Here is a 72089-nt window from a genome sequence, read left to right on the forward strand (position 1 = left end):
GTTCCGCTTGGTTTTCAGCGCAGCACTCCAGGCAGGAACCCCATATCGGAGTATCGATGACGAAACAGTAGATAGCAGACGTCTTGTGCTGCTTCTCGGACCGCCGACGTTTGGCATGATTCTCGCTATTGCGTTCGTTACCTTCGCCGACTTTTCACAGGCGTAATCAACGTGGTTGTTGAAGCTCAACCGGTCGTCGATTATAACTCCCAATTGCTTCAATGCACGCTTTGATGCAATCACGTGCCCTCCGACGTCGATATGCATCCGTTGAACCGTTTTGCAGTTACTGACCAACAACACCTCCGTCTTGTGGTGAGCTATTTGCAGCTTGACCCCGTTCATCCAGCTCTCGATCGCATCTATTTTCTCCGTCACCAACACCTCCACTTCTTCAAATGTCTCACCCATCACCGTTAGTGACACGTCGTCCGCGAAACCCACGATTTTCACTTTCCTATGCAGTTGCAGCGTTAACACCCCATCGTACATCCCGTTCCAAAGAGTTGGACCGAGAATTGAGCCCTGAGGAACGCCCGCTGTGACTCGCAATGACTTCTGCCCTTCGCTCGTCTCGTACAGCAGCACTCTGCTCTGAAAGTAGCTCTTCAGGATCTGGCATAGATAGCCGGGAACACTCTTTCTATGTAGCGATTTCTTCCCAGCTGGCACTGTTGAACGCGTTGTTCACATCTATCGTGACCATAGCGCAGTATCGATCTCCTCTTCGCTTCTGTTTAGATAACTTCTCAGCACTCTCGAGCACTGTCCGAATTGCATCCACTGTCGATGCTCCTTTGCGGAAACCGAACTGCATCTTGGATAGTCCGCGCTCACCTTCCGTGAATTTCGTCAACCTGTTAAGAATGATCCTTTCCAGGAGTTTTCCGAGTGTATCCAGCAGGCATATGGGCCTGTACGAGGCCGGATCGTCAGGTGACTTCCCTGGCTTTGGCAGCAACACCAGCTTGTGGACCTTCCACATTTCGGGGAAGTGCTTTAGGCACTTCTGCATCACTATCCTGAACATGTCCGGATATGCCAGGATCGCAGCTTTCAGTACCACGTTTGGTATTCCATCCGGACCAGGGGCTTTCTTTGATTTTAGGCGCTTCGATGCTTCTGCTAGCTCGTCGTTAGTCACTTGCCGATCCGTGCTTGTTCCTTCTTCTTCTTCGCCGTACGGTGTCGGTGGCCATATAGTTGGATCGTGCTTCGGGAAAAGACCCTCAACGATTATCTTCAGCTTGCTCGGACACATTTCGGCTGGCGTCGTCGGACCCTTCATTTTCGCCATCACGACTCGGTATGCGTCACCCCAGGGATTGGCGTCTACTTCTCGGCATAGCTCTTTGTGGCGCTCTGACTTGCTAAGTCTGATCTCCCGTTTTAAAGCGGCCCTAGCTTCCCGAAACGCTGCCTTACGCTCTTCTCTATCTGGTTCCGACCTTGCTCTTTGGGCCCGCCTTCTGGCTCTGAGACAAGCAGCGCGTAACGTACTAAGCGTCTCGTTCCACCAGTAAGCTGGACGCCGTTTGTTGCGTGGTTCCAGTTTTCGCGGCATTGTGGCGTCACAAGCCGCCACAATCCTTCTTGTTAGGTCAGCCGCATCCATGTTCCCGCCGTTCGGCTGAAGTGCCTCAACAAAGAGGTCTTTGTTGAAGGCTTTCGTCTTCCACTTTCGTTCGCCGGTCACCCTTCTCTGTACTGCCGCGGGGTTCCGTTGACCGATACGGTAGCGAATCTCCTGGTGGTCACTATGCGTATACGTTTCGCATACTCTCCAATTCATGTTCACCGTCAATGAGAGACTACAGAATGTGACGTCGATCATAGACTCCCTCCCGTCTCTCCGAAATGTGCTAACAGAGCCTTCATTGCACAATCGTACGTCTAGCTTCGCTAGAGCTTCCTGCAGGATACACCCTCTTGTGTTGGTTACTCTACTGCCCCATTCCACAGCCCAGGCGTTGAAGTCACCACCAATGACTACCGGCTTCCGATCGATCAACTGCTCGGTTAACTGCTCCAGCATTAGGCTGAACTGCTCTACTGTCCACCTTGGGGGAGCGTAGCAGCTACATACGAAGATGCCGTTGATTTTGGCTATCACGAAACCCTCGTATGAACGTTCTACCACTTGGATGGGGAATCTTCCCATTACTTGTATCACAGCGGTTCCTGATCTATCCGCCACCCAATTACTGTTATTAGGGGGGACTTGATAAGGCTCTGCGATCAAAGCGACATCGCACATAGTTTCTGTCGTAGACTGCCACAACAGTTGCTGTGCGGTATCACAGTGATTCAGGTTTATCTGGGTCACCTCCATCACCGTTGGCCTGCAGTCGCCTTCTTGTAGGCTGGACATTTAAAGCCACCCGTCTGATGGTCGTTTCCTTCCGCTGGGGTGCAAAGCAAGCACTTCGGCCTCTGCGTGCAGTCTCTCGCAAGATGGCCCGTCTCTCCGCATTTCCAGCACATCCCGGATCTGTCCGGGCCTTTGCAAGCCCCTGCTAAATGTCCAAAGCCTAAACATTTGAAGCATTTCTCCGCTTGTTTATTTACTCGTGGGGCGGCTCTCAGTAGGCATCTCGACCCTCCAACTGTAACTTTACCTACCTCCAGCGCCTTGTCTGCAGCCGTATGTATGTATGTATGTACGCGCTGTTCGAAAAAATAGCGGTGCAAATATTTTTCGAGTTTTATTGTAAAATACTCCCATACGTTCTATTCTCCAATAACATTATATGTTTTTGTTAGTGACCTATAGTACGAAGAGCATAACACGGCACTATTTGGAATCATAGGCTTATTGTTTACGAAACACAGCTGTCATTTTGGAAGAAAGTCGATATAATGCTGTTCGTAAAAATAGCAGCGCTACCTCAAAAGGTATTCAAATCGCTAAAGTTTCCAAGATTTTCAGTTTAGTCAATCTATTTTGTTCGGAATAGTATTCCTATGCTTACAATTAACCTGAAATTATAAGTTTGCATATCGTTGTATTTCACGAAAATGGGTTGTTCGAGGCACTGTACAGTCGAGGAGCGACATCTCATCAAACGGTTGAATGCTAGTGGCAAAACATACCGTGAAGTTCAGGAACTTTCACAGTTTTCTGCCACAAAGATACACAATGCATTGCACTGGACAAACAAATGTGAAACTAGCGGTAGATAGCGAACAACATCCGCTCAAACTTAACAAACTGATGGGTTGGACGGGAAAATAATATTGGTTTATGCCTTCGAGAGAATTCTAGAAAGATCTGGAACATTCTATTGCAACGTCAACGAGTAGAAAACGATTTACACCCAGGTTTTTTTTACGCGGGGGATACGTACCGCGTAAAAAAACCGCGTTAATTGGAAAATCTGCGTAAAAAACCGCGTTAATTGGAAAAGCCGCGTAAAAAAAACCACGTTAATTGGGAAATCCGCGTAAAAAACCGCGTTAATTCGAAAATCCGCGCAAAAAAAACTCTCAACAAAAGACATAGAATATTTTTGGAAGTTTTTTTTTGCGCGGATTTCGCGATTAACACGGTTTTTGCAAAAAATATTCTAAGTCCTTTTGAATGCAAAAAACTTAGAAGATTTTCGGAAAGATGGAAGAGACGGGTCTGGAAGATTTCTTACCCGTACCCCAACAATATGGGTATTTTTGGAATGGTCTTGAAGAGTAGGTGCCAGAAATTGATTTTTGACGTAATTTTGAAACCAAAGATGGCGTCAAAAATCAATTTCTGGTACCTACTCTTCAAGACCATTCCAAAAATACCCATATTGATTGGGTTATAGCGAATTTCGCTAAAACCGGAAGTCGCCATCTTTGATTTCAAAATGGCGTCAAAAATCAATTTCTGGCACCTACTCTTCAAGTCCATTCCGAAAATACCCATATTGTTGGGGTGCGAGCGATAAGGAATCTTCCAGACCCGTCTCTTCCATCTTTCCGAAAATCTTCTAAGTCTTTTGCATTCAAAAGGACTTAGAATATTTTTGCAAAAACCGCGTTAATTGGAAAATCCGCGTAAAAAAAACCTTGTAAAAAACCGCGTAGAAAACCTGGGTGTATTAAGACAAATTTGCACGCAGGAAGTCCAAGAAAAGTACCACTACTCACAATACGGCACCTTCACAATTGTTTGAACTTTGTCGAATTTCACGCCAAGTGGACCGTCCAAAAGTGGCGTACCGTTTTAGTGTTTAGTTTTATTTTTCCCGGCGGAGTGTCATGTTCCATTCGACTCAGTTCGTCGAGATCGTAAAAAGTCTGTATGTGTGTGTATGTATGTGCGTATGTGTCAAATAATGTCACTCATTTTTCACAGAGATGGCTGGACTGATTTGCCCAAACTTAGTCTCAAATGAAAGGTTCAACCTTCCCATCGGCTGCTATTGAATTTTGGACCGATCGGAATTCTGGTTCCGGAATTACGGGTTTAATAGTACGGAAACACAGAAATTTCCCATATAAACAATAGGAAAAAATAAAAATAGAATTTTTATTTTTGATGCTTAATCTCTTTAAGGTGCATAAAACGTCGAGATTTGATGAAACTTTGGATTTTGGCGCATTTTCCCTTTCTCATATAGAAAGGTTATGCAATCACTCTGAAAAACGTCAACCTAATCCCGGCCAATTTTTTTTGACTGGCATAAGGTTTCTGAATTTTACTAGGGGCGTAGTTGATGGTATACGGAGAGGGGTTACACCACCCCCCCCCCCTCTACTGTTCACTCCCCTCCCTTTAAAATCCCCTTAAATCACCCTTCAGACCACCACCCCATGCAGCCCTCATACCCCTCCATCTCAACCCCATCATCTTTAAACCACCACTATATCACAAAGCATACCAAATTAAGCTGGGGAGTCGTTCGTTCGTGCGACTTTCGCCCTCCTCACACAACCACCCCCGCATGACAAAATGAGTTAGCAAGCAGATAGCATTGATCTAATGCTGATTAGGCTAATGAAGCATGATATTTTTTGTTTCAAGTGTTTCACCGTCGACACGTAGCTCATCAAGTTCGTGGCTGGCAAGCCATTGTGTATAAGTGCAAAGTGTACTAAGAATGTAATGGACATTTCCACAATTATGTTGAACATAAACAGCCTCCGAGCCATAGTTTAGAGAAATGAGAAGGGCACAATTGCACCGCTAGGTGAATTAAAACAGGTTTTTTTTTGAAGAAGTAAAATGACTTAGGCATGTGCACTATTCTGCAAACCTTAATTTCATCTATAAATTAAAAAAATAAGGTGTCAGAAATGGCGTTCAAAATGGCGGCACCAGAAAAAGATGTTTTGAAAACTGACCTCATCTGCGGGCACGATACAGGTCGCAATTCATCGTCTACAAGCAGCAAACCAAAACGATCTTGAAGATTACATTCCGTAGAGGCGCCCATACATAAAAAAAAACCTGTTTTAATCCACCTAGCGGTGCAATTGTGCCTTTCTCATTTCTCTAAACTATGGCACGGAGGCTTTTTATGTTCAACATAATTGTGGAAATGTCCATTACATTCTTAGTACACTTTGCACTTATACACAATGGCATGCCAGCCACGAACTTGATGAGCTACGTGTCGACGGTGAAACACTTGAAACAAAAAAATATCATACTCCATTAGCCTAATCAGCATTAGATCAATGTTATCTGCTTGCTAACTCATTTTGTCATGCGGTGATGGGTATGCGAGGAGGGCGAAAGTCCCATGAACGAACGACTCCCCAGCTTAAATTGGTATGCTTTGTAATATAGTGGTGGTTTAAAGATGATGGGGTTGAAAGGGAGGGGTATGAGGTGGTGGTCTGAGGGGTGATTTAAGGAGATTTTTAAAGGAGGGGAGTGAACAGTAGAGGGGGGGGGGGTGTAACCCCTCTCCGTAAACCATCAACTACGCCCCTGTTAAAATCCAGAAACCTTATGCGAGTCGAAAAAAAATTTGGCCGGGATTGGGTTGACGTTTTTCAGAGTGATTGCATAACCTTTCTATATGAGAAAGGCAAAAATGTGCAAAATCCAAAAAAGTGAATCTTCGTCAAATTTTTTTCGTGTTTGCATCAAATCTCGACGTTTTATGCACCTTGAATACATTTAGCATCAAAAATAAAAATTCTATTTTTAATTTTTCCTATAGTTTTTATGAGAAATTTCTGTGTGGCCGCACTCTGAAACCCGTAATTCCGGAACCAGAATTCCGATCGATACAAAATTCAATAGCAGCCGATGGGAAGGTTGCACCTTTCATTTGAGACTAAGTTTGGGCAAATCGGTCCAGCCATCTCTGAGAAAAATGAGTGACATTATTTGACACATACGCACATACATACACACACACACATACACACACACATACATACATACACACACACATACAGACTTTTTCCGATCTCGACGAACTGAGTCGAATGGGATATGACACTCGGCCCTCCGGGCCGGGATTAGGTTGACGTTTTTCAGAGTGATTGCATAACCTTTCTATATGAGAAAGGCAAAACACGAACAAACTCGATATAGAAACAAAATAGCGGCCACTTTAAAATAAAGTATCGTTTTTTCGCATGATTTTTCCACTTTGACCGGCTGTATAAAATCGTTAATGACCAAAATATTGCGATTTTGTAGGTTACAGCGCCCGAGAATGTTGTCTTCTTTTAGGCGGGCAAAACCCACAGTTGATTGGTTGAGTGGTTCAAAAACGAGAATGCCCGCACATTCGAAAAATCTTGTTCCGAGAAATCCGCCATTTTGGACGCCATTTTTGACACCTTGCACTCGAAAATTTTTAGGTTTTTTATGAAACCTTAATAAACAATTGCCAGGATAGCGCGCATGTCTATGTCATTTTATAGCCTAAAAAATAATTAACCCTTTCATGCCCAACTTTTTTCTAGTGCATGTAGGGTTTCAAAATTATTTTTCCTTCAAAGCGGTGACATCAAGAAACACGAAAAGTCTTTTTCCATAAAGATAGGTGCTTCCCTTGCAGTGCAAGAAGCTGCTCAATTTTTACCCTCCAATGCTCAATACAATTCTCCTAGAATATTTACAATAGTCCAATTGCATGGAAAACGTAGCCAAAGACACTTGAAATTGATAAGTTTTATCAGTTTTCAAAAATATTGAACCATAAAGAAGATATATGAAAAATTCATTTTCCGTCGTCAACGTAAACTGTCCCTGGCAGTCCTAATTGCAATAACTTCAGTTCTAGAACTGATCCTTGTAACTGTTCGTGCTCAAATGAAAGGCAATAGTCACATTTATTAGCCTTGCTTGTTTTTGCGATTAAATTTTGCCTCAATCAAAAGTTAAAGCTGTTTAAAAACGTTGTTGTCCACAAACAACATGGGCATGAATGGGTTAAACAATCAATTATATAAGAGGATCCCCTTAAAGATTTTGATATTCGAAACATCTATACTTGTTGAGGGCCCTTATGCTGGACCACCGGGCCCGTATTTTCCCTCAACAGCCCTGCTTGTCGAGCTTCTCGGCAGCAGGGTCAGTCGATGTTTTTTTATGACGAATCATACTTGCGATTCATTCCACCATAGGTAATATCGGAGGAAGTCGTTTATGCACAGGCCTAGGGCTCAGTGTTTGGAAACGTAAAAGCTAGAAACAAAGGGTAAACATTACAAGTAGCGTTTATTGTCCACAGACTAACTTATCACGGTGCAGCGAATCAAATCTTTGTTAGCTTGAAAAAATATACCCAAAATTGAAATACAAATCTAACATTATTTAAAACCACCCCACCATACGGTAACCAAACACATTCAAGCTGCGGTTTTCCCGTTTGGGGGCTTTCCATCCTCTACCGCTACCATCCGGCGGACGAACCGGCCGGAGTCCGTTGCGAATTCAGACAAAGCATGCAAACGCCGACCTTCCACAAAAGAGCTCAAGTAGATAGGTAGGAAGGTATCACAAAACACTTTCGAGAGATAAATACTATGCTAGAACCGTAAAATTCTTGCCGCGCGTTTCGAGGCATTTCATTCAATGCTTTCAGCCCGAAACGAAATCGTAACGGTTAGGCACGAAATCTGTTTTGACCAGATTCTGGATAAAACAGTTGAGTCATCCCCGTCTAATAGGGGGGTGTGCTTTCCGCACCCATTCACGCACTTTGATATAACTTATACTCACAATTCGAACCAGCAGGCGACGAAATCCTCAGCATTTTAGACCTATCAAAGCCGTTAGGAGCTAGCTTTTTATGCTCCCCTTCGAACTGGCGACTGGGTGTGAACGGCACCCCAAATTACTTACACCGAATAGTGGAATGTATCGGTTGTGGAGGGTGACACGAGGGTTGAGAATTACACAAGCACGCTTCCGTCTCCCGGGCCAATCGAAGACATTTTCACTTTTATCACTTTCGTTTGCCGCTTTGGCATTCACGCAATAGGCAATTACGCATCCACAGTGATGCTTGGCTACGGTGATGCATCCAAAATCATAAAACACATCAAACGGTAGTTTGGATAAACACAGAACTGACGGAAGGCCGAAAAAACAGAACACTCTTCAACAGACTGGAAAAAGGCAAAAACAAATAAACAGAAGGTGCGCGTGAGGCGAGGCAAGAAACGAAAATAAACCAACAAAAAATTGTGCAACATGTGCGGAACCGAACCGAACCGAGATGCTTCCGGATGCTTGCGTATCAGCGTGCGTTTGGCGAGGCTACTGAACTGTTGTTTCGGAGCGGGACGCGAAGGATACACGCGTCTGTATGGAACGATTAACCTCCGACGGAACACTGATTTCTGTGTTGTTGATCCAGAAAACGAGCATGGGGAGAAAGAGAGAGACACACACAAGGCGAGAGTGAGATAGAACCAAAAAAGAGCGTATGGTTATGCTTGATGGAAACTGTATCCCCTTCTGACACATGCGCAGCATAGTATGCCATGCTTCCAGCATGCGCACCGATTGGAACCGGGCGATGTTTTGCCGAAGGGGGTTTCCTTCGCACGGTGCAGCGGTTTTGGGTGAAACAGGGATAATTATGTTAGACGTAAATAGTAATGTTTTGAAATAAGTCAAGATTTATCGGAATAAAATAATTTGGTCACCCCCAGATCCTTACATATTAAATTTACTCAATGCAGTCTGAAATGCCAAAGTTGACAGCCATAAGGGGTGTTACTACGAGTATATTTTTTTCTCCTGATTGTATAAGAGTAACTTAAATTTCACTCGCTCCTGATGGTTTGGCTTCCCCCCGCTTGCCACACACACCAGCTATTACAAATCTACATCCGAGAACCGACGCTCAGCCGTGTATGCACTGTGGGAATTTTCTGGACTCCGGCTCGGCTCCGTTGTGGCAGCGCGCCGTGACTTGCTGGCGGATACATTATTCTTTCAGCGGCCTTTCCGCTGCGCTGCATTCCACACTAAACTTATTATTTCGTTTATGTTGCTTCAATTTACTTTAGTTTTTTGTGCGCTTCGTTTCGTTGTTTTGTGTGTGAACGCGAAATTATACCACGGAACGAACGGTGCTGCATTTAGCATTCCTTGCATCGGGAAGAAGTAGGGATCTCCCGCCCGGCCGCCCATTTTCGCTTACTTCGAGCCGAAAGAGCACCCGTGGTCCGTGTAAGTACGTAGATACTTCCATACATACTGCACGGCTCATTCACTTCTGGCTTGGGGTTTTAATTCCTCAACGCTACCTTGTACCCAGAGAAAAAAAACCTAACCTACACGAGAGAGGCAGTGCTTCGAGTCGTGTTATACGGATCAGTTCCAGTAATGTGTTGTTCGGCCTTTACGCTGTCAGAGGCTGGCCAATATCACATCAGTCATGAATAAGGGGAGAACGTGCGCTGAGCCTAGGGATGCACCAGAATGCAAAATGGTGTACCGATTCGCACAGCAAGTTTGTTGGTGGTTTACTTCCAAAACTATCGTAAACTGCTCACAGTAAGAGCGACGCTTACAAGCCTGTTCAGAACGAGGTTTTGCTTGCACTTTTTCATTTTAGACCCGGAGGCAAAATGTTGCAGAAACCATTTGACTACGTGTTTGAATGTAAACGAAAAGGTCAGATGACTTTGCGGCTAACTTTAAAGGTGTCAAAAGCTTGGTATTGCATGTTGTTTGAAATTATCGGTGGCCGTTCGAGCTGACCCAGATGGTAGAGTGTAGCGCTCTGAACGATAGAGCACACTTCGATTATCACCAGATGATTTTTTTTATGCTAGAAATTTTACAAAAATCTATCCGATGCTTGTAGAAAACTATAGAAATAGTTGACGTTTCGATACGATTATATTCATCATTACTGTGGTAATCTGGATGTGCCGAATCATGACCGAATGTATTTTAGACATTCCAATTGATCGATATTGGGCCGCCAGTGTCTACTCTCCTTGAATGCCCGTATCGATTCCACAGTCACCTAGTGTGGGGCCTGTCCCTAAATTGCTCTCTTCCAGATTCTTTGCTGAGTATAACCTGAGCTGCTCACTCTTCTGGCATTCGCGCAATATGTCCAGTTTGTCGGACTCAGAACAGTCTTAACACCTCATGGGGCCCCTGGGCACAATGGAATTGAGAGGACTTATTTGGGAAACAGGTGTGGCAATTGAGATGATAACAAAATACTTGAAGACTAGAAATATCTTTGTTTGCTTTTTCATAAATGCATCCGCAGCTAGTAGTATGCTAACATAATTAACAGGTGATAATATGACATGTATACTAAGTATATTTTTTATATATTATTTTCTATTTGATTATATTGTTTTGTTTGCATTACATTTCTAATTTAGTATATTGGGTGTTCAGCCACAAGTGGTGACTTTTCATCCCTATTGTTTACATGATTCAGTTAATTATTATTAAGTTATAATATGCTTTCGCAGTTAAGTATATTTTTTTCAGTAGGATGTTTTAAACCTACTTGTCTTCTGAATAAGGAGTTAAACAAATCTTATAAACTAACTTAGAAAACTATAAAGAGAGCTAATCGTTGCAATTGAAGATAGCAACGATTTTTGTCGGAAGTTGCTTATAATACTGTTCGTCAAAATTTCTAATGTTTCTATGTTTGCGAGTCTGTGCAACTCATTTGTGCTAAACCAGGGAGGACGCTTCAAAATCATTTTCAGAATTTTATTCTGAATCCTTTGAAGCGTTTTCTTCCTAGTAGCACAACAACTTGCCCAGATTGGCACTGCATATAGCATTGCTGGCCTAAATATTTGTTTATAAATTAATAGTTTGTTCTTTAGGCAGAGCCTAGAAATCCTGTTTATAAGAGGGTATAAACATTTTATATATTTGTTGCATTTTGTTTGGATTCCTTCAATGTGATACTTAAAAGTGAGTTTTTTATCGTAAATCAAATTCAAGTATTTAACTTTATCTGACCACGTTAAATTCAAACCATTAAATTTAATAATATGGTTATTATTTGGTTTAAGAGAAGAAACTCTTGGCTTATGCGGAAACACAATCAATTGTGTTTTTGCCGCATTAGTGGAAATTTTCCATTTTTTCAGGTAATCATTGAAAATATTCAAGCTTGGTTGCAGTCGACTGCATATAATACGAAGTCTCCTCCCAGTGGCTGAGGTGCTAGTATCATCACAGAAAAGTGACTTTTTACAGCCTGTAGGTAGATTTGGAAGATCAGAGGTAAAAATATTGTATAGGATTGGTGCGACGCTTGATCCTTGAGGGACGCCTGCTTTAACGGGTAGCTTATTAGATTTACAATTCTGATAAGAAACCTGTAGGGTACGGTTAGTAAGATAATTTTTAATTATCTTTATTATGTAAATTGGAAAATTGAAATCCCACATTTTGGCAATTAAACCTTTGTGCCAAACACTGTCGAAAGCTTTTTCGATGTATAGAAGAGCAACTCCAGTGGAATAGCCCTCTGAGATATTTGTCTTTATCATGTTAATTACTCTCACAAGTTGATGAGTAGTTGAATGTCCAATGCGAAATCCAAACTGCTCAGGAAGAAAAATAGAATTCTCATTGATATGTGACATCATTCTAGTTAGGATGACTTTTTCAAATAATTTTCTAATAGAAGAGAGTAAACTAATTAATCGATAGCTAGATGCTTCTGCTGGGTTTTATCTGGCTTCAAAATAGGAATAATCTTGGCATTTTTCCATCTTTCAGGTAAGTATGCTAATTCAAAACATTTGTTGAATATTTTGACCAAGTATCTCATGGTGATTTCGGGAAGGATTTTAAGAAGAATGTTGAAAATTCCATCATAACCTGGAGCTTTCATATTTTTTAACTCAATAGGACCCACAACGTTAAGATTAAAATTATGGACGCTTTCAAACTACTGAGCAAGTTTTTGAGCTTTTTCTTCGTTTGTAAGAAGTATGTGGTCACCTTCCTTTAAAGCTGGAATTGGTTTCTGAGGTTTCTTAAGAACCTTAGAAAGTTTCCAGAAAGGTTTAGAATTTGGCTTGCTTTGTTCAACCTCTTTCGCGAAATGTTCATTTCTTAAGAGTGTGAATCTATGCTTAATTTCTTTTTATAGATCCTGATAGATACATTTCATAGCAGGATCACGAGAACGTTGATATTGACGTCTTCGAACATTCTTCAAGCGAATCAGAAGTTGAAGATCGTCGTCAATAATAGGAGTATTAAATTGTTTCTGTATTGTATTGTATTGAAACAGTTTCTTGAGAAAGTGAAAAAGTTACTGGAAGATGATCAGAATCAAAATCAGCATGTGTAATCAATTCGCTACAAAGGTGACTTTGATCTGTCAAAACCAAATCAATTGTTGATGGATTCCTTACAGACGAATAGCACGTAGGACCATTCGGGAACAAAATTGAATAATAACCAGCAGAGCAATCATTAAAAAGTAAATTTGGAATTGCTTTGAGCATTATTCCAGGCTCGGTGTTTGGCATTAAAATCACCGATTATGAAGAATTTCGACCGATTTCTTGTAAGTTTTTGTAAGTCTCCTTTCAAGAAATTAATTTGCTCGCCAGTGCACTGAAAAGGCAAATAGGCTGCAGCAATAAAAATGATACCAAGATCAGTTTCAACTTCGATACCCAAACTCTCGATCACCTTGGTGTCAAGAGACGGCGTAACGGAATGTTTGATCCTGCGATTAACCGCTATTGCGATTCCTCCGCCGAATCCAACAAATCGATCAAATCGATGAATAACAAAATTAGAGTTACTCTTCAATTTAATATTTGGTTTTAAAAAAGTTTCAGTCACAGCGGCTATATGCACATTATGTATCCTCAAGAAGTGGAAAAATTCGTCTTCGCACGTTTTTAATGAACGAGCATTCCAATTTAATAAATTTTAATGATTATTTAAAGTCATTGTTAAACTTTAATTTCATTACAATTTTGTTAGCAAATGTCCAACCCGCTTGAAAAGCTTTAAACATGGAGGTAGAATTTAACATGGCAATCATCATAGGTAACATTGAGTCCTGCAGGTATTTTAATTTTTCTTCCGTTACGCAACCATTGGACTAAAGGAAGCGTTGGGTGCAAACGAGTTTGTGGGCGTGGTAACTGTAGCCGTTATTTTGGCTTTGTTACCTACCACTGAAGCATAAGATTGTAGGCTGGTGTGACGGAGGTAGAAGAAGCTGTTAATCTATTTTGAATCGGATTAACACGTTTGGATGTGTTTTCTTGAAGTGTACCTGAAGAAGTAGGTACATTTTGTATTTGATGTTTTTGTTGTCTAGAACGAGAATTTATAATTTTTTCTCGAACTGGACAACCCCAGAAATTCGATTAATGATTTTCGCTACAACTATCGCAATTGAAACGTTTGTGGTTTTTTTGACCGGACAAGTGAATACAAATGACAATTTTTTGTGCCGTGCCCAAAGCCTTGGCATCTACGACACTGGATCAGTTTTTGAATTCTGCCCCCATGTCGTCTATAATGTTCCCACTTTACTCGCTCGTGGAACATAAAACGTGCTTTTTCAAATACTTTCAAATTATTAACCTCATTACGGTTAAAATGAATTAAATAAAGCTCCTGGATAATTCCAGAGCGTACTGGCGTGTTATCGCCGCTAGCCTTTCTCTTCATAAGAATAACTTGTGAAGGAGAAAAGCTAAGTAAATTTTTTTATTGATAGCTTCTCCATGATCCAAATACACTAAAAAAGTTGGTTTTACGTCTTTAAAACGATAAACATTAAATGTTTGACATTTTATGGTGGGGTAACGCGAATAACTTTTAAAAAGAGCATAATTACACGAATTAATTGTTTTTGAAGGAGCAAAATTTCAAATATCTCGAAAACTATCGCATTTTGGAAGATTTTTGTTAAATGCATTTTGATTTTAAATTGTGCTTAGAATTATATTCTGTAATAAAATTACAATTTTGTATGTCAATTAGTATGAAATTTAAAAACATGTACGAAGTTATTGTTGGAAAAACTTTTTACCGATTTTTTTTCCATCATGCAATTACATTCAAAATGTTTCTTTTCTCTTTAGGTTTTTGGTAACAAAATATAAAAAATTTAAAAAAAATTAATTTTTTATCATAAATTTGTTTTTTTGAAAAATGACACAACATTTTTTTCAGTGTATATTTTTTTCGGACAGAAATATTTATTCCCTGTAACTTGTTCTCAGACAGTTTTGCTGTATAAAATACAGTAGGGGAACATGGGGAGACTTGACCAGGTTTTCAGCTAAAACTGCTTAAATCTCTAAAAAAACCTTCAATCCCCCAAAAATCATTCAGATAAAATGCACAAAGTTATTGCGCGTCTTCATGATTTTTTGCAGAATTTTTAATTTAATTTTTGAAGAGTAACAAAAGTTTTTCTGTGATCGTTTTTTCTGGTCAAGTCTCCCCGCAATGGGGAGACTTGACCAAGAGAATTTTGAAAAATCATAACAAAAAATAATGACATAAAACATACTGTAATTATTTTTTTCCCTATTGTCGAGATCCTTAGGTAGCAGAAAAAATATAAAAGGGTTGCATTTGATAAATTTTTATTTTTTTAAATGCATTTCTTTTTAAGGATTAACTGTACTGCTTGCATTGCATGTTCACACGTCACGAAATCAGTCCTACTATTGCTAATTCTGCTTACAAATTTTAAAATATAAAGACTTATGTTTGGGGTGGAATTTTTTTTATGGCGTGATTAACATTAACAGTAGATACCAAAGCATAATAAATATTAGGAATTTTGTATCTTTCTTCAGCTGATCGCCACTTGGTCAAGACTCCCCATAAAATCTTGGTCAAGTCTCCCCAACATGAGTTATTGCGTTCAATTTCATGCGAATGCTAGTAATAACTATTCCAATGTTCTAGTTCATGTAAAATCATTTCACTGCTTCACAAGAATTAAGATGGTATATTAGTCCTTTAATAGTAATTAGTAGTCGATTAGATATGTCCATACAAAGTTTGATAAAAAATTACATCATTTAATGCAAATTTATTAATCACGTAATATTTTCTGCAAGGAAAGGATTTTTTTACTCCAAACTTTCAAAATTACCTTAAGGGATCGAAACAAGTATAAAAATATTTTTGAAAAAAAAATTAAGAATCGAATAGAAGACGCCATAGCCGAAAATAGAATGTTGCGCTTGGTCAAGTCTCCCCATGTTCCCCTAATCGAACAAAAAAATTGAAATTCATACGCGTAGAAACGCTTACGCCCTTTTGAAAAATTGCTCTTGTATCAAAATATTCCAATTGCCAGAGAATATCATGGAGATTCATACAGTGAACACACTTGCAAAGTTTCGTTCGAATCGACGATGGTCATATTTTGCGGTCGGCCGGTTTCTCATGGAATCCCTCTTGTCTATTGCATTGAGGTTTTTTACTTAAACTTTTTATGTTAACTTAAATTGTAATAAACAGCGCAATCGTCAAAAAGTATCAAAAACATCCGTTTTTAATGGTATTTTTGAGTTTTTAACACAATTTCTAAAATGAAAACACTTATTATTTGAATTTTACATTGATATCCATTGTTATGCACCATAAATTTTCATATTGAATGCAAACTTCCTCAATGATGGATCCTTAACACACCCAAAAAATGCATGATTTATAAACATTATTCAGTAAAAAATCATGCAATTACTCAATTAACTCCAAATGCAAAGAAAACAAGGCAATTTCCGGTAAGAAATGTTTAGGATCAATATGGCGGCCAAATTGTATAACCGAAACATGCATAGGTGCTTTTCTTATGTAGAAATTGACCAACTCATTTTATTTGTGTTTAAATTAATTTCTTGACTTTTCACTAACTAATATTTATAAATTTTATTAGAAATGGAATTTGCGATTTGACTTTGTCTCATCAGAATTCGACACTAACTTAGTGACAGGACTAGGCCTGCACCGGATTGACACTAGATTAAAAAACGGTGACTCAATTTGCGTTTCTGAGTAAACCCCTAGTTAAGCATGATGTCCCGCAAGAAAATGAGCTTAGTTGACGATTCTCCTTATTGACGTTTCTTTAATGAATCAAATAAAAGGAATGGCTGAACATAAAATGACTAAAATGAATTAAATAAAAAAAATTATTAAAATTAATAAAATGATTAAAATTATTTAATCATTGAAAAATTAATAAAAATGAATAAAATAAATAAAATAAATAAAATGAATAAAATGAATAGCGATTAAAATAATTAAAATGATTAAAATGGATAAAATGAACAACAATTAATAAAATGAATAAGATAAAATAAAAATAAAATTAAAAAAAATGCACCAATCGAATAAAATTAATAAAATTAGTAAAATGAATGAACAGAACGAACAGAACGAACAGAACGAACAGAACGAACAGAACGAACAGAACGAACAGAACGAACAGAACGAACAGAACGAACAGAACGAACAGAACGAACAGAACGAACAGAACGAACAGAACGAACAGAACGAACAGAACGAACAGAACGAACAGAACGAACAGAACGAACAGAACGAACAGAACGAACAGAACGAACAGAACGAACAGAACGAACAGAACGAACAGAACGAACAGAACGAACAGAACGAACAGAACGAACAGAACGAACAGAACGAACAGAACGAACAGAACGAACAGAACGAACAGAACGAACAGAACGAACAGAACGAACAGAACGAACAGAACGAACAGAACGAACAGAACGAACAGAACGAACAGAACGAACAGAACGAACAGAACGAACAGAACGAACAGAACGAACAGAACGAACAGAACGAACAGAACGAACAGAACGAACAGAACGAACAGAACGAACAGAACGAACAGAACGAACAGAACGAACAGAACGAACAGAACGAACAGAACGAACAGAACGAACAGAACGAACAGAACGAACAGAACGAACAGAACGAACAGAACGAACAAAACGAACAGAACGAACAGAACGAACAGAACGAACAGAACGAACAGAACGAACAGAACGAACAGAACGAACAGAACGAACAGAACGAACAGAACGAACAGAACGAACTGAATGAACTGAATGAGCTAAATGAGCTGAATGAACTGAATGAACTGAATGAACTGAATAAACGGAATGAAGCGAATGAAGCGAATGAAGCGAATGAAGCGAATGAAGCGAATGAACTGAATGAGCTAAATGAGCTGAATGAGCTAAATGAACTGAATGAACTGAATGAACAGAATGAACAGAATGGACAGAATGAACGGAATGAACAGAATGAACTGAATGAAGCGAATGAAGCGAATGAAGCGAAGGAAGCGAAGGAAGCGAATGAAGCGAATGAACTGAATGAAATTAATGAAAATACAGAAATTAATGAAATTTATCAAATTAATCAAATTTATGAAATTAATCAAATTAATCCAATAAGCTAATAAATCAAATGAATAAACTTAAAGAAAGAATTTCGTTTTATTAATAAGAGCAAAAATAACAATAAACAATATAATAAAACAAACGAATCAAATAAACAAGGCGAATGGAATTGATAAAATGAATAAAAAGAAGAAAATAAGCAAAACAAAATAAGTCAAATGACTAAAATGAAAAATAAACGACGTTAAAAAAAGTTATGAAAATAATAGAATAACTTAAATCGGGAAAAATAAAATGTATGAACTGGAAAAGATGAATAGTATCCGTGTACTGTTTCTTAAATATCTATATATGCGTATTTAGCAGAAATGTCTTAACTATCAGCATAAACGTAAATAAAAGTAAATATTCTGTGCATCTAATCTCATCCCAATGATCCAATTAACTTCTCCTGGGCGTGCCAAACTTTACCGCATCGAAAAACAATTCTTTATATTCTCTTTGTGTAGATTCTAACTAGGCACCCAGGTCATGGATGCCAATGCATGATTTGTAAAATGAATCATTCTCCTTTTTTTCTGCCAACAAAAACAAATGTAAACATCGCGTACATGAAAGAACCTCATCATTCGTTAGAAGAAAAGCGCCCAATATTGCCCTCGCAGAGAATGATCATGCGAAGGCTAACAACTGGTAATGACTAGTTTTACATCAAACGTAGCATTGTCCCGAGCCGAACTTTATGTCCAGATGAAAATAAAATCACTGCAATCAGCAATTAGTTAATTAACTTGAAATAATTGATGTTTATGTTTATGTTTATTACCTTCACCAACAAGCCCCTTGGCCCCAATGGTGGTTGCTTAAACTAATTACATTTTAAAATTGACAACATTTTCGCTTTTATAGCATTCCGCGTCCGGTTGAAGTCGAAGGCCGTCGCCACACTGTTAAAAATTCGTTGGAGTCCGGTTACAGCGCTCTGGCAACCATAGTTGGTTCTCCTGAATGGAACTCGCAGAAGGGAGTTATTACGTAGAGCTCGAACGCGGGCTTGAAGATCCAGACGTCCGAGGATTGTAGGGCAATCCACTCTGGCAGAGAGTAAGTCCGAGACGAACAGGGCTCGAGAGCAGTCCCTCCGAATGCTGAGTGTATCGAGGTGTATAAGCTGGCAACGGTTTTCATAGCTCGGCAGCTGAAATCTGTTTCGCCATGGGAGATGACGAAGGGCGAAGCGTATGAACCTGCGTTGGACAGCCTCGATTCTGTCAATCCCGTTCTGGTAGTACGGATTCCAAACAGCTGAACAATATTCTAACGTTGAGCGGACCAACGCGCAGTAAAGCGATTTAAGACAATATACGTCCCTGAAGTTTTTCGCTATTCGGAAGATGAACCCAAGCTGTCGTGATGCCTTATCCACGATGTATGACGTATGTGGTTTGAATGTTAATGCGGAATCCATGATGACTCCGAGATCTTTGATGTGAGAGTGTCTTGGAATGCTCGAGCCGAAGAAATGGTAGTTAAACTGAGTCGGTTGGCGTTTCCGCGTGAACGTAACGATTGAGCATTTGCTCGGGTTTAAAACCATTCTGTTTTGATCACACCACGTGCTAAAGCTGTCCAGATCCCTCTGAAGAAGCTCGGCATCGGTTTTATCCCGTATTTGTTGAAAAATTTTCATGTCGTCGGCGAAAGAAAGGCGGGGTCCTTGTAATGTGAAATTGACGTCATTAAAGTAGAGGAGGAATATTACTGGACCGAGATGGCTTCCTTGTGGTATGCCGGATGTAGCGAAGAATGGTGCAGATAGACAGTCCTTAATGCTGATTTGGAGTTGCCTTGCATTTGAATATAATTTCAAGTTTATGTTTATAATTTGGCCGCACTGTTCCTTTGTGCTGGACGTAAAAGGTTTGTTTTGATGGTGGTAGTGTATCGGGAAAAAACATGGCGATGATGTGTTCCGTATTTCTGAATAACCTAATGTGACACTAGTTCTACCCTTGGGTTCAAGGAGAGTTTTTAAAGTGAATTAATCATAAATGGATTCGCCAGCTAAAATAAAGGGATGTATGCACGCAATGCTTAATATAGTTGTGGCGGAATAACGAGATATGAGACAGTAATTGTCGGTTCAAAGCATTCAGTTTTGTTAAGCCCCATTGTGTCCTGTTTCGGTTCACTATATGAATGAGGAAAATTTACCGATATTTCAAGTTGATGACGACTTGATTCACCTACGATGAAACCGGAATCTTCGAGGAATTGACAAAGTTCCTGAATTAAATACAAACATTTCTCTCCGGGATGGCTGATTCGTTTTTTCTCGAAGCTTGCTTCAAATGAAAGGTATAGTATCTTTATCAACAGCTATCGAGTACCATTTGGGTCGGAGTACTGGTTTCGGAGTTATGGGAAGTTTTTTATTTGAGGAAATACTCTCTTAAATCAAAATTTGCGGCCATTACATTGAAGTACTTAAAAAATAAAGAAACCTTTCCGAAGACAACGAAGTGCCATACCCAATAGTTTATTCACAAATGCTATGTTTTGATATGTAACTGCCCTGCAGTAATGCAATTTCGTTTCTGAATTTTTTGTTCTCCAAACCTATGCAAAGGTGGCTAAAACTCAAGGACGTGCTATTGTTCCTGATCCAGTGCAGTGTGGTAAAGAGCAATATGCTTTATCAGTAACTCATTATTCCTTCGGGGATGAAGAATTCATATTGTTTTACGTTGTAATTGGATTCTATTGTCATTTTACATTTCCCCACTTTTTTCTTCCACCTCCCTTTTCCTTCCCACCAGGAAAGTGATCACATCTCGGAATAACATGGGGTAGGTACCTATCGAGCCAACATATTATGATTCCTAATTCCTTTTGCTGGTTTGTGGTCGGGTTTGTAAAGAAAACTACCTCTGTACACTAGGATCGCACTTAGAAAACTACGAGATTTATTTTATTTTAAGATCATTCTCACACCAAGAAACATAAAAAACGACCCCATTCAGGGCAAGCATTTAAAAACGGCTACGCCTGCGGCGGCACTAGCCGCCCGATTTGCGTAATAGGCACGGCTGAAAATCTCTGAGTATAAACCAATACAGGCACACCGCTGCGCATTAATTGCTATTAATTTGGGCTGCGAAATTGATTTGACTGCCCTCCGCAACATAGGCTCGGCCTCCGTCCGCCGCCGTCTCAACCACCGAATCGCTAATCGCTGACCGACTGACTGCTTCTATTGCCCTCGGAAGAATGGAACGGTTTTTTGTGTGTTTTCTATCGTGATGCGATCGGATCTTGATTAAATCGGAGCTCATTGAAAGCCCTCCCCTCCTGCTGCCCATGCTTCTCCTGAATGGATTTTTTCGCGAGGGAGAAGTAACCGGCTTCGTCGAAATTAGGTCTGTTGTTGCGATCGGGTAGTGTTTTATGAGGCGCTTAAATCTTCAAATGGGCTGTTGAAAGTAGGTTTTGTTTTTGTTGTAACACATCTTTCGCGCGAAGCCAACTCATTCATCTTTTTAACCCATCTCGGGCTGGTGTGTGGCTGGCGATTGACGTGAGCGGTTTTTTTTTCTTCTAACACATACCTGCTAGATGTTGACCTTCATTTTAACTTGTACTATGAATGTTTCTAAATATTTGAACCATTACTTTTGGCTGCTCGAGTTCAACTCCTCAAAGTGATGAGGAAGTGTTTTGTTCAGCTTCCTGCGACCCTCCCTCAATTCCTCAACGAGAAAACCCAACACCACATCGTAATTTCGTTAAACGAAGCACTTAAATGCTGGTTCGCGCGATTACCTACGTTTACGAAAATTGCTCCGCCGGAAATGAGTTGTCGCGTCTTCGCTGCCAAATATTGAGCGTGATCGAGCACTTCTTCGAGAGTTCTTCCCGGACTGCCAAAGATTCGTGCGATAAACCACCGACGCGGTACCACGCTAAGTTTCGAAACTCGAATTCTGACGAGCTGTCCATTATGGGTATCCCATCCGAACCGAACCGAACCCAATCCAACAAGGTAAAAGCAGGCAAGTCGTGGGACTTTTTCGGCAGCGTGGATGAGAATAATTTCGACAAAAATCGAGGGGTCAACGCAATTACAACCATTATTGTTGTTATTATTTTCTCTTGCGCGATTCGATGAAAACTTCACGCAACTCGCACAATCGCCTCTTGCCACTCAGCACCGTACTCTGCACGACTGGACGACTGCAGCACCGTAGCAGAGGGGGTGGGTGGATAATTGACATTGCAGGGGTATGCTCGTATTACGTGATCGGATTTCGGGGGCTGTCGAATTCTGTACTTTACTGGTTCGAATGCTTTTCGATTTTTTGAAATCCTCAGCCAGGATTCTTTCTTCTAAAAGATATCAACTTTAAACGTATAATTGTTCACCCCGGACGCGGTTTGCACCCAGCCCCAAAATATCTGCTATTTATTAAACCCAAGCTCATGTAGACCAAAACTAGGTACACCGGGCCTGATCAAGCAGCAGAAGCTTAGTCGACGATGCGATGGCCTGGTGCACTTTTATTTCATTGGACTGACTTGCGATTTTTTTTTCGAGTAGCATCGCCGAAGATGACGAGGCTGCGTGCTGCGTGAGCTTGTTGTAGATGTTGTTTGAAATATTGCCAATTTATTCTAAAATTCAGGTCTTATTTTTCCCAGTCGTGCACCACCGGGTTATTGCGAAGAATTATGCGCCTATTGGATTTGCATGAGTAGTGTGAGCATACACAAATGTAATGTCGTTTATTTTTGGTTTCGGTCTCACTTCTATAAAACTGTAATGCCAAGAAATGTTAGATTATTTCCAGTTCGCCAATATTTCAAACAGTACGTTTCGGTCCTGCTGAATTATGATGGTATGGTCGGTCATTGCGAGAGGAAGCAGTTAGGGCTGTTCAGTAATGCTCTTTTGATTAATGATTGCAAATTGGATTTTTGCGCAAGCCATTGCGTGAGACGCAATGTAATTGGCCATTGCAGGATTGTCCGCATAGCAAAACCGGATCAGCCATGTTGCGGTTATGTATTGGATATGGTGTAATCGCTTTTTTCTGCTTTGCATAAATGCATATGATTTTAATTAAGGTCGGTTCATTATTTTCTTATGATCTCAATTTGGAAGAAGACATGTAATGCCCCGTTATTTGTATTATTTATAATGACGTCTCGTTTTCTCTTCCGTGGTTTAGTGAGAATCTAATGAAATGTAATCAATATAATTAAAGAAAATTATATTGATCATTGTTTGTTCGTTCACTTTTGCTTTTCGTTGAGACTATTTGGCTTACAAAATAAGCAACCGAAACAGTGGATCGTATTGAGTGAAATTCAAAATCAGCGTGCATCCGCAGCGGGTCGATTCAGTAGTAATTGGTTTGTCCGTTGTAGTAAATAAGAAACGAAGATACGATGACCACTTGCTGACTACAACTGATTTAGAGAAACGTTGTACTATAAATGTTCGGGGGTCTAATTGGCGCAAAATCGCTTTTGCTTTTAGGAAACAATCTCCGTTCCGTTCGATCCGGTCATTACACTTGATTGCTCCTGAACTTCAACTGCAAAATCTAATATTTTCTTAATTAATCTTTTTTATGGAAAGAAATGAAAATAAGTAGTAAAATATGTGATCCGTAAAATTGGGTATTTGAATTATCATTTTTCAAAAAAAACTTTTTCAAGAAGAACCTTGGCATTCCATTATTATGTTGAACATGTCATGGTACTACCAGACAGGCTATGGGTCAAACATTAAAAATAAACGAAACCGGGCGACTTTTTCTCCCAGAAACTCAATTGCTTGTAATAACCCATACGATTCCGACGGATGTTCTTGTTTACTGGATGAAGCAATCCAAAGGTATCAAAGAAAATGTGCTTCAAAAGTCCGATATATAAACTATGTACGGCAAATCAGTGACAATCATTCGCATAGTGACTCTCAGAACGTGTAGACTTTTTTCAGTCCGTGCAGCGTAGCGCAGTAAAGCAAAGCAAGCCAAACCGCTTTCAAGGGTGTCCTGAGCCTTCTCCGCCTCTTCGATATTTTGTAAGTATCTCTCTTTTGTGTGTTCGCGTTAACAGTTACACAACCAGCAGAGCAGTGACAGCATTTCTCTTTCTTTGCGCTGCTTGGATACCGTTATAAATAAAATATACCGTCGGGTCTACTACTATGTGGAATCGCACCACGCGGGTTTTTACTACGTCATAGTGGGAATCCGCGTCCCTGCGTAGCAAGGGACTTGACTGTAAGTACCGTTATTGTATTACGTTCCCCTTTCTTGGTTCTCCTATTAACGTTCACTGGGCAATAGGCCAGTGCAAAAATGACTTCCCTTGACAATGGTTCATCTCAAGATGACATGGATATCGGAACAAAATCAGTTCCCCGGCTCAAGGTATATTGAAGTTCAGCCACCGGGGCATTTGTGATCTTTTTTCCGAACAAAGAACAAAAAGTGTTTGAATCTATTGCAGATTTCTCGAGTTCGGACGGAGCGATATTCGGTTGTGACAGAAATGTCGAAAATTCACCCTGATAAGCTTCGAGTGCTGGTAAATATCGTAAAAATCAGGCAAATGATATTTCTGGCTACGGGCCTTTCCCGAAGGAGTACAGAGTATATGTACCAGTTATTCGGGTTCCAATCCATGGCGTCGTCTTCGATTTGAATCGCGCGGATCTGCTGATACATGGGGTTGGGTGTTTCAATTACCCTGTGCCAGTGAAGAAACTATGCCCAAACTAATTAGCTCCTGCCTGTTCACCTTCTAGTACCGTGGGTCATGAACAGCACTAATTGTAAACAACTGGGACACCCAGTCTCCCATTGTAGCAATAAGGTTCTTTGTGGGAAATGCGATGGGAGTCATGTGGATGATTCCTGTGGAAGGAATGATGAAAAGTGTCTCTACTGTGAGTGAAATCAACATGATCTCCCGACATATCCCGGGTACACACAGGCGTGGAATATTCAAGCCGTTGAATATTAAATTTCGGCAAGAAGGTCTGTCTGGATTTTGCACCGACACAAAAGATCTATCGTACCGCCTCTCCTCACGATACCGCAAACGAAACACTTTTTTCGTTGGAAAAACTCTCACTCGCTCTCTTATCGTGTAATATTAAAGCCCCATTGTCAAACCGAATCAAATCCAATTTTGAAAAGGCACATCGAAGTTTTGGTTATTCCGCTTCTTCAGATCCTTATAGCATCTATTTCTAGAGGACTCTTGCTGGAAATCAGCGAACATGTTTCCAGTCCATGAAAAGGGCAATAAGCGAGACGTCAATAATTCCGTGGAATAAATTCATTGAGTGCTGTCTCGAAGTGGTTCAAGCTGGTGATTATGCATCCTCTCCAGGCTCACTGTAAGCTGTACCTAAGTGACGATTAACACGGCTTCACGTCTGGACGGCCATCTGTGTATAACCTGTTATGTTTAAAATCCTACAGAACAGATAGTACGGAACGTCTCGCTCCAACCGACGTCGTTTACACCGATTTATCTCCGTGTTTGATAAGATAAACGACGATATCGCAATAGCAAAAGTAGAGAGATTTGTAATAAATAGTAGTGTTTTGCAGTGGTTTCGATCCTACCTCATAGACCGAGAGATAGCGGTTGTCATAGGAGATTGCCAGGCCCCTGTGTTCACTTCTACATCAGGAATACCTCAAGGATGCCACTTGTGACCGTTGATGTTTCTGATATACCTCAATGATGAACATCTAATTCTGAAGACGCAACAACGTTATGTTTCGATTGCCGTTCAGACCTACTAATTATCGTATGCATGGAGCAATCACTGGTCTACAAAGGATTTTCAACCACGTTGCTTCAGCTTTCGATTTCAACGTGGCTAGACAAACTCTGCGTCAGCGATTTTTTAGACTTTTTAATTGATCTGTTCATTACATTTGACCATTTTTATCGTTTTTTGTGAATTATTGTTATTTTTGTGTATTACTTTAATGTTAGAAATAAGACTATTATTAGGACCACACCGTTCGGGCTTTGGAATGCCTGTTGGTGTGTAAGAATAATAAAGAACTTGTTGCCAGTCTATGCAAAGACTATTTTTGAACTTATTTAATAAGTTTCTTCAGGGTAACATGGTCCTTTACTTACAATCAACATTATATCGATTGATTTCAATGGTGACAAAATTCGGCGTAGACGAATGTTCATTAGAAGCGAATGTGTGGCTTTTTCCGAAGTTGGTTGTCGACTTTATCTAGTTTCATCACATCACTACATGTACTACTCACAATCAAGAAGCTCCAAACAAATCTAAACGGGACCGACTTGACGTCTACATCTCGATCAAGGTGGCGGTCATACATTAATGAGATCAATTTGAAACGGTAAACTCAATTTATAATGCATGGTCAAACGGTGTACTTAAACGAATCCTTGGCAAATGCATTGCCAATTTAAAGGCAATACTATTGAAAATATTGTCCGGGCATGCCGCAGACTCAGGTGATTCGCATTCGCTACAAATGCCAAAATATCCTAACTCCTGCGGTAGAAGACAAAGGATTAAGTCGCCGAAAACTAGAAGCTTGCTCATATGTCCTCTTCCACGCTTTTCTAAACTTTCTTTCTTCACATCCTGAGGGTCAGATTAGCAAATACTAATTCTGTCAGGTTATTGCTACTTATGCAAATGTTATTAACCGAAGCGCCACGAAATATCTTTTATTTCTAAGCTAAGTTTTCTTTCATTACAAAACATCTCCGTTTGAAAATCTTGGAATAAACCACAAATCTTCTCTATGATTTCACGCTTCATCATTTTAATCGCTAGTAACTCTAATTTATAGAGCCTGGAAATTCGCTTTTTTGGGAATCTTGCGCATGTCAGGGTCACTTGCCAGGAAATTTTTGAATCAACTCAGATCATCTTGCACTGTGTGTAATGCCACCTAGTGGCGGAATCATTAAGCATGTTTTTCCTGGGTGTGTTCCATTAGGCATAAGTACGTTAAGCATACGGACGTTTGGCATTCGTACGTTAGGCACAATGGACGATAGGCATAAATTATCAAAGTCTGGTTTTTTAGTGTTTCGGATTCTCCTAGTAACTTAGTGCTAGTTAGTTAAGTCCAAACCAGCGCCAAATTAGCGCTGGTAAGACACTAAAATCCAAAAAGTCACACGTCCTGCGTTAATGCTAAACAACTGGCTGGTACCGAGTGATATTTCGCTACTTCGACCCAACACAGCGGTTGTTGACTTGAAATTTTGTTCTACACGACCGAGTCTCCGTGAGCTGGAACATTTTCTGAAGATGAACATGAAGCTTAGGCTTAAAGACGTTACCTATCTTCAATATCATCATCTGCGTAGTACAGTATTGATATCATTCATCACATTAGACCAAGCAAAGAAATTCGTTTTACAGAACAACCTGAAACACGTGATTAAAAGTGACAGGGTTCAAATGATCCCACTGTACATAGAAAATGATTTTATAGGTGTGAGGCTACATGATTCATCAATTACAGAATACATGTCGCAATTCGGAGAAGTGGAATCCGTTACACCTGATACTTGGAGAAATTTCTTCCCGGGTACTGCTAACAGTGTTCTTGTGGTGAGGATGCGAGTGGAAAGACCTATTCCCTGCCACTTGACTATACAATTCAAATGTAACGGAACTAACATTAAACAGACCACGCTATGCACCCACGAAGGGCAGACACCTACGTGCAAATACTGCAACCAGACAGTACATCACGGAACACCGTGTGCAGAAGATGTTGAGGAGAATGCATCACAGCCAATTCCCCACACATCTTCGGATAACTAATCCGAACCATAGACGATGATGACATCGACGGAAACAAAAGAAAATTAATCGACCCACAAGATGCACTAGGCTAGCAGACACCTTGCCACGAAAGAAGATCTCCCCGCGCAATAGAAAGTTGCGTGAACGAGACCCGAAGGATACTTCATAATATTTATTTTTATTAATTTTTATTTTTATATATTGTAATAATTTAATAGACCCACGGCTCCGTTATGTTACCACAATGAGCCGTGTCAAATAAACGAAATACAAAAAAACTTTGGTTGGTGAATGAAAAAGCATCAATTTGAAATGAAGACGTACGATTTAGTCATGAAAATCCATGGATTGAACTGAAAGCTGGCATTTGAAAATGAAAATTTGCATCACTGGTCTAACTAGCGCCAATTTGTTGCTGGTTTGAACTAATCCAACTAGCATTAAATCGGTGTTAGTTACTGACGAGAAGAATCCGAAACACTAAAAAAAACAAACTTTATGTTAGGTCTTGTGTCCTTACGCACAAAAAATGGGTTTGTCAATCTTTTTTTCTCATTGGGAATTTTGCATAAATTATCATATTGGAGTATCACTTAACTGAACTTATTTTTCACGGCCAATGTTTGAACTTATTTTGATGTTGTAGAATTACTCTGGAAGTTGATCAAACTCGATTAACATTTTATTCTGCTGTATATACTTGAATAAAACTTTGCTCAAATAAAAGAAGCAGACCGAAAGCTTGGCATGCGGAAAATCAGCTTGCGTTAATTTCTAGTTAAGTTAATTAAGTTTTATTATAGTGGTTTTAACCATATGGTCATTCGCCTCTTTTCGGGTTAGAAAATCCTCTTTCAGACAAAACTCTAACCCTGTGTGGGGTTAAGAATCGAACCCAGGTGAGCTGCGTACAAAGCAATCGATTTACCAACTACGCTATGCCCGAGCCCTTACATGGTGGGTTTATACCTGCTAGAGAGAGAGAGACTTTGAATGAATAGGGCTTTTCCCTGCTCCAAATAAAACAAAACAATAGTATCTATCTCATTTGTATTAAGGTATGAAGAACGCACATTACCTTAGATTAGTTCTCACATACATGCATGGTGCAATCTTCCAAGAAGAAATATAAGTCTTGAAGAACAGCTCATGAAAGAACAAATGATGCATTTTTTGCATCTCCTATGTGTTTGTGTTGCATTACATTTTGTTTTGTAGAAGCTTTGGACAAAATTGTGTTTTCGAAGATAATGTGTCAATTTTCGTAATTTTAAACATTTTGTGTTATTTATGAAAAGTATTAATCCATTCATCCATCATCCGGGTGATCACATTTTTCGATAGTGCATGAAAAGTGCCTTCAGAATCCGTATAGATATTAGACCTAACCACAAACAAAAGTTGGTAAGTTGGCGGTACTATTCGCAGTGCAAAAACAATCGTATTCGAAGGAATTCATATGGTGGTAGATTCCCTAAAAGTGAGCTATATTTACCAACTTTCTTGCAAGTGAAAATATTATAATTATGTCTTCGGCAATGTTGTAGAGCAAGCTTTCGCCAACAACTTTTCTGAAGGCATAAAGTCCTCATCATTGATATCTTCAACACTATTACTGGTTGTTTGTGGATGATCCCTTTAAAGCCAATATATCAATATTACTTTTTGAACATTATTCTGGAAAGTTTGGTATGTTCCGTAAAATGGTTCGAATCATCAAAATGGACAACTTTCTATATTACAACAATGGACTATCTCGTGTATTTTCAAAATATTTTGGCAATTTTGGAAGAATAGTGCTTCAAACCGTGATTGAATGTTAACGTGAAAACGGCTGAGTTTACGTCAATACGGACGTAAACATCAAAAATAGCAAGTTTTGGCATTTGCCGCTATGATTTTCATGATTAATCCTCCTATAAGTAAGATTTTCCATCCAATTTTTTTTGGTAAAGGAAAGGAGCTAACATCTTTGGAAAACTTGTGGAGATTGTTTTCGCGAATATTTTTGCTGATTACACCAAGTCTCTTCTTTAAATGTTTAATAAGTTATAGCTCGTTATATTTGTAAGACCACCAAAAATATAATTTTTAAATATCTTTGCAATTGTCATTCTTACGGGTTTCATAGTTATTTCAATCGTCAAAATACACAATTTTTATTAACGCATAAATGTTGTTCTCTCAAATATTTTCAAAAGTATTGGACATTTAGTGTAAAACAATAGATTTTTCACAACTCTACTGGAGACGACAAGAAATCAGTGAACTCTATTGAGTTTAATAGTGTTGATATTGCATTTCTAATTGGTAGCTGCCCGTTTTTGCCCCTTCAAAAGTTATAACCTTTCAAACTTGCTAATTTCAGCAAAAAATGCTAATTTCAAACAAATATTAGCAAACAAGTTGTTTAACGTTTCTGAACACTTCATCTTGTTTCCTATGCTTTAAAAAAATTGTAGCAAATAACTTCAATGGGGATTAATCACTTTAACTATATCATCAACATGAAGGTATTGGATCATCATAAAACATCCTAGAAGACATTATTGCTGATCGCTTTACTGGTTTTACGTGAATAATTTTTCGCACGTTTTTGACGAAAAAACCACTGTGCATAGCAAGTTAACCTTTTTCTGGTATATTTCGTCAATTTAGGGTACGTTTACTTCGCAATATCGCTTAACAAATTTCGAAAAACATTTCTTGAATTAGGAATACGAGTCGAAATCAAAACGTTGAAGTGTAGAGCATGAAATATATTGGCAAGTGTCGATTAATAAACAGTTTTATTCAAAAGATATTTTTACTTAATTTCCAATTGTAAAATAAAAAAATTCACTGGTATGTAAAACATTTTAGTGAATATACACTAAAGGTGATATATTCGTTTTTCATAATATTACCATGACTGAGAAACAGCTAAGCGTCCGAATTGACCCGCTTCACCCTATTAAAATAATTTGGATGACATTAGGCAATTAAGTGACATGTGTTATATTGTATAAATAAATAATTTAAAACTAGTTTACACAGTAATTAGCATGCTCAAGATGCTAAACAAATAATATCAAAAGTTGGATTTGGAACAAGTGGGTTAAATAGGGCTCAATTTGTAAATAAAATAAGTAAAAGAACTAAATTTTATTTTTACCATTTTTTTGTTAACCATTTTTGTTAACGACCTATTGAGTCAATTTGTCAACAGTTTTTACGGCATTTAATTAGCAAGGGACTGGAAGGTGAAGTATATTTTTCAATATTTAGAGCCATAGTACTCAAGGGAGAGCAAGGAGTTGAAGGGAGAAAGTTTAGAAAAGCGTGGAAGGATCATATATGCAAGCTTAGAGCTCACCGGCGACTTAACTTTTTGTTTGCTACCGTAGGAGTCAGGGTCTTTTGGCATTAGAAATGCGAATCACCTGAGTCTACGGCATGTCCGGACAAGCGTAAAGTAACTTGTTACTTCATGCTGTCGGAACCGCGCTTTTCTAAACCTTCTCCCTTCAACACCTTGCTCTCCCTTGAGTACTATGGCTCTAAATATTGAAAAATATACTTCACCTTCCAGTCCCTTCCTAATTAAATGCCGAAAAAACTGTTGAAAAAAGAACTAAAGTAAATAAATAAAACAAATTAGAAATAAATGAAATGAATAACTAAAATATATTACATACATACAAGATAAATAAATAAAATCCATGAAATGAATTTAATAAATAAAATATTCAAAAATGATTGAAATAAATAATATTACTAAAATCAATATAATAAAGTAAAATGAATAAAACGAAAAATACTGAACAAATTAATAAAGTGAATCAAATAGTTCATTTTAATGAATAAAATAGATAAAATGAGTAAAATGAATAAAGTGAATAAATTTAGTAATTTGAATAAAAATGAATTGTTTGAACAAATAAAATGATAATATTAAGATAAAAAACGACTTGATTCAGCTAGCAGAGAACAGTGAGCAGTGAGACATATCGTTGTTGGATCATTAATTGGTTTGTTAAATTCATGCGAAATAGGCACCCAACTAGAGGTCGGACGAACAAAGTTTCGAGTCCACGAATAAACTGAATAAATTAGCATCTCACTACAAATAAATTGAATAAATTGTAGAAAATCACTACCACGATTGAAATTAAAAAATCAATAAAGCAAAAAATAGATGGTACCAAATTCATAAAATGAGTAGTTATTAAGATAAATAAAGTCAACAGAGTAAATAAATCAAATTAGTTCACGAAACGAAAAATTGGGCAATATTTAGAAATTATGAAATAATAAAATTGATTAATTTGACTCAACGTAAAAAATAGACAAGCAACCCTAAGGTTAAAACCTCAATAATCGAAATAAAATAAAAACATAAAATGATAAAAATGCATAAAATTAATAAAATGGATGAAATCCCCCAACGGAATCAAATAAATTAAATGAATCAAATGAACCAAATGAATAAAATGAATCAAATGAATCAAATGAATTAAATTAATCAAATGAATCAAATGAATCAAATGAATCAAATGAATCAAATGAATCAAATGAATCAAATGAATCAAATGAATCAAATGAATCAAATGAATCAAATGAATCAAATGAATCAAATGAATCAAGTAAATCAAGTGAATCAAATGAATCAAATGAATCAAATGAATCAAATGAATCAAATGAATCAAATGAATCAAATGAATCAAATGAATCAAATGAATCCAATGATACTATTAAAATAATTTAATCTTGATGATACGTATATATTATCGATCCAATATTTAATCTTCTTCTTCTTCTTCTTCTATACGATAAATGTGTTTTCAGTAGTTAAGTTTGATTTTTTTTTGTTTTTCAAATTCATCTCGTCAATAACTAGCACCAACTGGGTATGTAGTTAGACGATGTATCCAAACTAGTACCCAAGTTAGCACTAGTTAGACACAAAAAATTCCAAACAGTTCACACGACATATATGAACGTCTAAGCACCTGACTTATCCTGGTCGCTGTCACGGGAAGTAAAAACAGAAAATCTGGTTTGCTGACGCGAAAGCGAAGACGAACTTTTGTCTTATGGTCTTATCAAATATTAATTCCCAACAGAAAGTATTGGATTAAACCAATTTGCGAATTAAGGGCCGATTTCTTCACCCTAGCTTACTGCTTAAGCCAAGTTTAAACGAACGTGGTTTAAAAGTTAAGCGAGGGTGAAGAAATCTTCCCTAAGGGCACAAAACCTAACTTAAATTAAGTTTGATTTTTGTTTGTGTTTCGAATTCATCTCGTCAGTAACTCACCCAGTTGGTGGAAAGTTACTGACAAGATGAATTCGAAATACAAAAAAATTAAACCGAATTTAAGCTAGGTTTTGTGCCCCTTCTGCGAAAATTGGTTTAATCCAGTTTTCCCTTTTGGGAATTAATTTTGCATAGTTGCATGTAGACAATTTCCTTAATTTTAATATCATGAAAATCACGTGAACCATTCACAGGCAACGTCAGGTATCTCAACCAGTTCGACTATAAATAAAGCATTTTTTAATAGTGCATCAGTGGATATAATGTAATAGGGTTGTAGATTTTAAAACATATTGTTTGTAGTTCAATTGAAGCGGATTCTCACTGCTGCGTGGATTAGACATGGAACCGCAGAGGCCACACACATGACTAGTTTTCAACTCGTAAATGCTCCCAGATTCCACAAATAAATAATGTTCCAAGAACAAAGATCATGAGAAATAACAGGGTCAATAAAATATTTCATCCATCACTAGATTGGAACGGAGAGACAAAACATACCTGTAATTCCTAAGTGTCTCCAAATTCCGCTGAAACAGTCGGCTCCTTCCAGGTATCCAAATTCGATCGGCACAGTTTTTTTGTTCACTTCCCACTATCTTCGACCCGCGTGCGACTTTGCCTTTTTTTAATCCACTGTCATTGACCCGCGATCATTAGAATCACTGGAAGGAAAAAAAAAACATCACTCGAACACGATCGCGACTCGATTTTGTTTATTAAACAATTTTCTCCGTTTCGGGTGCCACCACACAAAAACCTTTCAACTTTCCGTTGCTTTTCGGGGTGTGCTTTGCTTCTTCTCACTGCCTTTTCCACCGGGTCGATCGGATTACACTAATATACAAATCAAATTCAAATGCCATACATATTATTTCACTCTCTTCCTGTTTCAACTGTCGTGCTGCACTCTTTAAGGAGCTTGATCTAAGGTCGCACGGGCGCGCGCTCGCCCCTTCAAAGTCGGACGAAGCCAGAGCAATCGAGTGCACAAACAAACCGCCAGACCATGCCGCCCTCGACGCCGACTCGACGCCAAGCAGCTTCTCGCGCGCGCACGCAGGGATCGACCAAACACGTACGATTCGAACCGAAACACCCCAAACACTTTCGTATGTAGTTTGAAACAGAACTGATTCCGAACCTTGCTCGTTCAGCTCGATTCAACCAACACTCAACACTTCTTCGAAGGGAATTGTAGTTAAGCCCTCTCTCGGCGCGCTGTATGTCCCGCTCTGCCGCAACTCGATCGCGTACTGTTGGTTGGCGCGGTGCGGGTGGGCAGTTGGTCGAGCGAGCTATAACATTTGATCGGTTTTCGATTGGTCCGCTCCCGATCCGCTCATTCGTTCAAGTTCCAGCCGAGGAGCCTGCAAAAAAAATACATGAATCAATACTGAGAAGAGCTTGTGTAGGTTCGTTCATGTCTAATTTTTTTTCTCTATTCTATTCGATGTCTTTCTGGTTCTCTCTGCTCCTCCGATCTGATCCGATCACAGTCCAGGTAGCAGCAGGCCTTTTGTATAGTAATGTTGCTGCTACTTTGCACACCCGCAACCACGGATGTGGTGGCTTTGGAAGTTTGCGTTGTCTATACATACTTTCCGATGCTGGGTGTATTCACATCCAGTGAGTCATATTATCCGTGAGTTAACTGCGTATCGAGCCGGCTGGCTGTATGCAGCGAGCGAGTAACGTAACACATTTGCAGGCAGGATAAAGGAGAGCGATCGAGTAACCCCCTGCTGCTGGACTCACCGATTCACCGGACTTTGCGGTTCATCTTGTGGTCGGTAGCCGTGTTGCGAGTTTGTTAACAACTTGCATTGTTAGGCCAATTCCCAATCAGAAGAGATCAAAGCCATTATATCGGGTCATATAAATTTGATAGACTTCTGTTATGGTTTTCTGATCGGTTAACGAGACCTGATTTATAATGAACTAAATTTGCAATGAAAATGGCCTTCAGCTAATGTTGCGATTGCCTTTTATCGGGATTCATCGGTTCAATCTCCAACACTAACCACGCAATAAAAATGGACGCGATAATATTTGTATTGTAGATTTATCTCTCATATAGGGGTGAATGGTCAACAATGAGCGAAGTATGAAAATTATTGGGATTATATTGCTCGAAAAATTCTGGGATTCGAGAAGTTGGTTTTTAATGTTTCGTGTACCACTCGTCAGTAACCGACACCAGCTTGCTATCAGTCAGACGCTAAATCCAAACAGTTCACACAACATGTAAGAACGCCTAAAGCAACTAGCTGGTACCGAGTCATGTCTCGATTAGCCAAGCACAGAAGTTCTGGGTCGTTCCAGTATCTAAGTGACGCCAATTTTGATGTTAGTTTGGATATATTGTCTAACTGGAAGCAAGTTGGTGTCAGTTACTGACGAGTGGGACGCGAAACATTAAAAACCTACTTCTCAAAGCTCAGAATTTTTCAAGCAATATAATCACAATAATTTTTCCACTTCGATCATTGTTGACGATTCACCCCTATATGAAAGATAAATCTATAACACAAATATCACGACCATTTTTATTACGTGGTTAGTGTTGGAGATTGAATTGAAGAATTTCGATAAAAGGAAATCGTAATATTAAGCTGAAGGCCATTTTCATTGCAAATTAGGTTCATTATAAATCACCTCTCATTACCCAAGCAGAAAGTCATAACAGAAATCTATCAAATTTAACAAACATTCTAAGTTAGGTCTTGTGCCCTCATGCGGAAATTGGTTTATCCAAATTTTTTTTCCATCAGGAAAAAAGATGCATACTGAAATTTTAATTGAATCATCACAGTATTAATAGGAAAAGTGTAAAAACACATAAGATTCAAGTATGGCATAGCAAACTATGGATTTCAATTACTTACACCGTGTTCAATATATTCAGATACTTTTTCAGAATATGAGGGTCATAAATTAAACTGTTATATCTGAAATTTGCTTGCACGGACTTTATGTGCATTTCTTCACGTATTTTCTGGTTAACTACTTTGACTTACTTTGGGTGCTTGTACAGTTCCTGATCATATAATGATACAAGATTTGGAACCATTACTCTATTTTCGTCGTTTTATCTTTAGGGGAGACCGGGGCTAGTTGGCGGTGTTTTCAGTTTTCAATTTTTATCGCTTTGATATAGGTAGATCTTGAAAAATAGAACACGCGGCATGAAAGAGCAGACTGTTGGCAACATTCTTGATTTTTTTTAAAGTGTTTGATGCATTGTCTCCATTTTTTAGAGACAAAAATATGTGACGCGGAAAACCCGCCAACTTACCCCAGCCCCAGGGTAAGTTAGCGGTATGTGAGCATACGCCAAAAACTAAACAATCAAATGGAGATTCAATTACTTCAAGGGTCCTTTTGGAACATGCTGAATGTCTTTTCGAGAAAACTGCATATTAACCGACATTTGCTATTGTATTTCAGTTTCAATACCCCGGCATTTTGATTTTGATGCGTACTCCCTATTCAAAAGCAAATTCTCGAAATTCTTCATGCAATTGGCCGGAATAAATGTCTCCTACATTGGCGAGATACACAAGAAAAAGATTTTCTTACTTTGGAGTGAATTCCTGAAATAAAAATTTTGGATGACTTTTTTGCACTGTAAATAGTAGGGGACGGTGGGGAGTTGTGAACACCGTCAATTCCTACTAAGCTATAGGTAATAAAAATGTGGTAACTATGTTAAATTTTTATAATGTCATGACGTCACTTTCTCATTGGCAAGTGTTGCATTAACTCATGTTCTTCATGTTCAGGTAATTAGCGACTAAATATCCCAAACAATTTTTTTTACTCGATTGTATTTGTGGTATGTGAAGTCCCTTTATGAAGCTGATTTCTAAGTAAATTAGTGCAAAACATTCCTTTGGCAATTGGCTTTCATCGACAAAAAATATTTGGATGAACCTTTAGTGTGTCGATGGAGATACGTATTTTTCAAAGATATGTAAAGTGGGGAGTTATGAACCATACATTTCACTGGTTTATAGTTTTTTTTTTAAATAGGAGCAGTATCATAATTCGAAAATCAGGGCTGAATCATACATATTATGATATAAATATGCTCAATTTTATGCGAAGAACAGGATTCTGCAGCAATTTTAGTTTCCCCGTGCCACAACCGCAAATTCAGGTGCTTGGCGCGAATCATGTTGTCACCGACTCATTTCGTATCAGATCATTTTTCCATCTCATTTAGAAATAGCTTAAAATTTATCTTATATAACCCTAATAAAAATAAATCACAAAAATATTCCATCTCTTTTACTTTTTGCGATGATTTACAACTCCCCACCAAACCAAAAAAAAGCCGATTCCACACATTTCACACATTCTGTCATCTCAAACAAGACAATGATTATTTTGAATTACTTCAGCCTTTGGATGTATTACGGAGTCCTTAACAAATGACAGGTCTAACATTGAAAATCTACAAATATTTATGGTAGTTGTGCTCCGAAAACAAAACTATGTTCACAACTCCCCACCGTCTCCTACCGCCAACTTGCCCCGCGTGCAGCACCGTCAACTTACCCCAACCGTATATTTTATTAAAAACCTTTAAAAAAAACTTTTGGTTGTGGATAAATGTAATATCTATACGAATACTGAAAGCTCTTTTCACGCGCTATCGAAAAATATAATCATTCGGGAAAAAAAGATTGAAAATCACCCTAAATGACGCAAAATATTTAAAATTTAGAAAATTTACTTGGAATGCTCGAAACCACAATATCACCCACAACTTCCATTAAACAAATCGGTTTTGCAACAAAACCACATTGGATAACGGGTTTCACATAACATCAGGTACACAAGAAGAGGCAGCGCTATATGTCTAATAGAAACAGACAAAAAGGGATTCCGCCAACCTACCCCAACTGCCAACTTGCACCGGGCTCCCCTATCTTATCCTCAGCAGTACTCCTATTTTCCCACTCTTGGGAAGATTTTCTTTTCTGTTCACCTCATACAAACATAGATGGAACAGTGTAACTCTCAAAAACACGAAAAAGGAACTACAAATCAAGCACAGTGTAATCGTCAAATTGAATAAAATACTTATAATATCGTTTTAAAAAATTACACTGGTTTACAAAAAAAATATAAATCTGAACTTAAAAAAGTGACCTCCATTATCGATGAAAAATTGTGTGCTGAATCCGAAAATGAAGTCCAAAAAATTTACAGTAGAACAGTTTTCGAGTTAGAGTGAAAAAGTGAACTTCACCTTTAAAGAAATAAGTACGTTTGGCCAATGCTGGTCTTCGTTTATGGCATATCAATATGAAATATGATTATGTTGAATTAAATGTACTCTCAGTCGTCCAAACATTTTGTTTTGATACGACTAATGGTTCTGACGTTATTTGCGAGTAAATTGAATTTTTTTCTCATTTTTTTTTTAATCGGGCGTTTTAAAAATTATATTTTTAAAGAAAACTTATAGACAGCCTAATAAACAATGAAAAAAGCCCCTGTTAGTTAAAATCGTATGGAAATTATGAAAGCTCTTCAATTTTTTGTAAAATGAGAATTTTTGATTTTCTCAGGCTTAACTTATTGAACCGTCCCAAACCCATTTTTTCTATTGCTTATTTTATAAAATGTTAGATTCTCTCTGTTAGAACTGTGTTGTTTAACAAATAAACAGAAGAATTTGAGAAAATTTGATCTGGAGTATTATACGACCTCGTATATCCAAATAGCTTCAGTCTTCTGATAATAATAATTTCATGCGCATTGAAGGGATAAATCATCACATGATTAGTATGCAATACTAATACTACTACGGGTAGTATTTAGGGGAACCCGGGGCTATTCGGACCTACTTAAGCAAATCGCCCTTTTAGGTGGATAGATGTGAAAAAGCTACCGGTCAAAAGACCTAATTATTTGTTTGAAACCTCAGCTACATTTTGGTGCCATACGTTTTTTCATACTTTTACAATATAGGGGCAATTTGGACCTCCCTACGGGGCAATTCAGACAGTCATTTAATTTTTTTACATTGGAATTATGTTTACCTATGAAATACTTATAAGAGACACTCCTTAAAAAGCAATAATAAATTTCTTTGCAAAAACTGAATCTGGTATGCCACAGCAGGCGACTGTCGACCCATGTATTTTCTTTGCTGTGTGTGGCGTGTACAACGAGAAAGGCACAACTGCACCACTATGTGGATTAAAACAGGTTTTACATTTCTTATAAAAGAAATGTATAGAACTCGCTCAAACTTTCGAGATTTTTTCCGAGGCCCGCAGGGCCGAGTCTTATATACCAATCGACTCAGACAGATTGGTCTGTACGCCGATGGGTCGCCTGGCGGCTTCCCGGGCTTCGGCAACAGCACCAATTTCTGCCTTTTCCATCTATCGGGGAAACAGTACTCGTCAAGGCACCTCTGCATAGCTAGCCTGAACATGTTCGGGTTCGCTATGATCGCTGCCTTGAGAGCGCTGTTTGGAACTCCATCCGGCCCTGGAGCTTTGTTCATTGCTAGGGATTTAGCCACTGCGAGTAGTTCTTCATTCGTCACCGGAGCCACCGTTTCGGCCGTGCCCGCACTGTCTCGTAGTGCAGGTGGCCAGAGGCTTGTGGCTCGAGACGGGAAGAGTACTTCGATAATCGTCGCCAACCGGTCCGGAGACCGTTCTGGGGGTGAAAAGCCCCCTTTGGTCTTGGCCATCACGATCCTGTAGGCGTCACCCCACGGATTCGCGTTGGCACTCTCACACAGGTTGTCGAAACACGCTCTCTTGCTGCTTTTAATGGCCTTGTTAAGGGCCAATTTCGCAGCTCGAAACACTTCACGACGGTTCTCTCTTGCATCCTCGGTTCGAGCTCTTTGCATCCTACGTCTAGCTCTGAGGCAGGCTGATCGTAGAGCTGCGATCTCGGCACTCCACCAGTATACCGGGCATCTGCCGTTTCTTGGCAGGGTTTTTCTCGGTATAGTGGCGTCGCACGCGCGTGATAGAACAGCTACCAGCGCATCCGCGCTTAGACTGTCGGTGTTGGCCTCCAGTCCCAGGGCCGCGGTGAAAGCTTCGCTGTCGAAGTGATTGGACTTCCACCCGCGTACCTGACAGGGATCTCCCGCCCTCGGATGCTGCACACCATAGTTGATCCTAAAGCGGATTGCTAAATGATCTCTATGGGTGTATCCTTCGTCTACCCTCCATTTCATGCCTGGAACCAGACTCGGGCTGGCAAATGTTACGTCAATCCACGCCTCCACCCGTTTCTACGGAATGTACTAGCGGAGCCATTATTAGCTAGCACAATATCGAGTTTCGCAAGCGCCTCCATTAGCGCTTGGCCCCTGCTATTTGTACAGCGGCTGCCCCACTCCACTGTCCAAGCGTTAAAGTCTCCCGCTATGACTACCGGTTTCCGAGAGCCTGTCGATCATCTGGTTAAACTGTTCTATGGGCCACTTTGGTGGAGCGTTGCAGCTGCAATAGAACACACCATTGATCTTGGCAATCGCAACACCCTCGGCGGAGGTGTGTATTACCTCGTGAACCGGGAACCGTCCCGTTGTACAGATTACCACCATCCCAGACCCGTCCGACACCCAATTGTCGTTGCCGGCAGGGATGTTGTACGGGTCTGATAGGATGGCGACATCTGTCCTCGACTCCGAAACAGACTGCCACAACAGCTGTTGGGCTGCTGTACAATGGTTAAGATTTATTCTTCTTCTTATTTGCCTCACCGATGGGACACGAAGGTCCACCCATAGCATGATTACGGGCTTGCTTCTTAGCGGTGCAGATAAGGGCATATTTTTCTTACCTTAACCCATTCATGTTGTTTGTGGACAACAACGTTTTTAAACAGTCATAACTTTTGATTGAGGCAAGATTTGCTCACAAAAACAAGTAACGCTAATAAATGTGACTATTGCCTTTCATTTGAGTATTAACAGTTACAAAGATCAGCTCTAGAACTGAAGTTATTACAATTAGTCTGATTGGATTCCGATGGAGCAGTGCTGCCAGTGACAGTTTACGTTGATGACGGAAAATGAATTTTTCCTATATCTTCGTTATGTTGCAATATTATTGAAAACTGATAAATCTTATCAATTTAGACTGTCTTCCGCTACGTTTTCCACGCAATTAGACTATTGTAAATATTTCTGGAGAATTGTATTGAGCATTGGAAGGTAAACATTGAGCTGCTTCTAACACTGCGAGGGAAGCACCTATCTTTATGAAAAAAGGCTTTTCGTGTTTCTTAACCTCACCGTTTTCAAGAAAAAATAATTTTGAAACTCTACCTGAACTAGAAAAAAGTTGGGCATGAAAGGGTTAAAGATGCAAATATGCAAAAAAAAATATTTTTTGCCTTTCTCATATAGAAAGGTTATGCAATCACTCTGAAAAACGTCAACCTAATCCCGGCAATTTTTTTTTCGACTCGCATAAGGTTTTTGTATTTTAACAGGGGCGTAGTTGATGGTTTACGGAGAGGGGTTACACCCCCCCCCCTCTACTGTTCACTCCCCTCCTTTAAATATCTCCTTAAATCAGCCCTCAGACCACCAGCCCATCCAGCCCTCATACCCCTCCCTATCAACCCCATCATCTTTAAACCACCACTATATCACAAAGCATACCAATTTAAGCTGGGGAGTCGTTCGTTCATGGGATTTCGTCCTCCTCACATACCCACCCCCGCATGACAAAATGAGTTAGCAAGCAGATAACATTGATCTAATGCTGATTAGGCTAATGGAGTATGATATTTGTTTGTTTCAAGTGTTTCACCGTCGACACGTAGCTCATCAAGTTCGTGGCTGGCATGCCATTGTGTATAAGTGCAAAGTGTAATAAGAATGTAATGGACATTTCCACAAGTATGTTGAACATAAAAAGCCTCCGTGCCATAGTTTAGAGAAATGAGAAAGGCACAATTGCACCGCTAGGTGGATTAAAACAGGTTTTTTAAATTTGCGTTAGAAGGTCCCTTTAAGAGAAATTTATATTATATAATCAGAAATAGCTATCAGAGTAGATCAAGGGAAGGGAAAAATATTTTTACAGCTTCAGTTTATTATAAAGAAGGAAATAAATATGTCCCGATTTAGTTAATGTCAGCATGAAACACAATGAGACTGATAAAAACGAGTCTTTACTGTATTTATTATACACTGTGTCCCACATTAATAGGTACATCCCATTTTTGAGGATATTCTTTTCAATTGCATCGAACTACATCAATTTTTTGGTAGTTTTCGACGGGTTATTTTATCGACTTCTTCCAAAATTTTGGTGAACCTCATTCGTGCGATAGTATGTTATAAGGGCTTCCTAAATTAATTGGTATACTTAAGGGCTTATATGTTGCGGATTGAGAAAATACAGAATTTTTTAGCTTTTTTCCTACACAATATTGCAAAGGCTTATTAAACAACTTTCCCTAATAAGGTGGTAAAAATTAAAAAGTATTCGAGAATAGCTTTAGTAAACGGAGTAGTGACCGTCGCTCCAAAACGAAATTTTTTTTTTATTGCTAGCGGTGAGCACGAATTGCTGAACTGAAAATTATGGAATAAAAGTTAGTTTTTAGAATTATTTACAGATTTAAACCGCTGAAAATCGCGTAAATGGCACGGAATGAGAACCGCTAGTGCCCTAAGTCGATTTCGTTAGATTTTCAGAGCAGCATGCACCCAGTGCACTAACACAAGGGACGGAAGGTTATCTCTTTGGCATTAGGATAATAATTCAAAACAAAGATACTACTGAGAAGTCACTTTTAGAAAATGTCGATATCGAAGTAAAGTTTGAATTATGCACGCATGCACTTCAGAGATAGTGTGATATCAAGAGCTGCAATTTCAGTTCTTAGTTCTCTGCATGTGTTGTCAAAAATATCGCGAAGCATAAAGTTCTAAATATTCTCAATCGAAATAATATCCGAAGAGAGTGATTAGTGTTATAAGAAATGTCTCATCACACTGTTAGGTGGATTAAAACGTTTTTGTGTTCTAAAACCCCCGCATGCTGCTAAGCCAAAATATGGACCCGGAAAATTTACATCACGATTGGTATCTTTGTTGACAACAATCAGAAATGATTGTGAGGCTATGCCTTTGAACTGAATTGGAATATTTGAACAGCTTCGATTTAATAAAAAGCAAGAAAAAATACACCAAGGGGCTGATCAGAAACGGGCCTACACTGTACTACATTTATCTCAACTATTGAATCCTATATAAATATGTACCGTAATAAACTTCAAAGAGAAATTCTCTAATGATCATGAACACTCATGACACTCATTTCCTACCTCTCGATGATTTTTTGGGACACTATAATAAAAAAACACCTTTTGACTCACGTAGATCAACAGATGTGCAAACTATCCTGGAATCACATTTTAGATCTGCATTCCAGAGAGATCTTTGAGGACCTATAACCTACATTATTCAATACTATATTATAAGCACTCTTAGAAAAAAAGAAAATTACATTTGACGTAAACAACGTAGCGACGTATTTTTCTGTCCGACAAGAGGATTTTACATGTTCTGTAATGTAAAATTAAATATTGTGACTCTTTTGATGTAAAACTCAGGCTGAGTTTTTTTGAGGCCTAATAATATGCATTTTTATATACAATTAAATGAAAATTTATGTGAATGGAGACGCTTCTTTTATGTGCATCTGGCAAGACGTAATGTTACAAGATTTTTTTTGCTGTGTGCGCTTGTAGATTTAAAGACTTCTCGCACGGTTCGACATAAACCTCCACAAAATGATTGGATATTCTAGCATTTTTAATTGTCTGTACTCTGAGGAGTTTCTGGACTACTTTGAATCTCATATATCATCATTACTTTATTCATGGGCGATACCAAAAGATACAACCAAGATTTATGGGCGTACAGGAGTATGTACCATATTAAACCTAGAATTTTTTTGTTATTATTGCAAACAATACATATGGCAAGTTAACTCCTTTCCTAAATAATCAGAAACTGATGATCACTTTTTTTTAAATCCGTCCGTGTAATATGGAAAAAAATTGTGTTTAAAATATTCCGATGTCCGTGCCATTACAATACTTCAACGTTATCAACCAAACTAAAACTTCTTCCAACACTGTCACGCTCAACGCAAGAGCAATCCCCATCAGATGTTCCAGTCCGGTGCAAATTCTCCTTCTCGATCAACGGCAACGAAGCCAATCGAACGACCGAACTCGGCATAAACACACTCTTGGCTGGATGGAAGCTATTGGCCAACGATAGCGGTGGCAGCGGCCGGCGACGATTGGAGAATGCGAGGAGGTGCGCGCGCGGTTGCTTGCCGTTCAGTTTTTTGTTCGACATTAAAAATCATCAATACAACTTTTTATTTCAGCTTTAAATTCACGTATCAGAAGCTCAGCTTCTCCTTCGGAATAGGGAAGTATGGGGCACCGAACGAGAAACGATCGGGTTCGATCGTGGGTTGAAAAATTGCGTTCCTTTCCGTTAGGTGGGTCAAAAACCGGTAGTCAGCCAGTCGGACAGCAATGGTTTGTTTGTTTAGTTTAGAAGTTATTTTAAACATGTCTGACTATTGCAGCATCTTCCGAGCGGAATCAGGTCTCCTGTACGCGCTGCCAGGCATGCAGCATGGATCGTAAGGAACATGCTTAACGCAGGGGGGCTGGGGTGGTTGTAGGCAGGTGTGCAGCAAAAAAGAATGAAATCATTCATGCACACAGCTATGCTGCCATCTGCTGGAGTTGGTGTTGGTGTATGCTCCGGCAATTTCTTGAAAATAAATCATGATTGTGTAGAGTGGTATGTTGACTTTATAAACTATAATTAGATTATTAACGTGTATACAATTGAACAGGCTCCAGTCCGAGCAGGGAATGTACTTTATAATGGCAAACCAGTACTACATATAACAGGCGACGATCAATCCAACCGATCGATCGTTCGTTTGTTCGTTCGCTAGTTGGACCCTTTGGGGACCCAGTGTGGTTGAGCATTCAACTGGCAAGAATTCGCACCGCGTACACTGCAATTATTCACTCAGCGCATATTTTCGCTCGACACTTTTTGCGCTTTCCGTGCGGACTTCAACGAGATCGTTTAGTTCGACGCATTATTAAACGATTTGCGAACGGCCGATGACGATGAAAACTTTTCCAATAATTGACGATTTCGGGCCGTTTCCTCTCGGCACGGCTACTGGCCACTCAACTACAACTGCGGATCCAACCGATTTTGGACAATCCATCCATCGATCACTTTACGTTTACCTCTCAGCAGCAGTTCGACAGGCAGGCTTCCGCGGTCGTCAGCGAAACCGTAACCGTCGTTGATAATTGACCGCCGATTGCTGGTAGCGCTTCTTCCTTCGGCTGTGTTGTTTCCCTTCATCAGAAAAAAAACCAATTCGAGATAGCTATATTGCGAGTGAACCATTCGTGGTACCGTAGTGGACCGTACTCCGGGCGGTTTCTCTGACTTACGGAGGTCATCGAACGTCGCACTAGAAGCTGGCGACATGTAGTAGGTAAATTCTAATAGGTTGGGTATTTTTATATGACGATTAACACGACTTCTACCGTGAACCATTTGAGATCGTGAATTGTTTTATACTTTTACAAAACTATTCCACTGTTAAGGGGCGTCGTTTGCTTGGCTTTTGAAGCTTTGAATGTTCACTCAAAAAACTTTATTGAATGCTGTACTGTATTTTCATTTTCTCTGCGATCCTCTTAGTCGTCAAGTATGCATTTATGCACTTGTTTAAAATTTTTGCACTTATTTAAAAAAATTACGCAGTATGTAATTCAAAAAAGACTTCAAAAACAAACTCAGACCCGGTCACTAGGAGCATAGTACCGGAAGATAGAAGCCTACAGATTCTAAATTAGCAAAGTTTTATTTGCTTTTCTTTAAAACTGCAGTCAGGGTTTCAGCAATGTTCTTTTTATATCGATTATAGATATTTTAACCTTGCATTTTTTTAGGGTTTCAAAATCTCTTTTTGAAAAATCTCTAACCCTATGTGCGGGATTAAGAATCGAACCCAAGTAAGCCGTGTACAAGGCGATCAATTTACCAACTACGCTATGCACGACCCCCAATTTAGCAATGTTATTCTCAGTTCGGATATCTATCCGTGAATTAGTTCACAACTTTATGGTCATTATTCGTAAATAAATGGTAATTTATTGGTTTTATTAATTAATTTTGGCACATTGTTTGCGGTTCAACTATACAACGTGAACTGATTCATAATTCGATACATCTTGATCAGCATATGGTTATCATGGTTTCACGACCTATTTCATGCTCTTGTAGATAAGTTCGTGAATTTAAAAATAATTGAAATCACTTTCACTTTCACGATCTTGTTCATAGTTCAAGCAAATCAATTTATGGTCTTGATAACTTTACGTGGTCTGTGGTACAGACTATGCAATATAATTCATAGATCTAATTTTGCCCCGGAAACTGGATCATAATTTATTGATCATGATCAGATTATCGTACTCGTGCAATAGTTCACAAAGCTATTAACAATTAGCTTTGGTTTATTTCGTGCACAACCTTAATATTTCTTTGTCCACTTATTCACTTGCTCTAGAATACTATCCAAGGATCCATTACTGCCTCGTGAACTAGTTCCCGATTCACAAGACTCAGACTTCAGAATACAACCTACAATGGAACCTCCATTTACTAATCAAACCGCGAGTCATTTGTGAATAAGGTCGTAAAAAGTTTCACATTTTTATTAAAATTCGTTTCATTAAAGCAGTTTACCAAATTTTAAGATCATGAAATTTAAACTTTTTCTTTATCAAACAGGTAGGCATGGATTTATTCATTAATGGTCCAGGTTTTGCAAGAGTTTCCTAAAGTGAAGGTTCCAAGATCTACAAGTGTAACCCGTTATCTTCCGGACGTTTATGGAGGTGGTACATACTAACAGAGAGTCATAATGCAAAATTGAGTGAGATATTGAATCCAATTGATTGTTATGTTTATTTAAAAACATTCTGATATACATAATTTAAGATCTACAAGCATAATAAGTAACATGTTGAAGATTTTTTTCTCTGTATGCTCCTTGAGAAGTTTGAGTACCCGCTGCGTGCAATACAGCATGCATATCAGCGAGGGAAGTCTACTACCACCCTGTTACACAATGTTGTCTATAACATTGAAAAAGCTTTTTCACAAAAGTAAGAAAATTTAGGAGTTTTCTCGATATTCAAGGTGCTTTTGACAATGTGTCTTTTGAATCCATTTTGGAAGCAGCACGAGGTCATGGAGTAACTTCATATGTCACGAACAGGATACACGCAATGCTTAGCAACCGACATCTGTGCTCATCGTTAAGACAAGTAGAGATAAGGAAACTGAGTGTCTGCAGATGTCCTCAATGTAGTGCAGTGTGGCCACTTTTGAATGAGGTCAGATCCATAGATTTTGAAGAGCGAGTAAAGGTGATATAACCTAGGCTTATTAGCCAGGGCAAGGTGTAAATACCTCTGACCCACCCCAAAGGACCAACGGAGTGACATTAACCTTCTTAGCAAAGTCACATTTTTTAACGTAAATTTGGATTCTTTTTCAATCCCAATTGATGTAGCGTTTTGTTATCTTGGAATTAGTTTTTAACTTTCTCGTGTTAATAAAAAGCTGAATTGGAGCCCTGGGGCATTTTTTCAGCAACTTCACTTAACCCTCCGGCACTCGCGCGAATGGCTCCTCGAATGAGCAAGGAAGAAAATTTCGCTAGAGTTTCGGAAGGTGTTGCACAAAATACAACGACGCGAGTGCCGAAGGGTTAATACTTTTCTGTTTTAGATCAGGAAATAGTTGATATTTTCTCTTTGGAATACACTCAGATACAGGCTGCATAAATGAAAACCGCGTAAATTTTAAAATCCGCGTAAATGAAAACCGCGTAAATTTCAAAATACGCGTAAAAAACCGCACAAAAAAAACCGCGTAAAAAACCTGAGTTAATCAGTTTTTCTGTTTACATTTGAATTATCATGTTATGAAACAACATAAGTATGGTTAAAATATTCTCTTTAGAAGGTCAGTTACATTTCTATGTATTATCGCGAGTAATTAAAAAAGTCACTTCCTGATTTGATTTGCATATTATACTTTACATATAAAAGAACTAACACCGACTCTGTTTTATAGGTTAAAGTGCCTAGTATCACCCTATTAGGGAATGCGAAACGTACAGCTGTGCTGCAGAATCTCAATGGCTGGTATATGCGAGAAACCGTAAATATGGAGGTTCAATTTCTGAGAATTAATTGACTTTAGGAAGAACTCACATCAGCATATTTGCGATCAAAAAACAATAGATGCGCGACATGAATGGCAGATCCCGGCTGACCAAGATATCACGAATATGGACACTGAGTGATCTATCTCGTACATTTAAGGAATCTTATGACCAAACAACATGCTCGATGTCTTGGTAACTCTTACCATACACGCATATTTCACTATCAGTGATTCTAATATGAAAGAGATGTGCATAATGTGTATAGCCAGCGAACGTAGATGATGCGGACTCCTGCGAAAATTCTCTTTCGTGGACGTGTATTCTATGCAGAACGTGTAATCTGAATGTGAGAGAAACACACGTAAAGGAATTAATACTTTGCACACGTGGCTGAAGGGATATCCCAAAATTCGATTTCGGGCAATACACAAACAACGCTACTGTATTCGTTCCACATTGATAATACAAGTGTTTGCGGCTGAACCGAAACACAGCTCCCATACTCAGTTACAGAGAACATAATTATTTGATACAATCTTTTTAAGTTTCATAGGTAAACACCCTTCCAAAATCAAATTAATGCACGAATAAAATTAATTCCTTGCTGACATTCAGTCTAACGATATCGGATCCGGATGTATCTTTTCCAAATGCATTATGAATCGAACTACCCTTCAGGTACTTAAATGCGAAACTTCGGCGATCATTCTATCCTTTATTAGAAGTTGAAGTTGAGCTGGACCATGCTTCATTGAAAACCAGCTCAATTTCCTTCTTGGGGAACTCGATACGCGAATTTTCAGCCAGAGTTCAAAAACGTTCAAAGATACCTTACATTGTTTTTCGCAAATCTGTAGCTCTGTGACAGAAGCCACGGCTTATGGAAACAACAATTTATACAAATAGTTATTTAAAATTGTACTTAGAACTAACGGTGAAGTTTATTCGAGATAACAATTGCTACAGAATCGTACGGTCCTTTATTGGCCACGAATACACAAACCAGTTACTCTTTATTCCGTAAGCTAGTTGAATTTTCGCCGAAAGCAGCGTAGGAAAATCATTCGTACCCTTCCCGTTGCGAAAGGCAAATTGAATTTTGATAACAAGCCGTTTACCTTCATCCAATTGTCTGGTGTAGTGTAATGCAATCGACCGATACGAATTGTGGTCGAATGCTGGTTATATGTGAATAACAATCAATGTTACATATCTCCTGTCGCGTGGACCAATGCCTTTCTGCAGAAATCAGTTGTATGAATTCAACTATCGACTCCTTGTCGGATCAGCAGGTACTTCAAAAATTGAGTTTGATTCTGTCAAGACCATTTTTTTCGCACGACCCTAGTGCATCTGGCAATTCATCGTTAAATGTGAGTAAATTATGTAATTCCTCGGAGACATGTCACGCACTATTTTCTGCATATAAACGGAGTACTGGTATACCTTTCTAAAGTTTATCTCGTCGAACTACTTCGTGTGCTCGAAAAAAACATGTTTGAAGGAATCCAATCATCATTTCGTTGGCATGACGATTCTTGCCTAAGGCTATGTTCCAATTTTGAGCGAAAAAGGCTCACCTATTTCACGAGTGCGGGATCTGCACCAACGACATCCAGGTTCACAACTGAACAGAACTTTAGTTGTTTTCTTTTCCTGCAAATTAGCTACATACCCGGTTATTTGTAGCCTGCTGAACTTTATAAGCCTTACATATTTGCATACCAGTTGATAATCAATTTCCGTCAACGACCGCACCTCATATATGAATAGAGCAACAGGGAGTATCAGCGATATGTATGAAAAGAGTTTTGTGTGTGTGTCCATAGGCTGCGGGACTTTAGTTGAATACGTAAATCGTAGAAGATGCCATTTACAGCAGCAATCCGCTTTTTTCCCACGACTGTCACTAATGTCACTAGTCTTCCAAGATATATGCACTCGTCGACAACCTGTTACCGCGTCAATTTTTATCTCGGAACTAATACCGTGCTGGCGATCTGGTTCTCTATCAACTACAATTTACTTTATTTTGCCAGAGTTTTTACTCAGACCGATATTGGCAGCCTCTTTTTTAAAAGGCAAAAAAGCCTCTTCCATTGCTCTACGGTCGACTACAATGGTGTCTAAGTCACCTAGAAACCAAGAAGCATGCGGGATCTTTTAATGATAGTTGTGTTCCTTTCGCACAGCTGTTCTTGGCATTGCACTTTCAATCACTCTTCAACAACAAATCAGGAAGTGTATTGCTCAGTTTCAGTACAGCAAGTGTCATAAACGAGTCAGATGTTTAATAGCCAAAGATGTAGCTTGTTTTAACCTAAACTATTCAATTTGTCGGAAAGTCAAGTTCAAGAATTATCTGGGACCACAGCTGAATCATGGACTACCTTGAATTCCACAAACAGATGATAAGTTCACAAGTTGTGTTCCCAAAATATAGGGTTAGTCTTCTAAAGAGCAATTATTAAAATCGAGAGCCCTTACCTAGTTGTATTGGTTCGTATTGGTGTAAAAAATTCAATATTGAATTTCCGGATGTAAATATAGATAGATAACTCAATACAGATATCCTAACAACTTCTTCGAACATGTTCAAAGTTTTTAGAGTTGGTTTCAGTAACTGCCCAAATTTGAACAAGATTTTCTGGTTCCACAAAATATTCCAATGTTTGTTTCAGCTTCAGTCTTTTTATTTATTTATTAACAGATTAAGGCCGAAGTGGCCTGTGCCGTATACAAAAGATTCCTCCATTCCACTCGGTCCATGGCCGCGCGTCGCCAGCCACGCAGTCTGCGAAGGGTCCGCAAATCGTCTTCCACCTGGTCGATCCATCGTGCTCGCTGCGCGCCACGTCTGTTTGTACCGGTCGGATTTCAATTGAGAACCGTTTTCACCGGGCTATTGTCCGACATTCTGGCTACGTGCCCGGCCCACCGTAGTCGTCCGATTTTCGCGGTATGACAGATGGGCGGCTCCCCCAACAGCTGATGCAACTCATGGTTCATTCGCCGTCTCCATGTGCCGTCTTCCATCTGCACTCCACCGTAGATGGTACGCAGCACTTTCCGTTCGAAGACACCAAGTGCGCGTTGGTCCTCCACGAGCATAGTCCAGGTCTCGTGCCCGTAGAGAACTACCGGTCTAATCAGCGTCTTGTAGATGGTCAACTTCGTATGACGGCGAACTCTGTTCGACCGAAGTGTCTTGCGGAAGCCAAAGTAAGCACGATTTCCTGCCAAGATGCGTCTACGAATCTCTCTGCTGGTATCATTGTCGGCGGTCACCAGTGAGCCCAAGTACACGAACTCTTCAACCACCTAGATTTCGTCGCCACCGATGCAAACTCGAAGCGGGCGGTTCTCATTCTCTTCTCGTGAACCTCTTCCTATCATGTACTTTGTCTTCGACGTGTTGATGGCAAGTCCGACGCGCTTGGCTTCTCTTTTCAGTCTGATGTAGGCTTCCTCCATCTTCTCAAAGTTTCGTGCAATAATCTCAACGTCATCGGCGAAGCCAAGTAGCTGAACGGACTTTGTGAAAATCGTACCACTCGTGTCGATCCCTGCTCTTCTTATTACACCTTCCAGCGCGATGTTGAATAACAGACACGAGAGACCATCACCTTGCCGTAACCCTCTGCGTGATTCGAAGGGACTCGAGAGCGTCCCTGAGACACGTACCACGCACATCACCCGATCCATCGTCGCCTTCACTAATCGCGTCAGTTTGTCCGGGAATCCGCTTCAGTCTTCTGTCCTATAATACTAATCCGATTTTCTCGATGCGAATAATCTGTTGAGTTTATCGGTGTCACACTAAGGCAAGCAACAAAATTAAGTTCAGTTACTGGGTCCGATAACATTTTATGAATTTATTTATCATCGATGAAATTATTCACGTTTTCAACCCAGAGTTAATATTGGCTCAAAGGTGCCAATATTATTCCCCATTTGCCTTCGTGAGAGAAAGCCCTCATCGTCCATTATAGGAATTCGCGTTGCTCTGTACTTCAAATGAACGAACTATACGAACTTTAATATAAATGTTCTAGATTGAATCCCAGTCAAATTTTGCAAAAATATAATTCGGGATTCTTGTGCATTCCTACTCAAATTCATCAACCGATTACGATTCGATTGGCTTCGGAATTCAAAACATGCATGTTTGTCTATTTGATGTCATGAAATCGAACACGTATTATTTTTACTTCCGTAGAATTCTGAAGAAATTTTGAAAATTCCGTAGATTACACGAGTTAATCCGTAGATCCGTACAAAGGACAGAAATCCGTAGATCTACGGGAAAATCCGTAGGGTTGGCCACCCTGACGTGGTGTGCTGTCACCACTTCTATGGAACCTTGTCGCCGATGGCTTGTTGAGGAAACTTAAAGAGCTTGGGTTTCCGACGTATGGTTTCGCCGATGCTTATCATATAATGATCACCGGTATTTGCATTAACACACTTTTTGATTTGATGCCATAAGCCTTATGTGTTGTTGAGCAATGGTGTCTTCATGTTGGACTATCTGTAAATCCGAACAAAACATCAATGGTGCCTTTCTCTCAACGAACCGGTGCTCGTCCGTTGCAGACTCTGAAATTATTGTCGCAGATTTAGTTAAGTACGTTGGGATAATTCTTGACTCAATACTTAATTGGACAGCTCATATCGATTTCAGAATCAACAAAGCTTGCATGGCGTACGACCAATGTACACGGACTTTCGGTAAATCTTGGGGACTCAAACCCAAGGGCATTCAGTGAATCTACACAACAATTGTTAAACCAATACTGGCATACGGGTGCCCCGTTTGGCAGCAGAAGGGAGAAGTTATGACAATCCAATCAAAGCTAAACCATCTTCAGAAGATGGTATTGATGGCGATGACTAGTGCGTTTTCGACAACACCTACTGCTGCTCTTTATGTTCCTGCTGAACATAAAACCACTAAATGTGTTTTTGAAACAAGAAGTACTTTCTTGTGCATATCGTCTGAAAATTACTGAGCTATGGCACAGTGACCCAATAGATCGTGCAACTGGCCACACAAGGCTGTGGCCTCAAATGGTTACTTGGGATGAGTATACACTTGCTCCCAGTGACCTTACACTCACATGTAGTTTTCCTTTTAAAACTTTCAATGTGGGAATTCCTCTTCGCGAGAAATGGCTGTCTGGCTGGAGCGATGGAGCGACAACTTGAAGAATACGTAGTTTGTTATACTGACGGTTCTTTGTTGGAGGGCCAAGCCAGTGCTGGTGTCTATTGTCGTGAAATGAGATTAAACCAATCTCATTCGATTGGTAGATACTGTACCGTACTCCAAGCAGAAATCCTTGCGATTCTGTGTGGCGTACAATCGGTACTTCAACAGGGAATTTGCGGTAAAAGAACCGTTTTTGCTCTGACAGTCAGGCAGCGCTGAAGGAACTTAGTTCGGCAGATTCGAGATCGAAATTAGCAATCGCAATCGAATTGATAAAAAAAAACAAGTAAGGTTAATAATTGAGAATCTTGACCACTAACATTTGTGAATATTATGAATATAACCGAATTTATAGCAATTAGTCGGATGGGATTCAGCAAGAACAGTGCTGCCAGGGACAGACATTGAACGGCGAAAAATGATATATTGGTAAATTTTTGTTGCACTGTAGTCACGCCACAAGATACATATCGAAATCGACTCCCCGACTGTAATTGCACCCACCGTCCACAGTGGCACAACTTAGAACAAAAGGTGGACTAATGTCAAAACTTTTCCATATCGGTTCAAATAGGAAAATTTTATGTAATTTTGGTACGCTGAATTTGTTTTTGATATTAAAACATCTTAAAATAAACGTTTAATATTCATTAGGGTGTCTCAAAAATACATTTTTTGGAAATCGTTCTTAAAATTTTTGTGTATTAATTTTCGTGTGCTAAATCGTTTTTGATATTAACACTTGTAAAAAAAATTCATTGTACATTAGGGTGGCTCAAAAATACTTATTTTGTAGTGAAGGTTCAATAAATTTTTTAAAGAAATTTTTGTACGTTAAATAGAAATTAACTTTACTACTTATAAGAGATGCTCAAAAGTAAGAATTTTGTCTTTTATAATGATTTTTTCAATAATAATTTTGGAATTTATATTCCATATTGAAACGAATTGATTGACATCTCATTATGGTGCTTCAGAAATTATTATTTAGTGTTCGACTAATTTTGGACCGTTTAATTTATTAGTGAATTACTTGATATGAAAACTACATTTGCTTTCATTTTCAAATCAAACATTTTGAGCGTCTTAGTTGAATGTTTAATTAGATTCACTAATCAACAAGATGGTTAACAATTTTTTTTCGCAGGTGTGTTTTAAGTTACTTAGATTGCTTATTTCATATCATAAAATAAATCCAAATTCTTTTTTTTCGCTATATGGTTCATCTAAAGATGGTCTTAGTTTATTTGGATAATATCGAATACCTTTAAGGTATATCAGTGCTATGCAAATTCGGATCAAAATAGTCGCACCAAATGACTAGAACAGTTGATGTATTCACTCAATTTGACAGTAATTGCGTAAGTTAGCAAGAAATAGTTCCAGAAACATTTTATGACATATTTTAATTGGCTGAAAATATTTATTGATTATTAAAGATTCTTAATACCGTTACCATCTAAAAAACCATACTTCCCACTCGGCTCCTTACTCTTGATTACTAGTAAACCCTTGAAGATCATGCTTTCAATGCTATTTGAAAGTTGTGCATGTATTCGTTTCATTATTCTAACTATGAAGTGATTATTCAAATTCAATATCAGTAATAACCATGCGTCTCTATTCACTGTTTTTTTTAATATTGACTGCTTATCGCCAGTTTTCACAAAACTAGACTTTTAAAGAGAAAATTAAAAGCTTTCGAGTGAGTATAGTGTATCACGGGCGTCGTTGTTGTTATCAGATTAGAAGATCGAATTCAATAAAAATTCATAACAAACAGTTATACAAACACTAATTAAACCAACTAGGGAATTATTTTTAGTGATTTGACGATGTAATTTTATCACACGGATAATTTTGGTGAAGTAATGCAATGCATAAAATCAAGCGTTTCTTTGAAAAACGAAAATAACCGGATGTAGTTCCTATGGTGAAATAATGAAAAAAACACTTGAGTTATGTCCTTCAAAAAGCTGTCAAAAATACTAGTGAGAATATCGCAATAACCTTCATATATGGACTTAAGTCCAGGCTCGTCCCACTGTGCCGTCTTCAACGCGGGCCATTCGCTATTTTCTTCCAGATCAAAGACAAGTTTTTAAATCTGTTGTAGATTTCTCGAGTTCTCGCGGGACGATCTTCGCCGCGACAGAAATATCGAAAATATGCACAGATAAGCTTCGGGTGGTGGAAAATAGTTTGAAGCAAGAAAACATTTTTCGCTACGTGCATTTTCCGGAAGAGTACACAGTATATGTACCAGCTAACCGGGTTGAAGTAGATGGGGTCGTCTCCTATTCAAGTGTGGATACTTGACTGCAAACGTTCACATTCAGCATCAGTCGCAGTTGACGCGAAGAGGACATATGTCAATTATTGTTCTTATCAGGTGACCTGCACCGGGTTTGCTCTGCCTACTACATCAAGGTTACAGGGTTCGTCTACCTGTTTGCCTTTTTATATCCCGGGTCATGAGCTGCACTAATTGCGAATATTTGGTACACACATCCACCCATTGTAACTAACGAACCTTGTGGCGGGATGCGGTAGGAATCATGTGGATGACTTCTGTGGAAGGGATTTTTTTTGAAAAGTGTCTCCACTGTGGGGGAAGTCTACATGATCTCCCGGCATACCCCGCGTACAAACAGCGCAACGGAGAAACTGAAGTGATCCCTTCAGGAACACCAAGCAGTCTTTCGCAGAAAAGCTAAAGATAGCTACGCCACCGGTCCCTACAAATATCTACACTAACTTGTCTACTGACGAATGCCCCCCAGGAGGAAATATCTTGTGATATACCTAGGAGTAATAGAAAAGGAGACATACTTCCTCACCTAACCTTCGTTGAAAAGTCTCCCTTCATGGTCTTCTAAAAATTATAACTCGAGGAAGTACTGCGGCAAAACCGAAGCAAGTAGCTCTTGGCCTCAGTAACCCCTGAGCTCAGGAAAGGAGCTTTTCGGAACATCAAAACCCCAATTGTTTCCATGTTTCAGTCAGAGAAAAAATAGCGCTGGATTAACTTCCACGTTACGGCATGGAGTTGCCTTCGATCTACCTCACTCTACGAGCTTTGTGACAACTTCAACATGACCATTTTGAACATAGGCGAAATGACACGAATTCCTGCTCCCGCAGCGCACCCGAGCGCCTTAGACTCAATACTCAGCCCGACAGTGGGTAGAATTCATGTGAAAAGTAATCCCTGACCCCTATGTCTCGACACCGCGATGCAATCTCAGACTAAATGTGAATCAGACGCGAATTCTCTCGGATGGCCTACCGACCCATGGTGGGCCAAAGAGTACTCAGATGTATACGCGAAAAAGGCCGCCGCGTGCAAGACTGGGACAACGGGTTACCCGCTAGCTATCGACAGTACGCGACGTTACCCGAGCAAATTCTCATGGGTGCAAGCACCATACAACCCCATAAAACTACCATGAACATGGTCCGCGCCAAATTTTACAACCATCAAAACACCATTAAATAGCCTCAAGAACCCATAAATATACCAGAATATGGTTTTTAAATGCGATCTTCCGGACCATGGTGATGGTGTTTTCATGGGTTGCACCCATTCCGAACACTATCAAAACACAACACAGTGGGGGTGACTTTGGACATTGAGCATGGGCTTTTCATTTGCTCGGGTAGACACGCGAATGAAAAGTGTGATGAAAGCGAAAAAACGAAATTACTGGTGTCAATTCGTTGACGGATCAACTAGAGAAACATCGATGAGCACTCTTTGAAGCACGACCCGGCGTTTGCGAGACCGAAACAGTACTAACAAGAGCGTGGAATATTCAAACCGTTGGATATTCGATTTTGCTAAAAATGTTTGTCTGGATTCCGCCCCGGCACAGAAGATCTAACGCGCCGAGTCCCCTCATGACACCACAAACGAAACACCTTTTTCGATGGTGGAGTACTCAATTACTTTCTTATCATGTAACAACAAAGCTCCAGGACCAGACAGAATCAAATTCAACTTGTTGAAGAATCTGACAGATTCTGCCAAGAGGCGCATGTTGAATTTATTTAATAAGTTTCTTGAGGGTATGTTATCCCACACGATAGGAGACAAGTGATCGCCATCCAAAAACCAGTACAACCAGCCTCCAACCACAACTCGAATCGACCGATTGCAATGCTGTCCTGTATACTGAAAGTTGTTCGAGAAAATCATCCTAGACCGCCTCGACAATTGGATCGAAGCAAAAGGCTTACTGTCAAATATACAATTTGGCTTCCGTAAAGGCGCAAAGAGCCGAACGATTACCTTGCAATGCTCTCAGCAGAAATTCAAATGGCCTATGCTAGCAAAGAGCAGAAGGCATCAGTTTTCTTGGATATTAAGAGGACTTTTGATACTGATTCTATCAACATTCTGCGAAGCTGCATCAGCATGGTCTTTCGTCGATATTTAACAACTTTTTCCTATTTAACACTTGACATCTCTACAAATTTATGCTAGACCTTTACGATTGCATGGAAATAGAACTAGAAAATGGTATTGACATATTGAAAATACAACTTCGTCACAAGTTACTAATCTTGGTCTTCGATCGATGAAACTTATTAAAATGTTCATGATTCACCATATTTCCGCCTCCACCAAAAACAATAAACCGTCCGAAATAGGAATTAGCACGGTAGCCTACCTTCTCACCGGCCCATCGATCTTTGTAACCGAATCGCGCACGTTTCCCATCAGCAAACTCCACGCCAAATCCATTCAACTTTTTGCGCCGTCCATTATTGCTTTTCTCTTCGAATTACACAAAACCAATCACGGCAGCCGAATCTAATAACCTCTATAATGTATTTCTCCACTTTACACAATATGTAGAAGAGATGATGGATAACACTACAGTTTTTTTTCTTCTACCACCACGTACCACTATTATTATTATTTTTGTTTATCCGCCAAAACGTGATGCACCCCCTTCAAACGAGCTCTGCCTGCCCGCGTGTGATACCCGAATTGAACTCTGCTCGACGAAGGAATGAGTTTCGTTTGCAGCATCCACCGCCGAGTGCGAGATCACTTCTAATCCGATTATTTTGGAACCGTTTTACTAGCTCACTACGTAGCATCGTGCATCGCGCCGCAGCAGACACTGACTGGTGCACTGCAATTACATTGTAATGTTTAAACTGCATCTGGTGATTGGTGGTGACATGGTTTGCAGCAACTTTCCACTTCATTCTCGCGGGTTCGAACGCGAGTTACAACGGGGCGCACATGCCGGCCAGGACCGTGGTGGTGCAGCCTGCAACCCAAACAGGCTCATTATCGCACACCGAACCGAACTGAACCGAACCGATGACCGTTGGCAATGAAAAGCAAAAAAAAAAATAAAAGACAGTGGACATGCAATGTCACCTTGCTGGGCGCTGCTGCTGCTGCTGCTGCTGTTGTGCACAAAACGCGCAATTCCAGCACTGGAATGTACACTCGCTCGAAGAAGCAGCCGCACTCGTTGACAGGCTCAAAGTGCTTTTTTGCTGTTTGAAGCGTCCGTATGCAGCGAGTTGGCGGGAATATTGCGCGGTTTTGGGTTTGAAGAGGACTGTTGGCTTGTAAGACGTTTGAGTTATAGGGATAACGCATTGTTAATTATTAATAAAATTTTATGCATTTCTATCCATCAAAACAAAAAATCAGAATACATTTTTGGTGCGTTTACGTGTAATACGACAACGCCCTGAAAGAAACTAGTTCTACATACATAAAACGTTCAAAGAAGTGGATTAATGGAAAGCGATCATTAAACGAACTTTTCTACGCAAGAGTTCAAATTCGATCCAAAAAATGAAAATGAAATGAAATTTTTCAATCTAAGAGCACATTTGTTATACATTCGTAAAATGATCTGGTCCATGGTTGGATTAAATTTTACTTTATTTTTTGTTGATTTTTCTCATCAACTTGTTTCAAGCTGTCACCAAGATAATCTAGCTTATTGTTGAAGATTCGTTTATAGATTTTCAGCACTGCCATCATTTTGCTTGTTTCAAATACGTAAAGAAATGTGCCAATTATGGCAGTAGAAGGTATTACGACCCTATTTCCTACCTCCTGGTTTTGAAACAAGCATGTTAGATAATGACAACATATTCTGGTTGCAGTTGAAAATCGAAATAGTGAACTTACGCCTTTCGGGTTTTCTCCTATTTTCAGCGTACGCAAATAAAGCGCAACTGGTGTAGATGATGCTCAAGGATTTTCTAACATGTACACAAGATGCGCATTAGTTGCCCACTCTGAAAGTAGGGAAAAAAGCGAAAGGCGCAAGTTCAATATTTAGATTTTCAACTGCAACCAGAATATATTCGGCTAAAAAGGTGTGCAAAAATAAGTTCAAGTTAGATTCTTCATCAGCTATGCACATTTTTATAAACGACTATCGAATAAAACAAACATTTATTCAAATAAAAAACTGCTAATTCTCCTCGTTCTCATTGTGAACCGAAACAGAACGCAACGGCACTTAGCAAAACCAAAAATACGAGCACAAATATATTAAATATTGACATACCTTAATTTTAGCTGAAGAATCCATTTATGATTAATGCGTTATAAACGCACTCATTAAACGCTAGGATAGACCTAGTGTTATAATACGTGGTTCAGAAATACGAATGTTCCATTTTTCGCCATGTTTCTTCAGACACACCTAGGGTGACCAGATGTGCTGGTTTCCCAGGGCATGTACTGGTTTTTAGCTGACGGTCCTGATGTCCTAGGACATCGAGGATAATGCTTGATTTGTCCTGGTTTTTCTACTTTCTACTGAATCTTCGCTTAATTTATTCTGGTTGAGGTTACAGTTACGGCCAACCGCAACCAAAACTAATACACTAGAATCTCGCAATTGCACCATCCAATGTCTCTTGCTTATCTGTCAATAGTGCCTTGTTATTTCTCTTTGCAACTAACTTTTTTAAATGGAATTTGAAAAGATGTTAATTTCGTTTATTTCCTTTTCTCGGCTTAAGTTCTCTTTCAATTCGGGACCATGTCCTTCACTACTTCTAAAAAGTCAAATTGACGTCGTGGTGTTGCCTTTTTCCCATCTCCTAAGCATTTCTTGCCAGTGGAAATCCGCGACCATGTTTCCAGTCAAAAAAGGAAAAATAAAGGAGTCACCAATAAACGATAATTTTTGTAATTACATCGGTCCTACCTGACAGATCGAGCGATAGAGATTCCTAGGCATCAACATTTTCTTGCACATCAAGCATACCCCAAGGAAGGCACCTGGAACCGTTGATGTTTCTGATGTACTTCAATGATATATGTATGGTGCTGAACACTCCACTACTGTCCTTTGCGGATTATCTCAAGATATTTCGTTCAGTTGATGATTGAAGACTTCTTCAAAATCAGCTTCTAGTTTTCCGTAAATCCGAGGAAGTAAGTGTTCGGTAATCTCCATCTCACGAAAAAAGACTCAGTTTGTTGGAACCTGATTTTTTCCCTGTTGAAAATCTGAAGAAAATTCTGCCAGGTTCGTTCGACCGGGAGGTACAATCGAGTTTGCATCGGCGAGAAGAGCGGTTCCCTCATGACTGTCCTGGGGCTTCACTGGTCATGTATGGTCACCCAAGATACACTACTGCAACTAAAATAATTTCTCCATATACAAGGTCGGCGAGAGCCGTGTTGAGAGTACATGTCGGATTCGATTATCTGTGGTTCGATAATCGGAGTGATTCGAAAAAATATTTTGGAACTAGAGTGTCTGATTATAGTGCTAATTTGATCATTGCAGTCGAAAGAAAATAATTCAGGGGCTGGGCGTCCCATGGTCGACCTCTTCTCAAATTTTTCTTATATATGGTTCATATATATGGTTCATTCAGCGCAAAGCGGCCAAAAAACCAAAACTTGAAATCGATCTTCCCGATTGGATAAAATTTTGAAGAAATTCTTTACCTAGAGACATGAAATAAAATCCCAAATTATTATGACGATTCAACTACCGAGGACCGAGGTCCATGGGAAAAATCCTAATTTGAATGAGTTGTTAAAAAATCGCGATTCCTCTGATTATGCCTTTGGTATTGTTTGCACTAGAATCAATCAACGAGAAGCTTTTTGAAAAAAAATTGTTCAAGGATCCTGGAAAACTCCAACTTTTAACGGCAGTGTTGCCAAATATACAACTTTTTCGTTTTGTTGTTTTCTCACAATGACGGACACATAAAATGTCATTCTATCGAGTTCAATCGGTCTGCTTCTCAGGTTTTTGTTTGCATCTTTCAGTATTCCATTGAATCTTCATCCATATTTTTAAGTCTTCTTACTCTGAATTTTGATGCAGGATTCTAGAGAAAAGTTTCTAGGAGATATGGTAGAACCCTTCTCAAGAGAAAACTCTGCTGGAGATTATGATTTATTTAGGTTCCTGATAGAATTAAACGTACGTTTTCAATGAAATCCTTTGTAAAATATTGATGAATATTCAGTTCATAGGTTCGGCGAACTTTGGAAGAATGTTGCTCTTCTCTGACTATCCCGATCACTATTGTGATAGAAGCCTGATCAGAATGTTCACGTTATCTAGCTCATGATTTGAATTGAATCCAGCACACTCGTTTGGTGACTCTTCGACAGATAAGTCGATAATTCCTGTCCGTGCAGTGCAACAATGTATAGAAGAGTGCTAAGCCACTTTAAAGGTTGTCTTGCACATTCTTCACCTCGTTGAGGTTTCAGCATTTTTCCCTTCATTTAGGCTTTTGCGAGTTTACCGTTATTCGACCAACAGAGCAGTGTTTCTTATCTTGTGCCGTGCAAATATGACTTCTCCTGATAATGATTTTCCTCAAGGATGTCGATATAAAATCAACTCCCCGACCGAAATTATACCCACCCTCCACAACCGGGCTATTCATGTTCTTTTTCCGTGCCAGAAACAAAAAAATATTTGAATCTATTGCAGATTTCTACAGTTCTGATGGAGCGATATTCAGTCGTGACAGAAATATCGAAAATTCGCCCTGATAAGCTTTGGTAAATAGTTTGAAACAAGCAAATTATATTGCTGGGTATGGGCCCTTTACGAAGGAGTATAGATTATATGTACCAGCAAGCCAGGTTGAAACAAGTGGGGTCGTCACCAATTTGAGTTTGAATTACGCGGATCCGCTGGCACATGGCGTTGGCTGTTTTAAAGACCCTATGCTTATCGGGTGACCACCGCCGGTTCTGCCCTACCAAACTACCTCCTCTTCGACAAGATTCATCTATCTGTTGGCCTTTTTGTGCAGCGGATCATTAATTGCAATAATAGCAACCAACTGTGGGACACAGCCTCCCATTGTAACAATAAAATTCACTGTGGGAAGTGCAGTGGAAATCATATGGATGATTCATGAGGAAGGGATGTTGAAAGGTGTCTCCAGTGTGGGGGAAATAACATGATCTCCCAACATGTCTCACGTACAAGCACGCGAGGAGAAACTGAAGAAACGCTTCAGTTTCTCCTCGCGTGCTTGTACGTGAGACATGTTCAGGGACGCTCCAAACGATATTTTACAGAAATGCTAAAGATAGCTACGCCACCGGCTCTACAAAAATCTACACTAACTTTTCTGATGATTGAGATGACTTTGATGAACCCCAGGAGGGATCATTTTCTGTGGTGCCTAGAACCAACAGAAAAGAAACATTTTCTCTCCTAAACTTCATTCATCTCGAGGAAGAGCTGGTGCCAAACCGAAACAGGTCGCTCCCGATCTCACAAACCTACTCAGGGAAGGAACTGTCAGCACTTCCTGAGACTTCGAAACTCTCAAGTGTTCCCAGCCAGAGAAAGAAACTAGAGCTGAATTAATAAAATTCTCCGAGATTGTGGAGCGTATTTTCAATGCTTTAAATATTTCTGGCCCTCTTAAAAGCATCGTAATAAGCTTTATACCCGCCGTAAAAACATTCTTGGTGGCGCCAACTTTCAGAGATTGTATTCTTCGATGGCTAATTCATCAATCGAGGTCACGGATTTGATCCTACAGTGGAATTACAGAACATTTTTTCCGAAAGCCAGATCCTTTAAAATTTGACCAAATAACTTGAAATGCGATGTATTTGCATTATGCGAGACGTGGCGTACTTCAGGAATAGACCTCAACTTTCACGATTTCAATATTGTTCGCTTGGATCGCGAAGACTTACGGAAGAACAATTTTGGAGATTAAAAAGTCAATCGAATGGACATACCCTCGATATCAGGCATCGATGTTGTCACTTGCCAAACTATAATTAAAACCAAAAACCTTGGCATTGCTTTCAGCTACATTCCCCATAGAATTACAGTTGACCATAGACGGCTTTGCGATATTGCGAAACTCCTCCCCGTACCGAGGCTAATTAAAGAATATTAATGGCAAAATGCATTACGTAAATCCGAAATATCAATCGAGTGTACGAATAAAATTCAAGAAGCTATAAAAACTGGAAATATTTTATCATATGAGAATTCCACCCGCCACACTGTCATCTCGTTAACACAACGCACACACAAACATAAAACATGTATTTCAAGCGGCCCGACACAACACTATTGTAATTAAAAATGTTGATCAATACTTCAACCAAGCTTAACATATACGTAAATATTGAACACAAATTGTCCTCGATAACAAATGCATTCAATAATTCAGACTAGAAATATTTAAATTAAGAAGGGTGCCCGATCAGAATGAAATAACAAGATTATAACAAAACACAATTTTTATAACATATTGTGTTATAAATGAGACCTAAGTTAGTAGTTAAAATAACAGAAATTTATAACAAGTAATAATGCGAGATTTAGTTTTAAAATATTTTCGTTATGTGTTTCTGATCGGGTGAAAAAAAAACACTTTTTTGAAATATACCTGACTAAGTCGCGATTCCAGCCTGGTCGATGTACATCTTTCCTCCGTACGCTTCGTGACCTTGATTGCCACCCCGAATGATGATATCGTTATTCTGGACGACTTCAACCTGCCTGGCTTGACATGGTGTCCAGTAAGCAATGGATTTCTACGACTGGATACTGAATAATCTGCGCTTATTGTCAACGCCAGTAGTATATTAGATAGATACAGTAGCGCCGCTCTTCAGCAATAAATTTTGATGAAAAAAAATCAATTTTATAGACGTTAAAAAAATGAAAAAGACAAATTTCACTTTTTTTCTTGAACGTCTATGAAATTGTTATTTTTTCATCAAGATTTATTGAAATTAGCTATAAGTCATAGGAAATTTCATCTTTTTTGATAAATTGTACCCATTTCTCATTTCCGTTTACTACGACAGCCCCTGCACTTTACAAAGTAGGGTGATGTTTTGAGCTCAGAGGCCAACGAAATCCGCCATAGTGCAGCCGCCATTTTGAATTTTCGAAAGAAAAATCATTTTTTATTTATCGATAAATAACGAATAAAAGAACAAAAGCAGAGGGTGGGCGTAGCGTAGTTGGTAAATCTATTGCCTTGTACGCAGCGTACCTGGGTTCAAGTCCCGATTCCGCACATAGGGTTAGAAATTTTTCATAAGAGATTTTTCTAAACCGAAGAGGCGAATGATCTTAAGGTTAAAACCTCTATAATCGAAATTAAAAAAAAGATCAAAAGATCGAATGTCTTTTCATTTTTCCACAAAAAATTCTCAAATATTGCTTGATTTTCCGCCGAATCCAGGAGAAGATCCCCTTAAGAACTGCACCAGTTCTCGCTACATCCAGCATCCCACAAGGAAGTCACCACGGCCCAGTAGTATTACTCAACTATTTTAATGACTTCAATATTATACTACAAGGACCCAACCTCTCCCTCGCGACGATAAGAAGATTTTTTGACAGATACAGGATTCAACTGATACAGAATTTCTTCAAAGCGAACTGCACAGCTTTAGTACGTAGTGTGATCTGAACAGAATGGTTCTAAAATCGCGGACGTGGTCAATCGCTATGTTTGCGCGGAAACGTCATCCGATCCAGTTCAATAACCATCTGTTCGACTCGAGCATTCCAAGACACTCTCACATCAAGGATATAGGAGTCATCATGGATTTAGTACTAACGTTCAAACTACATAATGCATCAAAACAGCTTTGGTTTATCTTCCGAATAGCGAATAACGTATACTACCTTAAATCGCTTTATTGCGGGTTTATTCCGCTCAACGTTAAAATATCGTTCTGCTGTTTGGAATTCGTACTACCAGAACGGGATTGACAGAATCAAAGCCGTCCAACGCCGGTTCATACGCTTTACCCTTCGATATCCCTCATGGCGAAACAGATTCCATCTGCTGTGTTGCGAAAAATGCAGCAAGTTAATACAACTCGACGCTCTCATCGTCCGAAGGGACTACTCTCGAGCCTTACTGTCTGCCAGATTTGATAACTCTATAATTTTAGAACGCCTGGTTCTTCGAGCCCGCATTCGAACTCTACGTTCTAACTAACCGGACATAAAGATGTCACATGATTCGACATCCATTGGACTAGAAATACGTTTAAAAATAAGTTTTTCTCTGTTCTTAAATGTAACTACGCTAAGAACAACCATTGGGACCTTGGGGCCTGTTGGTGTTGATACAACAAATAAACAAAAATCCATCAATATGGAACACCAACAGATCACTAAAATTTTTGTGAAATTTTAAATATTAGTTCACTTTTTGTCTGTTTGTCTGTAATATCATTCGAAGTCAGGTGTTTGAAGGTGATGGACGGAACATTTATCGGGAGACTTTAAGAAATCAGTTGACGCTAGATATTTGAAGGCGAATAACGAAAATTGTTCCGGGAAACTATACTATACGGTTCACTGAGCAGATCCAAGTTACCGTGTTTGATTGTCGCTCATTTGGTGTCAGCAAATCTGGAACTGTGTATTCATGAAAAAAGTTGAAGGTGGTTGAAAGCAGACAGAGGGAGCATCTATTTGGAAGACTTATAATACTAAATAGTCAATTTTTAGGACCCAAAACCTGTTTAGCGAATTATGGATTAAACTCGAATTTCCAGTCCAAGTGATGTCACAATACGCCAGTTATGTCCAAGAAATTACCCATTCATCGTTTTGCACATGCGAGTGATACGAAGGTGATTTTTTGATGCTGATGCTGCAGAAGGCTTTCACACATTCATCTTGACAGTTGTTGAAAAATCGGCAGTACCCAGTCATACATTTTGCATCACAAGCCACTGACTTGTCTTTCAAACAATTATATCTTCAGAAATTTCCGACTGTACTTTCGCATTCTTCAAGTTTTTACTTTGTGTAGGGCTCTAAGTCCGTGCATACATAAATTCTCCTGAAAAGACTAAATAGTAAAATGGATGTCGAACAAGTCACCAGCGTGTTCAACTTCCAGTTTAAAAATATACACAATGACCCCGGTCGGACCATATCTGTGCTTCTTTCCGATCAAACATAATCCGCTATCTGTTCTAAAGATTTCGAATGAACTGAGGCAGACAAGGTAAACAGTGACCGATATCACGAAAGTTTGTCAAGATAAGGTCAGAATTGTGGTATTGTATCTAAAGCAAACAAATTAGTAGTGACAAGTCGTGCATGAAGGACTACTACATATACATGTCCGCTCACAAAGTTGAGATTGACAGTGGGTTCCCCGATTCGAGTTTGTCATGCGTGGATCTACTGAAGCACGAAGTTGGCTGCTTCAAGGTCTAGGCTTGAACCGATTTGGGTTTATAGACTTTTGCCGTGACTTTTTGGAAGCCATAGTCCAGCTTATTATCTCTTTTCACCAGTAATTCCATCAGAGATCAATCGTCGATACTGCAAAAATACTGCTGTATTTTCGCAGTAAACAACTTGATTCTCAGAACTTCCCAGCAAACTGTCCGCGAACAAGGATTGCGAAAATCTTCCCTTATAGACACATCAGAACTCTTGAAACATTCCTTGGGATTTCACGGAATGTAAAGGAATACCTTATTCTGGTGAAGGCTATACGGTTCGCTGATAAAAAGCCCTCCCACTTATCCGAAAATTTGTTTCAGCCTGATACAGCTTTGTTCATTATCCAGAGAGAACCAAACAATTTCATACTTTAAGCCAAACCTAATGAATCTGGGAATTAAAGAGTTATGAGGGACTGAAAACTGACACCCGTGAATTTTTTCAGTGATGTTGAAAAGTGACTTTTCTCCAAATTTACTTGCCCTCGAGAAGCATTGAGAACCCAAAACTCTATACAGTGAACCGAATCAATATTCGAGAGAGCGGCTTTACGATAGTGCTTTTTTATTTGATTTTTATCAAATTGTTTACCCATTATTAAGAAATTCGAAGGGGCATAACTTCACACCTGATGTTGTGGAACGTGACTCAATTTTCGATTTTACGAAAATCCGAAAAGGAAAAGACTGTATGCATAAACGGTATGATAAAATAAATAGTAGGAATTTACATTCTAGTAAAGTTCACGTATTTAATTATTTAATTTTGTGCTACCACTTATTCAAAATTCAATTACTAAACAGTAGAACCGCAAGAGGGTGATACTTCTAGACGTTCAAATGATCAAAGATACTTTTGATCAGATAACGACAATTCGAGCTCGTTGGGCACGAGGCTGTGCGCCAATACCGTCAGAGCAGAGAGTTACATCTAACAGCTCTTCTCTCACAAATCGTGAAAATGTTGGGCGATGTATGTGCAGATTTGTGCGTAAGTAGCATTCCATCAATTCGGTACCTCTTAATTGATATCTGAATCTGAAATCATCAGAAGATGATGCTTCATTATGTGGCAAATATGTCGGACTATAGATGTATTTCCTGTTTTTGTTATGAACAGTCCTATCAACTGTGACAGCATAAATATCGCGAGGTATGTGGCTGGGCATTTTACGTGGATTTGTTATGCCATTTCTGTTGAAAGCTACGAAGACGGGGTTAAGAATAGCATAGAAGGTCCCCTTTACGAAAATCAATTCTTTGCTCAAATACTTCGAGAGAATGGAATGGATGGGCTCCTTTGCAGTGAATTGACCTAACACTTTGTCAATTCACTGCAAATGTCATTCACGAAGAGCACGACGAGAAGATGCCCAATGTGACTCCCTCGAGATACACCCGATATGATGTCGAAAGGATATGAAAGTGTAGTTCCAAGTCTCACAGATGCATCGCAATTCGGGAGGTACGAAGAAATCCAATTGGTCTACCAGTCCTGAAATCCAATTCGCCTCAGCTTTTTAACAGCGAGCTAATGAAGAACATGATCGAAGGCTTTTGAGAAATCTACATTCACCGCATCAATTTGTTGTCATTTTTCTAATTTATCACTCAGAGTTGACACATAGCTCATTAGGTTCGTCGTTCATAAGCGCTTTCTAGCAAACCCATGCTGATTTGCAGTGACAATGTGTTTTACTATAGCGTAGAGAGCATCTAACACAATACTTTCAAAAACTTTTGGTAGGCAATTCAGTTTTTGACCTCCAAGGCGTTCAAAGGTCTTATTTAATTGACTTTTTTAAAGTATTCCTTCCAAGGCAATTGAACGACTGGAAGCGAAAAGTTTTTCCATTAAATTTTATATGGAAATTTACATAACATATGAGTCATTCCCCGCGAAGTAATCAAGGCACGTGTAATCGACATTCACGGATTTGAACCATGTTTGGAGGAATTGTTTATTTAGGACCAATATATAATAACCCAAATTTTTGAATCAAATGAATCACTCCTCGGGCCACGGGAGCACCCCCGTTTTGACAAATTGCCAAAATCCTTGATTTTCTTTTGATCATATCACCGGTTATATTACTTCTAGAATCAAACAACAAGATGGTTTGTGGAGAAAATTGTTCAAGGTGTCTAGAAAAATATTATTTTTGACGGAAGTGATGCCAACTATGCGATTTTTTCAGCTAAATATTAAAAGTTATTTTTTCTCTCAATGCGTATGTTTTAACTTTGAAAATTTTAATGCCATCGTGTTCTTCAGACATTTTTACACGAAAAGTCAATATAATTTGAGCCTATCCTGAGATACTCTGTTTTGAAGCAAAAACATCGCAATTTCTCATATAAAATAGCAAGCGCACAACAATAAAAAACCAACTTGAGTATTATGAGTTCACACATAATTTATCGTAAAGTAGACGAGAAACGATGAAAAACTAGGTTTTTAGTTTTGCTTCTAGCAGATCAGGATCGATTTTAATGAATGTTTGAAGATTTTCTCAATTTTGGCCAATAAAAATGGATTTTTATATGAAAAAATGCGAGTTTTCTCTTCAAAACGGTGTATCTCAGGATGCACTCAAATTATATTGAAATTCTGAGTGTTTTTATGTAAAAATGTCTGAGGAACACGATGACGTTGCAATTTTCAAAATTAAATATAATACTTAACTAAAAAATCGTAAAGTTGGCAACACTGCCGCCAAAAGTTAATATTTTTCTGGACTCCTTGTACAACTTTCTTGAAAAGCCATCTTGCGGTTTGATTCTAGAGCAAATAGAACCGGAGATATGATCAAATGAAAATCAAGAGTTTGGCAATTTGTCAAAACGGGGGATGTTCCAATGCCGCGAGAGGCAGTTTAATTGACATAAAAACTTGGGTTTTTATATACTGGTCCTAGAAGAACAATTCCTCCATATTTGGTTCAAATCCGTGAAGTTCGATTTCAAGTTTGCATCTTTTTTTATCACGTCGCGCGGAATGACCCATATATTAAATAATACCTCTAGTAAGTCAACAGATACTACAAGCCCATCTTTTAGCAGTTTGTCCTTAGCATACTGTTGTTGTGAAACAATCGAACGATTTTTATGTTCTGGCCAAGAAATCCAGGTGAGGCAATGTTCTTCTAGTCCCTGAATGCTCGTCTCAGTACTATCAGATACATCAACAACTTCGACGTCGACAATGCATTGGGTTCCTCGGTATTATCCACTCTTGTCCAAGGAAGGGGTCAAAAACGTTTTTTTGTATTCACGGTATATGAACGGCCGCTTATGAGATTTTCCCCAGGCTGTTACAACCGTTACAAGCTGAAACAAGCGTCTCAATCTGAGGTGCTTGTGCCCAAGCTGTGACGTTCGTAGTCAGGAAGATGTTGACAACATCAAAACAATACAGCTAGATTGTTGACTTAAACATTTACTCTGTTGATAGCCGTAATCAAAAAATCAACTACTTTTTTGGTTGAAATTATGACACATCAGTTTAACTTAAATAAATGTTCACTGAACTGCTTACGTTTTTCACCTTTGGTGAATACGTCCCGTCACTTCAGTCGCACAAAAAGCCACCAATCATCTGCAATGTGTTAAATCATCTCTTTCTCTCTCTCTCTCTCTCTGACCAGGGAAGCTGCAACCGGATCGGGAATGACAGAAAGCTTAGGTCAGATCGGAGCGGAGTGGAGCGAAGCAGAAAGCAAAATGTAAAAAGTTGAATTACGAAAAAATGTCACGTAGAAACCTGTTGTTGATTGGGTTGTCGCTACTGTTGCTATTATTGTAGTTGCTGGTTTTGCTGCTGCTACTGCTGCTGCGAAACGAACCAAGCAGCAGCAATTGTCCCGACTCGTACCTAGTGTACACAGAACACAAACAGTGTCAAACAAGCACCCGGGAGCACATTTTTCAAACGAGAACGCGCCGCGTCGAAAATAAAAAAAAAATCTCGAAACGCACGACGATGACAGACTGGGACCACGAGGCTCTGTGCTACTACTCGAAACGCGCCAACAAACTGGACTGAGCTTGCTACTCTGCTCGAGCTGTGTTCGGAGCGGAGCGGTAGCAGCCAGTCAGTCCGTCAGTCAGGCAGTTAGCCAGCTCCCAAACGTCGGCAACATGATGAAGTGTTTGTATACATACTCGAAAGAAAAAGGCACAGACTCAAGCCTGGGGGAGAAATAATGCATCACAACGACGACCACGACGACGACGCCGTTGACTTCATGGTGGTGTACTGAACCGACCCGGAGAGCGATCAACAGGCTCGCAGTGTGGTGGCTTATGAGAAATTCGACTCCAGCTACCAACACAGCGAGCGGTAATTAGAACAACACAAGCGAACGCGAAAGTAATCGGTAAGTTTGAGCTGAACCAATGAGGTGAGTAACTTGAACTGCACAAGCAAGTACCCAACCATTTAGCCAGGGTATCGGGGAGAGGCACTAATGCCATTGATTTCGTGGGGTCCGGTACTTGTAGCATTGCTCCGGTTGATTGCGCAACACACAAGGATAAGTGTCCACGTCACTCGCAATGACACTCGACAACGAGCGTTTGATATTTTCGCCAAGGTTCAGCACGGCTTTGACCGGACCGGTTCTCCTCTGCGTCTCCGCGTTCGCTATGAGCTTTTAATTGATGGCTTACCAGCTCCGTACCGAAGTGAAGATAAATGGCACAGCTCTACTCATACGCGATCATCGGCGCCGACACATGCGCGAACCGGAGGAAGCCAATCTTGGACGTATTTAGAACTGGAAATGTGACTACTCCTATGGCACGCACAGGTTCAGTGCAGCTGTGCCGCATGTAATCATCCGGAGTTGGACATGTTTGATGCT

At 39.3% G+C, this 72089-nt stretch overlaps 1 protein-coding gene across 1 annotated transcript; it reads left to right on the forward strand.

Annotated features, from left to right (window-relative positions):
- Nucleotides 1-16817: 16817 nt before the first annotated feature.
- On the forward strand, nt 16818-27691 carry LOC131688319 (homeobox-like protein HDP1). The gene is made up of 2 exons (XM_058972522.1): nt 16818-17627; nt 27554-27691. Exons 1-2 carry the CDS (start codon nt 16818-16820, stop codon nt 27689-27691), a joined length of 948 nt encoding a protein of 315 aa, XP_058828505.1.
- The last annotated feature ends 44398 nt before the right edge of the window (nt 27692-72089 follow it).

This window comes from Topomyia yanbarensis, chromosome 3 (genome assembly GCF_030247195.1).
Source record: "Topomyia yanbarensis strain Yona2022 chromosome 3, ASM3024719v1, whole genome shotgun sequence".
In the NCBI taxonomy this organism is placed as follows: Eukaryota; Metazoa; Arthropoda; class Insecta; order Diptera; family Culicidae; genus Topomyia; species Topomyia yanbarensis.

What these genes read in the sequence shown, in the direction of transcription:
- LOC131688319 (XM_058972522.1), top strand. Translation starts at nt 16,818, where the DNA reads ATGAATGAACAGAACGAACAGAACGAACAGAACGAACAGAACGAACAG. An exon ending in AAGCGAATGAAGCGAATGAA is followed by an intron (nt 17,628 to 27,553) that starts GCGAATGAACTG and finishes AACATTAAACAG; the next exon opens with ACCACGCTATGCACCCACGA.